Raw genomic sequence first — 66091 nt, 5'->3', positions numbered from 1 at the left:
CCCATAATAATAATAATGGTATTTGTTAAGTGCTTATTATGTGCCAAGCACTGTTCTAAGCGCTGAATAATAATAATATTTGTGGTGTTAAGTGCTTATTATGTATCAGGCTCTGTACTAAGCGCTGGGGTGGATTCATTCATTCATTCATTCAATCATATTTATTGAGCGCTTACTGTGTGCAAGCACTTGGGAAGTACAAGGATGCAAGTAAATCGAGCTGGACACAATCCCTGCCCCATATGGGGCACACAGTCTTAATCCACATTTTACAGATAAGGTAACTGAGTCACAGAGAAGTCAAGTAACTTGCAAATCGAGCTGGACACAATCCCTGCCCCATATGGGGCACACAGTCTTAATCCACATTTTGCAGATAAGGTAACTGAGTCACAGCGAAGTCAAGTAACTTGCCCAGAGTCACCAAGCAGCCAAGTGGCGGTGCCAGGATTAGAACCCAGGTCCTTCTGACTCTCAGGCCAGTTTTCTATCCACTAGGCCATGCTGCTTCTCTGCATCTTCTGTCATAAAGTTGTTCTGGTATGTGTATCCATAGAGTTTTCTTGGTAAAGATACGGACGTGATTTACCGTTGCCTTCTTCGGCGCAGTAAAAACTTGAGTCTCTATGCTGCTGCTGCCCAGCACAGGTGAATTGACTTTGTCTGATGCTTCAGCTTAGATCTTTCCAAGATCTTCCTTAGATCTTAGATCTCGGTTAACCCTATATTCATTCATTCAATCGTATTTATTGAGCGCTTACTTTGGGCAGAGCACTGGACTAAGCACTTGGGAAGTACAATTCAGCAGCAGACAGAGACAATCTCTACCCAACAAAGGGCTCACAGTCGGGTAGGGGGGAGACAGACATCAAAACGAGAAAAAAGGCATCAATATAAATTAGTAGAATTATAGATCTATACACACCATTAATAAGATAAATAGAATAATAAATATGTAAGTATATACACAAGTAATGTGGGGCGAGGAGGGGGTAGAGCAGAGGGAGCTATATGGCATAGCTCTAAGCTTCATCTGCGTACGCAAACTCTCCTGCCATGATAAGGCATCAATTCAAAGGAGAGGGGGTAGTTATTACCATTGTTATTATCATTATCATCGTTATCATCATCATCATATTTGTTACGCTCTTACTCTGTTTCAAGCACGACTCTGAACTCTGGGGTACATGTGAGGTACATGTCAGACACAGTTCCTGTCCCACATGGGGTTCCCAGTTCAAGTAGGTGGGAGAACAGTACTTAATAGTTGTGGTATTTGTTAAGCGCTTACGATGTGCCAGGCACTGTACTAAGTGCTGGGGTGGATACAATCAAATCGGGTTGGACACAGTCCCTTGTTCCACAGGGGGCTCACAGCCTCAGTCTCCATTTTGCAGATGAGATAACTGAGGCACAGAAAAATTAAGAGACTTGCCCAAGGTCACACAGCAGACAAGAGGCGGAGTCAGGATTAGAACCCACAACCTTTAGACTCACAGGTCTGTGCTGTATATGCCCATAATGCATTTATCATATTGATATCTTTATCGCCCCCCAGACTGTAAGCTCGTTAATTCATTCATTCATTCAATCGTATTTATTGAGCGCTTACTGTGTGCTGAGCACTGTACTAAGCGCTTGGGAAGTACAATTCGGCAACTCGTTGTGGGCAAGGAACATGTCTAGCAATATTGCTTAGAGAAGCAACATGGCCTAGTGAACAGAACAGAGGATTGGGGGTCAGAAGGATTTTAATCACCGCTCCACCACTTGTCTGTGGTGTCACCTTGGGTGAGTCAATTAACATCTCCGTGCCTGAGTTACCTCATCTGTAAAATGGGGACAAATACTGTGAGCCCCAAGTGGGACACAGAAGGTGTCCAACCTGATTAGCTTGTAGTAAAGTGCCTGACATATAGTAAACCCTTAACAAATGTCATTTAAAAAAACCAATCTGTTATAATGTACTCTCCCAAGTGTTTAGTACAGCGCTCTGCACAAAGTTTTTTATTTTGTTTGTCTTATGCTGTCAAGACTCATAGCGACTCCGTGGACGTATCTCTCCCGGAATGCCCCACCTCCATCTGCAATCATTCTGGTATTATATCCATGGAGTTTGCTTGAGCCCACTGTTGGGTAGGGACTGTCTCTATATGTTGCCAACTTGTACTTCCCAAGCGCTTAGTACAGTGCTCTGCACACAGTAAGCGCTCAATAAATATGATTGATTGATTGATTGATTGATTGATTGATTGGTTTACCACTGCTTTCTTCCATGCAGTAAACTTGTGTCTCTGCCCTTGACTCTCTCCCATGACACTGCTGCCCAGCCAGCACGGGTGAGTCTTACCTCCTTCCCTTCCCCACAGAACCTGTATATATGTATATATGTTTGTACATGTTTCTTACTCTATTTATTTATTTGTTTTACTTGTACATATCTATTCAATTTATTTTATTTTGTTAATATGTTTGGTTTTGTTCTCTGTCTCCCCCTTCTAGACTGTGAACCCACCATTGGGTAGGGACCGTCTCTATATGTTGCCGACTTGTACTTCCCAAGCGCTCAATAAATACGATTGATTGATTGATTGTAGCAAACTGCCTTCCGCTCGCTAGCCACTGGTGTAATTTTAGTAGGACTTTGAGAATGAGGAGAATGGGGATTCATCAGATATGAAGAGGAAGAGAGTTTTAGGCCAGAGGGAGGATGTGGGCAAGGGGTCCGTGGCGAGACAGGTGAGATCGAGGTAGAGGCTAGATAGACTGGGCACATTTCTCTGCTCTGGGCATGCTGCTTCTACACATTCTTAGATCTCTGTGTCGAGGAAAGGTAGGCTGTGTAGGGAGACCAAATGGAGCATGATGACTTGGGATAATTGGAAGCAATCAAGGGAGGTCTCTATGTGGGTATAATTATGATATTCACTAAGTAATAATAATAATGGTACTTGTTAACCGCTTACTATGTGCAAAGAACTAAGAGCTGGGGGGATACAAGGTGACCAGGTTGTCCCACGTGGGACTCATAGTCTTAATCCCCATTTCACAGATGAGGTAACTGAGGCCCAGAGAAGATAAGTGACTTGCCCAGAGTCACACCTGTATATATGTTTGTACAGATTTATTACTCTATTTATTTTACATATTTACTATTTTATTTATTTTATTTTGTTAATATGTTCTGCTTGGTTGTCTGTCTCCCCCTTCTAGACTGTGAGCCCGCTGTTGGGTAGGGACCGTCTCTATACGTTGCCAACTTGTACTTCCCAAGCGCTTAGTACAGTGCTCTGCACACAGTAAGCACTCAAGAAATACGATCGAATGAATGAAATGAATGAAAGTGGCAGAGCCGGAATTAGAACCCACGAACTCTGACTCCCAAGCCTGGGCTCTTTCCACTGAGCCACCCTGCTTCTCTAAGTGCTTACTATGTGCTAAATGCCAGGGTAGGTACATGATGATCACATGGGACAGAGTTCCTGCCACACCCAGAGTTTATCATCTATTTTTTCCTCATTTTACAGATGAGGAAACTGAGGAATGGAGAGGTTAGGTAACTTTTCCAAGGTTATACAGCAGGTCCATAGTGGAGATAGGACTGGAACCCACGTTTCCTAACTCCAATAGACCACAGTAGACCACAGTGCTTTCTCAGGCTTAAGGGATGGGGAGAATTCAGGGCCATGGATTGGAAGGATTGATGTTTAAGATGGGAGAGGTCCAAGGAAGGTGTTGGCTGTTGGACTTTTGGGCTTTTGAAATTCACCCTACAGCACTGAAACAAATATCTCTAAATCATAGATTATAAAATATTAATGCTTGTCTCTCCCTCTAGACTGTAAGCTCATTGAGGGCAGGGGGTGTGTCTACCAACTGGGATGTATTGTACTCTTCCAAGAGTTTAGTACAGTGCTCTGCACACAGTTAACACCCAATAAATACCATAGATTGATTGATTTCTGTCCCATCCCCATCCTCCTTCCCATAAGTGACAAGGACACTGGGGGGAGATGATTCTCTCAGCTGTTTAGACGCCCAGCCTTTGCCCATCCCAGATCTCTGATAATAATAACAATAATGTGTGGTGTTTGTTGAGCGCTTACTGTGGGCCAGGTACTGTACTAAGTGCTGGGGTAGATACAAGCAAGTACCTGGCCCATGTGGGGCTCACAGTCTCAGTCCCCATTTTACAGATGAGGTAACTGAGGCACAGAGAAGTGAAGTGACTTGCCCAAGGTCACACGGCTGGCAAGTGGTGGAGCCAGGAATGGAACCCATGATCTTCTTACTCTCAGGCCCATGCTCTATCATGGAGCACGTGGAGAAGCAGCCTGGCTCAGTGGAAAGAGCCCAGTGTTGGGTCGGGACCGTCTCTATATGTTGCCAACTTGTACTTCCCAAGCGCTTAGTACAGTGCTCTGCACACAGTAAGCACTTAATAAATACGATTGAATAAATGAATGAATGAATGAAAGAGCCCAGGCTTGGGAGTCAGAGGTCATGGGTTTTAATTCCGAATCCACCACTTGTCAGCTGTGTGACTTCGAGCAAGTCACTTAACTTCTCTGGGCCTCAGTTCCTTCATCCGTAAAATGGGGATGAAGACTGTGAACCCCATGTGGACAACCTTGATTACTTTGTATCCCCTCCAGCGCTTAGAGCAGTGCTTGGCACATAGTATGCCAACGTTATTATCATTATTATCCACTACGCCACACTGACCCAAGGCTTTCCAGCTGGGATCAAAATCCCCAAAATAGAAGCTCTCTGGCCTATTAATCAATCAATCAATCAATCGTATTTATTGAGTGCTTACTGTGTGCAGAGCACTGTACTAAGCGCTTGGGAAGTACAAGTTGGCAACATATAGAGACAGTCCCTACCCAACAGTGGGCTCACAGTCTAAAAGGGGGAGACAGAGAACAAAACCAAACATGCTAACAAAATAAAATAAATAGAATAGATATGTACAAGCAAAATAAATAAATAAATAAATAGAGCAATAAATATGTACAAACATATATACAGGTGCTGGGGGGAAGGGAAGGAGGTAAGGTGGTGGGGATGGAGAGGGGGACGAGGGGGAGAGGAAGGAAGGGGCTCAGTCTGGGAAGGCCTCCTGGAGGAGGTGAGCTCTCTATTAGCTCGTTGAAGTTTAAAGTTGTCCCCCTCCCACTCCCCATCCCCACGAAATTTCTAGTTCCCTTTCCGACCTCATGCTCCAAGTGCAAGTAGGCCGCTAGGAGAGAATTCGGGGATCAGTGAGCGTCAAGTGTTTGCATTCAAACCGGTTGCCGGGATGGAATGGGCTGATGTCATCAGCACCCTCAGGAGGCTCACCCAAATCCTGGGCTCCCCCAGCCCCCCTGGACAGGCACAGTTGACCTGGTGAGAGAGGTGAGTTCGGGCCGGCTTCAGGTGGCAATCAAGAGAGGCAGTTGCCTCCGAGTGCCTTGGCAGGGGGACGGCTGTGGTGGGGAAGAGGTGGCAGTTAAGAATCGGAATGTGTCGGGAAAACGTACCAGGTTGGGGAAAACCACGACTGGAGCCAGGCGGAGGTGGGGAATCAATGTCCCCCCTGGGAGAAATGCTCTAACTTTGAGATTTCAAACAGACTTCCCCTCTAAACTATAAACTCGTTGTGGGCAGGGAATGGGGTCTGGTTATTGTTATATTGTACTCTCCCAAGCGCTTAGTACATTGGTCTGCACACAGTAAGAACTCAAAAAATACGCTTGAATGAATGAATGATGAAGGCACACAGTGAAACCTACTGGAAGGAGTAGAAAACTTTTTCCAACGTTAGACTGGGCCAGTGTCTGAAGCCTTGGCATGATCTTTGGACTCACCTCTCTCATTCATTCATTCATTCAATCGTATTTATTGAGCGCTTACTGTGTGCAGAGCACTGGACTAAGCGCTTGGGAAGTGCAAGCTGGCAACATATAGAGACGGTCCCTACCCAACAACAGGCTCACAGTCTAGAAGGGGCAGACAGACAACAAAACAAAACATGTGGACAGGTGTCAAGTCATCAGAATAAATAGAAATAAAGCTAAATGCACATCATTAACAACCCACATTCAACTCTCATTCAACCCACATTGTCTGGCACCAAATCCAATCGGTTCCACCCTCACAACATCTCTAGAATTTGCTCAAATGTATCCTCACCTGCTTTAATTACTTTAATTACTCAATTATTCTCCCCCCCTTCAAAGCTTTATTGAGGGCACATCTCTTCCAAGATGCCTTCCCTGACTAAGCCCTCTTTTCCTTTTCTTCCATTCCCTTCTGCATCACCCAGGCCTCAGTAAGGCTTTGAAGGTGGGGAGAGGAATTGTCGGATTTGAGGAGGGAGGGAATTCCAGGCCAGAGACAGGATAAGAGCTAGGGGTCGGTGGTGGGATAGGCGAGACTGAGGCACAGTGAGAAGGTTAGCACTAAAGGAGCAAAATATGGGGGCTGGGTTGTAGAAGGAGAGTAGTGAGATGAGGTAGAAAGAGTTAAGGTGGTGGAGTGCTTTAAAGCCAATGGTGAGGAGTTTTTGTTTGATATGGAGGTGGATGGGCAGCCACTGGAGATTTTTTGAGAACCAGGGAAACATGTCCTGAACGTTTTTGTAGAAAAATGATCTGGACAGCAGAGTGAAGTATGGACTGGAGTGGGGAGAGTCAGGAGGCTGGGAGGTTAGAAAGGAGGCTGATGGAGTAATCTGGGTGGGATAGTACAAGGGACTGTATTAACATGGTAGCAGTTTGGTTGGAGAGGAAAGGGTGGATTTTAGTGATGTTGTGAAGAGACGGACAGGATTTAATGACAGATTGAACATGTGGGTTGACTGAGAGAGAGGAGTCAAAGATAATGCCAAGGTCACGGGCTTGTGTGACAGTGAGACAGTCGGGGGAGGATATGGTTTGGGTGGGAAGATAAGGAGTTCTGTTTTGGACTTGTTAAGTTTGAGGTGATGGGAGGACATCCAAGAAGAGAAGTCTTGAAGGCAAGAAGAAAAGCAAAACCGCAGAGAGGGAGAGAGGGAGGATAGGAGATGTAGATTTGGGCATCATCCTCATAGAGGTGGTAGTTGAAGTCACGGGAGCAAATGAATTCTCCAAGGGAGTGGGTACAGATGGAGAATAGAAAAGGCCCAGAACTGAACCTTGAGGGACACCCACAGTTAGGAGGTGGGAAGCAGAGGAAGAGTCCACAAAGGAGACTGAGAATGAACGGCCAGAGAGATAAGAGCAGGAGAGGACAGAGTCCGTGAAAACAAGCTTGGACAGCATTTCCAGGAGAAGGGAGTGGTCTGCAGTGTCAAAGGCAGCTGAGAGGTGGAGGAGGATTAGGATGGAGTAGAGGCCGTTGGATAAGCACTTGGGAAGTACAAGTCGGCAACAAGTTGGCCTGTTATTGGATAGGGACTGTCTCTATATGTTGCCGATTTGTACTTCCCAAGTGCTTAGTACAGTGCTCTTCACACAGTAAATGCTCAATAAATATGATTGAATGAATAAATGGAGAAGACTCAAACTGGGCACTAATCAATCTTTTTTTTTTTTAAGGACTCTATTGCTGGGCATCTGGTCTTAGTACAGGAATAACCCTATTCCTGTATTTTGTATTCCTGACTATTTTGACACCTGTGTACATGTTTTGTTTTGTTGTCTGTCCCTGCCTCTTCTAGACTGTGAGCCCATTGTTAGGTAGGGACCATCTCTATATGTTGCCGACTTGTACTTCCCAACCGCTTAGTACAGTGCTTTGCACACAGTAAGCGCTCAATAGATACGATTGAATGAATGAATGAATGAATTTGGCGAGAAGGAGATCATTGCTGACCTTTGAGAGGGCAGTTTCTGTGGAGTGAAGGGGCTGGAAGCCAGATTGGAGGTGTCAAGGAGAGAACTGGAGGAGAGAAATTTGAGACAGCTGGTGCAGAAAACTCGCTCAGGAGTTTGGAGAGGAATGGTAGGAGGGAGATGAGGCAATAACTGGAGGGAGCCGTAGGCTCAAGGGAAGGTTGTTTTGGAATAGGGGAGACATGGGTATGTTTGAAAGCAGTGAAGAAGAAGCCACTGGAGAGCAAACAGTTGAAGATGGCTGTTAGGGAGGGAAGAACGGAGGGGACGAGAGTTTTGATAAGGTCAATCAGTGGTATTTATTGAGAGCTCATTATCTGCCCACACTCATCTCAGCACACAGCCGAGTTGTTAGCCACACTTCCCCGCCCACAAGGAGCTTACAGTCTTCAAAGTGAGACAGACGCTAAAATAAATTATAGACAAGGGAAATGGGTATTTATAAGGCTATGGATGTAAGTGCTGTGAGGCAAGAGGGACAGATTTATGTGCATGCGTGGCCCAGAAGCAGGGCAAATGAGAGATATAAGGGTCTAGTAAAGGAAGGCCTCTTGGAGGAGGTGTGATCACCTCAGGAGAGAATGGTTTTCCATTGGAACGATTTCTGATACAACCAATTTTTGGATTGTGTGGAGCATGGAGGGACCAAGTTTACAGGGAAACTTGCCCATATTTCCAAGAGGACCTGAATCCACCACTAAGTGTGATTGGTGGTTTAGAAGAAAGAGCACAGATCTGGAAGTCAAAGTACCTGAGTTCTAAACCCACCAATGCCACTAATAACAATAATAGTAATAATAATAATTGTGGTATGTGTTAAGCACTTACTCTGTGCCAGGCACTGTACTAAGTGCTGAGATAGGAACAGATAATCAGGTTGGACACAGCCTAATCTGCTGTGTGTCCTTCGGCAAATCCTCCCTACCATCGGTTTTCTCATCAGGGGTGTTGTGAGGGCAAAAATAAGAAAAGTAATGTGAATGTGCTCGGGAAAATAAAAGTGCTACATAAAATGCCAAGTATTATTGAGCTTTAGTTTTTCAGGGAGGGCTTTTAAGAGGCGGAGAGTTTTCATTCAGACACAGACTTGGTGGAGAAAAGGAAATAGAGTAATAATAATTGTGATATTTGCTAGGTGTGAAGCTCTGGGGTAGACATGTGCTAATTGGGTTGGACACAGTCCTGGTCCTTCATGGGGCTCACATTCTAAGAGTGTAACCAGGACAGGGCCTAGATGTAAGGAAGCAGTATGGTCTGGAAAGACTCCGGGTCTGGGAATCAGAGGACCTGGATTCTAATTCCTGCCTTGACTGCTGTGTGAGGAGAAGGAGGAGGAGGAGGAGGAGAAGAAGTAGAAGGAAGAGAATGAGAAGGAGAAGGAGGAGGAGGAGGAAGAGGAGAAGGAAGAAATGGAAGAGGAGAAGGAGGAGGAGAAGGAGGAGAAGAGGGAAGAGGAGGAGAAGGAAGAAGAGAAGGAGGAAGAGGCGGAGGAGTAGGAGGAGGAAAAGGAGGAAGAGAAGGATGGGGAGAAGGGGGAGAAGGAAGGGGAGAAGGAGGAGGAAGTGGAAGAGGAGGAGGAGAAGAAGGAGAAGGAAGAGAAAAAGGAGGAGGAGATGGAGGAGGAGGAGGAGGAGGAGGAGAAGACAAAGAAGGAGGAAGAGGAGAAGGAAGAGGAGGAGGAGAAGAAGGAGGAGGAGAAGAAGTAGAAGGAGGAGCAGGAAGAGGAGAAAGAGAAGGAGGAGGAGGTGGAGGAGAAGAAAGAGAAGGAGGAGAAGGAGAAGAAAGAAGAGGAGGAGAAAAAATGGAGGAGGAGAAAGAGAAGGGGGAGGAGGCAGAGAAAGGGGATGGAGAAGGAGGAAGAGAAGGAGGAAGAAAAGAAGGAGGAGCAGGAGGAGGAGAAGAAGGAGGAAGAGGAGGAGGAAGAGAAGGTGAATGAGGAGGAGGAGGAAGAGAAGGATTTTGACCACCCTGGGCACCGAGGCCTGCGTTGGTACTGTTTTCCAGGAGGCCTCATCATGAACCAGCGGCACTGGTGCGGGTTGACGGCCAAGCTGGGCACCTTCCTGGCGGGCATCTTCACCATCCTGGTCATTGACATGTACCTCATCTTCGAGAGGAGGCACATGGAGGGGAGCACCAATTGCTCCTCCCACGTCCATGAGGAAAGCCACACCATCAACCACTGGATGATCTGCCGGAGCTTCAGCCTCTCCGTCTTCCTGGCCATCATCACCGTCTTCATCTGCTGCTTCCTCCTCTACTCGGTGTTTGCTCAGTTCTACATCGGGATGGTCACCTACGTCATCTGGATCGTCTTCTACGAGGCCTCCAACTTGCTGCTCCAGATCCTGACCAACAGGCCCGGGGGCAACACGCTGATCGAGGTCCGAGTGATGCGCTGGTTCGGACTGGTGTCTCGCGTCCTCATGCACAGCTTCTGGCTGTTCTTTGTGGTCACCTACGCCCAGGTGGTCTTCAAGAGCCAGAGCCAGGGCAGCGTGACCGCCCGTTCGAGACGCATCTCCGTCAGCAACCAGGAGATCTCCCGGAAGCGGGGCATGCAGAGCAGCCGCAGCCCCACCTTGGCCAGTTAATAATAAATGAATAAATAAATGTGATGACATTTATTAAGCGCTTACTATGTGCCAAGCACTGTTCTAAGCACTGGGGGGGGGGGGTACAAGGTGATCAGGTTGTCCCACGGGGGGCTCACAGTCTTCATCCCCATTTTCCAAATGAGGTCACTGAGGCACAGAGAAGTGAAGTGACTTGCCCAAACAGCTGACAATTGGCAGAGTCGGGATTTGAACCCATGACCACTGACTCCAAAGCCCGGGCTCTTTCCACTGAGCCACACTGTTGGCTAGAGGGCCCCCTCGGAGGGAATTTCGAGGGCCCCCGCAGGGGGTTTCAAATGGCGAGCGTGTCCCTGTAGTCCTGATACAGGGAATGTCTTCCTCCTTCTTCCCTCCCAACAGGGATGGAGGTGAGGGGTGGGATGGGCTGAGATGTTGCCGGCGTTGTTTTGGGATAGAGTTTCTCCTGGATTGATACTTGAGTTTCCTTTCTTTGCCCTCTTGGCCCCTCTGTTCTTTTTTTTTTTCCTCTCTCAAAACTGAAGGGAGGGAGAAGCTGTTAAATAAAGCTGCGGAGCTTTAGCAAGTGAACTCCATTCCCACCTGCACTCCTTTCTACGAAGTCTCATTTCACCCTTCACCAAGAGAAACAGCATGGCCCAGTGGAAAGAGGACAAGCCTGGAGGCAGAGGTCCTGGTTACTAACGATGGCTCTGCCAATTGCTTGCTGGGGACCTTGGGCAAGCACTTAATTTCCCAGTGCCTCAGTTTTCTCAACTGTAAAATGGGGATTCGTTACCTGTTATCTCTCTTTTTTCATGGTATTTGTTAAGCACTTACTATGTGCTGGGCACGTTTGTAAGTGCTGAGGTAGATAAGATAATCAGGTTAGGCACAGCCTATATAATAATAATAATAATGGTAGCATTTATTAAGTGTTTACTATGTGCAAAGCACTGTTCTAAGCACTGAGGGGTTACAAGGTGATGAGGTTGTCCCACTGGGGGCTCACAGTCTTAATCCCCATTTTACAGATGAGGGAACTGAGGTCCAGAGAAGTTAAATGACTATATCCCACATGAGGCTCACAGTAGATGACGGGTACAGAGCCCTATACAGAGAAGGTGCTTAGTACAGAGCTCTATGTAGAGTAGATGCCCAGTACAATCCCCTATTGTACAGAGGAAGGAACTGAGGCATAGAGAATAATAATAAATAATAATAATGGTATTTATTAATTGCTTACTATATGCAAAGCACTGTTCTAAGCACTGGGGAGGTTACAAGGTGATCAGGTTGTCCCACGTGGGGCTCATAGTCTTAATCCCCATTTTACAGATGAGGGAACTGAGGCCCAGAGAAGTTAAGTGACTATATTCCACATGAGGCTCACAGTAGATGACCAGTACAGAGCCCTATACAAAGAAGGTGCTCAGTACAGAGCTCTATGTAGAGTAGATGCCCAGTACAATCCCCTATTTTACAGATGAAGGAACTGAGGCATAGAGAATAATAATAAATAATAATAATGGCATTTATTAATTGCTTACTATATGCAAAGCACTGTTCTAAGCACTGGGGAGGTTACAAGGTGATCAGGTTGTCCCATGGGGGGCTCACAGTCTTAATCCCCATTTTACAGATGAGGGAACTGAGGCCCAGAGAAGTTAAGTGACTATATCCCACATGAGGCTCACAGTAGATGACCAGTACAGAGCCCTATACAGAGAAGGTGCTCAGTACAGAGCTCTATGTAGAGTAGATGCCCAGTACAATCCCCTATTTTACAGATGAAGGAACTGAGGCATAGAGAATAATAATAAATAATAATAATGGCATTTATTAATTGCTTGCTATATGCAAAGCACTGTTCTAAGCACTGGGGAGGTTACAAGGTGATCAGGTTGTCCCACGTGGGGCTCACAGTCTTAATCCCCATTTTACAGATGAGGTAACTGAGGCCCAGAGAAGTTAAGTGACTATATCCCACATGAGGCTCACAGTAGATGACCAGTACAGAGCCCTATACAGAGAAGGTGCTCAGTACAGAGCTCTATGTAGAGTAGATGCCCAGTACAATCCCCTATTTTACAGATGAAGGAACTGAGGCATAGAGAATAATAATAAATAATAATAATAATGGCATTTATTAATTGCTTACTATATGCAAAGCACTGTTCTAAGCACTGGGTAGGTTACAAGGTGATCATGTTGTCCCACGGGGGGCTCACAGTCTTAATCCCCATTTTACAGATGAGGTAACTGAGGCCCAGAGAAGTTAAGTGACTTGCGCAAAGTCACACAGCTGACAAGTGGCGGAGCTGGGATTTGAACCCATGACCTCTGACTCCAAAGCCCGGGCTCTTTCCACTGAGGCACACTGTTTCTAGTCTCCTATTTAGACTGTGAGCCTCATGTGGGACAGGGACCGTGTCCTACCTAATTAGCTTGTGTCTACCCCAGTGCTTAGAAGAGTGTCTGACACAGTAAACGCTTAACAAATACCACAAAAAAATGGGGCAGGACTGCTTTCCTCCCTCTCCAGTCCACACTGCTTCAAGGACATTTTACTGGTGCTCATGAGGGGTTCCTGAGGTTGTGGGGGGCCCCGTGAAGACACACAGGGGCAGCAAAACTTAGTAGAAAGAGCCCGGGCTTGGGAGTCAGAGGTCGTGGGTTCTAATCCCTGCTCCTCCACTTGTCAGCTGTGTGACTTGGGGCAAGTCACTTCGCTTCTCTGTGCCTCAGTTATCTGTAAAATGGGGATAATGACTGTGAGCCCCACGTGGGACAACCTGATTACCTTGTATCTACCCACATGTCTGCTGTGTGACCTTGGGCAAGTCACTTAACTTCTCTGAGCCTCAGTTACCTCATCTGTAAAATGGGGATTAAGACTGTGAGCCCCACGTGGGACAACCTGATCACTTTGTATCCCCCCCAAGCGCTTAGAACAGTGCTTTGCGCATAGTAAGCTCTTAACAAATGCCAACATTATTATTATTATTATTACCCCAGCGATTAGAACAGTGCCTGGCACATAGTAAGCACTTAATAAATGTCATCATTATTATACCTGCAGGGGAGGAAACGGGGAGAGCATTCTTCCGGTAATCTGGGCTTGATTTAGGGGCTCAAGTTCCGGGAGCAGAAGTTATTTCAGGTTGGGACTGTCACATCCAGCAAGAGGCGAGGGATGCTGAGATCAGGGAGTGTGATTTCCCACTTCTATTGTATGTTCCTGAGTGTCTGTTTTGGTGGGTAGGGCATTGTACTGGGCATCTACTCTGCTGAGGGAGCTGTAATGGACATCTTCTCCGCATAGAGCATGGTATTGGGTATCTAGTCTGCATAGAGAAGATTAGAGAAGCAGCATGGCTCAGTGGAGAAGAGCCCGGGCTTTGGAGTCAGAGGTCAAGGGTTCAAACCCTGGCTCCGCCAACTGTCAGCTGTGTGACTTTGAGCAAGTCACTTCACTTCTCTGTGCCTCAGTTACCTCATCTGTAAAATGGGGATTGAGACTGTGAGCCCCACATAGGACAACCTGATCACCTTGTAACCTCCCCAGCGCTTTATTATGGTTGTACATACTTATTACTCTATTTATTTATTTATTTATTTTACTTGTACATTTCTATCCTATTTATTTTATTTTGTTGGTATGTTTGGTTCTGTTCTCTGTCTCCCCCTTTTAGACTGTGAGCCCACTGTTGGGTAGGGACTGTCTCTATGTGTTGCCAATTTGTACTTCCCAAGAGCTTAGTACAGTGCTCTGCACATAGTAAGCGCTCAATAAATACGATTGATTGATTGATTGATTGATTAGAACAGTGCTTTGCACATAGTAAGCACTTAATAAATGCCATAATTATTATTATTATTATAGAGGCTGTTCTTAGCTGGTCTGTCACCTGGCTTCCCCTCTCCCAGCTCCTCAGCGCTTTTGGGCCTGAAGATCCCAGCCCGGCTGTGCTGATGTCCCTATTTGCTGAGAATTCAGCCCTCCCACCTTGGTGGGGAATCAATCAATCAATCAATCGTATTTATTGAGCGCTTACTGTGTGCAGAGCACTGTACTAAGTGCTTGGGAAGTACAAGTTGGCAACATACAGAGGCATTCCCTACCCAACAGTGGGCTCACAGTCTAAAAACGGTGGGCTCACAGTCTAAAACTGTGGGGAAGCATCAGAGAGATTGGAGAGGTGGCTTTCTTGGACCCCAAGGAGAGTGCTACTGTTCTGGTGGGAAGAGGATGGTGGGTGGAGGGGAGGGAAATGGTAAAGGAGCTTCCTCTCCCCCGGCACCCGATTCTGAGGGGCAGGAGGGGGTCACTATCAGAACTCCAATTCTGATCTTTCATCATGCCAGGACTGGCTGGATGGAACCGTTAATTTATTTATTCATTCATTCAGTTGAATTTATTGAGCGCAGAGCAAGCGTGGTTCAGTGGAAAGAGCACGGGCTTTGGAATCAGAGGTCGCGGGTTCAAATCCCAGCTCCGCCAATTGCCAACTGTGTGACTTTGGGCAAGTCACTTAACTTCTCTGGGCCTCAGCTACCTCATCTGTAAAATGGGGATTAAGGTTGTGAGCCCCCCGTGGGACAACCTGATCACCTTGTAACCTCCCCAGTGCTTAGAACAGTGCTTTGCACATAGTAAATGCTTAATAAATGCTATCATTATTGTTATTATTATTATAGGGCACTGTACGTGGCATTCACTCTGCACAGGACACTGTACTGGGCACCTACTCTACATAGAGCTCTGTACTGAGCATCTACTCAGCAGCGTGGCTCACTGGAAAGAGCCCGGGCTTTGGAGTCAGAGTTCATGGGTTCAAATCCCGGCTCTGCCAATTGTCAGCTGTGTGACTTTGGGCAAGTCACTTCACTTCTCTGGGCCTCAGTTCCCTCATCTGTAAAATGGGGATTAAGACTTTGAGCCCCCCATGGGACAACCTGATCACCTTGTAAACTCCCCAGAGCTTAGAATAGTGCATTGCACATAGTAAGCGCTTAATAAATGCCATCATTATTATTATTATTATAAAGCTTTGTACTGGGCATCTACTCTGCAAACCAGGGCCTGGAGTCAAAGGACCTGGCTTATAATCCCACTCCACCACCTGTCTGCTGTGGGACCTTGGCCAAAACACTTAACTTCTCTGTGCCTCAGTTCTCTCACCTACAGAATAGGGGCTCAGTACCTGTTCTTCCTCCTACTTCGACTGTGAGCCCCTTGTGGGACCTCGTTAGCTGGTCTCTACCCCATTTCCCTGTCAACTTTTTATCACTCCTCAACTCCGCTGATCTTCTGCTCCACCCCACCTCACCCCCTCAGCAACCTGGACACACACTTGATCTCATCATCTCTAGCCATTGCACAACATCTACCTTCATCAACTCTGAAATCCTTCTATCAGACCACAACTTTCTCACCTGCCTTCTCCTTTACACAACTCCTCCCTGCAATTTTGTGCTGTTTCTCCACAGAGCCCTCCAATCCTTTGACCTCATCCAATCTTCTCAAGTCATCATGCTCCATTTAGCCTCCATACCCAAGCTACCTGCCCATGTTGACCAAATTGACACTCTCAACGCCAACCTCTCTACTGAAATCAACTCACTCGCTCCCCTATCCTTTCTTTAATAATAATGATGGTATTTGCGAAGCGCTTACTATGTGCAAAGCACTGCTCTAAGCACTGGGGGGATACAAGGAGATCAGGTTGTCCCGCGTGGGGCTCACAGTCTTAATCCTCATTATATAGATGAGGTAACTGAGGCCCAGAGAAGTTAAGTGACTTGCCCAGAGTCACACAGCTGACAATTGGCAGAGCTGGGATTTGAACCTGTGACCTCTGACTCCAAATAATAATTCATTCAATTAATTCAATTGTATTTATTGATAATAATGATGGTTTTTGTTAAGCACTTACTATGTGCAAAGCACTGTTCTAAGCACTGGGGGGATACAAGGAGATCAGGTTGTCCCGCGTGGGGCTCACAGTCTTAATCCCCATTTTACAGATAAGGTAACTGAGGCACAAAGAAATTAAGTGACTTGCCCAAAGTCACACAGCTGACAATTGGCGGAGCCGGGATTTGAACCCGTGACCTCTGACTCCAAAGCCCGGGCTCTTTCCACTGAGCCACGCTGCTTCTCTAGACCACCAAAGCACAGCCCTAGATCACATCCACAAACAGCCTCCTTCGCTCTCATGCGCGAGCCGCAGGGCGCTGCTGGCGGAAATCTAGGTATCAGGCCGACTTCATCCACTTCAAGTTTATCCTCGTGGGATTTAACTCTGTCCTCTGCTCTGCCTGGAAAAATTATTTCTCCATCCTCATTGACACCCATGTCCATTACCCTCGTCAGTTGTTCCACACATTTAACTCCCTCCTCGAGCCCTCGGCCTCCCCCTTCTCTTTCCCCTAGTGACCTGGCCACCTAATTTATTGGGAAAATTGGCACTATCAGGCGTGATCTCCCTAAAACCCTCCTCTGCCCCTCCCCAGTTCCTCCCTCCTCCTGTCCCTTCTTCAACTCTCCCATTTTTCCCAGCAGTATCTCCAGAGGAGGTCTCCTGCCTTCTCTCAAAATCTTCCCCCTCCACCTGCCCATCCAACCCCATTCTTTCACACCTTATCCGAACGCTGACTCCCTCCCTTCTTCCCTCCCTCCTTCCCTTCTTCCAGTGAAGTAACGTGGCTCAGTGGAAAGAGCACGGGCTTTGGAGTCAGAGGTCATGGGTTCAAATTCTGACTCCACCACTTGTCAGCTGTGTGACTTTGGGTGAGTCACTTCACTTCTCTGGGCCTCAGTTACCTCATCTGTAAAAGGGGGATTAAGACTGTGAGCCCCACGTGGGACAACCTGATGACCTTGTAACCTCCCCAGCACTTAGAACAGTGCTTTGCACATAGTAAGTGCTTAATAAATGCCATTATTATTATTATTATTATTATTATTATTATGATTCCCTCCCTAACAGCCATCTTCAACTGTTCGCTCTCCAACGGCTTCTTCCCCACTACTTTCAAACATAATCATTATTATTATTATATTATTGTACATATTTACTGTACATATTGTGCATATTTACTATTCTATTTATTTTGTTAATATGTTTTGTTTTATTGTCTGTCTCCCCCTTCTAGACTGTGAGCCCGTTGTTGGGTAGGGACCATCTCTATATGTTGCCAACTTGGACTTCCCAAGCGCTTAGTACAGTGCTCTGCACACAGTAAGCGCTCAATAAATATGATTGAATGAATGAATGACTAACCATAATAATAATGTTGGCATTTGTTAAGCGCTTACTATGTGCAAAGCACTGTTCTAAGCACTGGGGGGGATACAAGGTCATCAGGTTGTCCCACGTGGGGCTCACAGTCTTAATCCCCATTTTACAGATGAGGGAACTGAGGCTCAGAGAAGTTAAGTGACTTGCCCAAGATCACACAGCAGATGTGGCGGAGCCGGGATTTGAACCCATGACCTCTGACTCCAAAGCCCGGGCTCTTTCCACTGAGCCATGCTGCTTCTCTGTGTCTCCCCATCCTAAAAAAAAACCCCTCCCTTGACCCCACAGCTCCTTCTGGTTATCTCCACCTCTCCTTTCTACCATTCCTCTCCAAACTCCTTGAGCAAGTTGTTTACTCTGCACACAGTAAGCGCTCAATAAATACGATTGATGATGTTTACGTCCACTGTCTCATGTTCCTCTCCTCCAATTCTCTCCTTGACCCCCTCCAATCTGGCTTCCATGCCCTTCACGCCACAGAAGCTACCCACTCGAAGGTCACCGATGATCTCCTTCTTGCCAAATCCAACGGCCTCTGCTCCATCCTAATCCTCCTCCCCCTCCCAGCTGCCTTTGACAATGTCGATCACCGCCTTCTAGAAAAACTAGCTCACTGACTGTGCCCTCTCCTGTTTCTCCTCCTATCTCTCTGGTCACTCATTCTCAGTCTCTTTCGCAGGCTCCTCCTCTGCCTCCCACCTCCTATCTGTGGGTGTCTCACTAGGTTCAATTCTGTTACTATTCTCCATCTGCACCAACTCCTTTGGTGAACTCATTCGCTCCCGTGGCTTCAACTATCACTTCTACGTGGATCATGTCCATATCTACATCTCCAGACCTGATCTCTCTCCCTCTCTGCAGTCTCACATTTCCTTCTGCCTTCAAGACATTTTTCCTTTGATGTCTTCCCGTCATCTCAAACATAACATGTCTTAAACAGAGCTTATCTTACCTCCTTCCCTTCCCCACAGCACCTGTATATATGTATATATGCTTGTACACACTTATTACTCTATTTATTTATCTTACTTGTACATATCTATTCTATTTATTTTATTTTGTTAGTATGTTTGGTTTTGTTCTCTGTCTCCCCCTTCTAGACTGTGAGCCCCCTGTTGGGTAGGGACTGTCTCTATGTGTTGCCGACCTGTACTTCCCAAGCGCTTAGTACAGTGCTCTGCACACAGTAAGCGCTCAATAAATACGATTGATGATGGTGATGATCACCTCGCTCTGATTTTTTGGAGGGTTTCAGGCCAGATCAGCCTTGATGACAACAAAGAACCCTCTCTGCATCAGTGGAGGCTGGACTGATGGGGTCAGGTGGTTCTATCAATCAATCAGTCAATCAATCAGTCGTATTTACTGAGCGATTACTGTGCACAGAGCACTGGACTAAGCGCTTGGGAAGTACAAGTCGGCAACGTATAGATACAGTCCCTACCCAACAGTGGGCTCACAGTCTAAAAGGGGGAGACAGAGAACAAAACCAAAAATACTAACAAAATAAAATAAATAGAATAGATATGTACAAGCAAAACAAATAAATAAATAAATAGAGTAATAAATATGCACAAACATATATACATATATACAGGTATATGTATATATGCACACATCTCCCTCTAGACAGTAAGCTCGTGTGGGCAGGGAACAAATCTACCAACTCTGTTACAAAGGGCACTCACCGAAGTGCTTAGTACAGTGCTCTGCCCACAGTGAGTGCTCAATAAATATGATTGATTGATTGATAATTGATTCTGCTCTGGGGAATCGGATACTGGCTGCCCACCTGCACCCTGATCTTCCCTCCCATCTCCTGTTCTCTTCTCCTTCCTCCTTGCTCCCATGTTCACCTCCTCAAAAGCTCGCCTCATTTTCCCTGTGGGCCTACTCACCTCACTCCCCCTCACTCCATAACAATGATCAATCAGTCAATCAATCAATTACATTAACTGACTGCTTACTGTGTTCAGGGCACTGTACTAAGCATTTGGGAGAGTGCAATACAGCAATAAATACAGCATGAGAAGCAGCGTGGCTTATGAGAAGCAGCATTGCTTAGTGGCAACAGCCAGGGCTTAGGAGTCAGAGGATGTGGGTTCTAATCCCGACTCTACCACATGCCTGTTGTTTGACCTTGGGCAAGCCACTTAACTTCTCTGTGTCTCAGTTACTTCATCTGTAAAATGGGGATAAAGACTGTGAGCCCCACATGGGGCAACTCAATTACGTTGTATCTACCCCAATACTTAGAACAGTGCTTGGCATATAGTAAGTGCTTAACAAATAACATAATGATTATTATTTAAAGAGAGACTATCCCTGCCCACAATGAGTTCACAGTCTAGAGGGGGAGACAGACATTAATATAAATAAATACATTCATTCATTCATTCATTCAATCATATTTATTGAGCGCTTACTGTGTGCAGAGCACTGTACTAAGCGCTTGGGAAGTACAAGTTGGCAACATATAGAGATGGTCCCTACTCAACAGCGGACTCACAGTCTAGAAGGGGGAGACAGAGAACAAAACAAAACATATTAACAAAATAAAATAAATAGAATAAATATGTACAAATAAAATAGAGTAATAAATATGTACAAATAAATACATGAATTACAGATATGTATATTAGTGCTGTGGGAGTGGGTTTCAGGGGTGTTGAATAAAGGGAGCAGATCAGGGCGACGTAGAAAGGAGTGGGAAAAGAGGAAATGAGGGCTTAGTCATGGATGGCCACTTGGAGATGTGCCTTCAATAAGGCAACAATAATGGTAGTAATTAACAACTGTGGCATTTGTTAAGTACTTACTTTGTGCCAAGTGCTGGGGTAGCTACCATATAAGCAGACTGGACGTAGTCCTTGTCCCACATGGAGGTTAAAGATATCTGGAGGATCTCTGTGTCTCAGTTCCTTCGTCTGTAAAATGGGGATAAAGACTGTGAGCCCCACATGGGACAACTCAATTACGTTGTATCTACCCCAACACTTAGAACAGTGCTTGGCACATAGTAAGTGCTTAACAAATAACATAATAATTATTATTATTATTTAAAGAGAGACTATCCCTGCCCACAATGAGTTCACAGTCTAGAGGGGGAGACGGACATTAATATAAATAAATACATTCGTTCATTCATTCATTCAATCGCATTTATTGATTGAATGTGAGCCCGTTGTTGGGTAGGGACCGTCTCTATATGTTGCCGACTTGTACTTCCCAAACACTTAGTACAGTGCTCTGCACACAGTAAGCGCTCAATAAATGCAATTGAATGAAATGAATGAAAGTTAAGTGACTCACCCAAAGTCACCCAGCAGACAAGTGGCAGGGCCCTGGCCCGTGTTCTTTCCACTAGGCCACATTGCTTCTCAGCTTGGGTCTGCTACATTGTTAGATCGTCCTCTCCCAAGTGCTTAGTACAGTGCCCTGCACACAGTAAGCGCTCAATAAATACGACTGACCGCTGATTCGGACCCCCCCACCCCAGCCCCACGCCCCGGCAGGAGATGGCGCGGCCCCACTGGTGCGGGCTGAGCCCCAAGACGGGCTCCATCCTGGCGAGCATCTTCACCATCCTCATCACGATCGAGTTCCTCATCCTGGACCTGAGCCAGGTCACCGAGTTCGGCGAGCTCCACCTCTACAGTAAGGCTTCCAAGATCACCACGTGGGCCATCAATCACCGAAACAGCATCATCATCTTCCTCTCCATCATCACCATCCTCGCCAGCTGCTTCCTCTTCTACTCCGTGCACAAGCAGTTCTACCTGGGCCTGGCCAGTTACACCATCTGGATCATCCTCTACGAGCTGGTCAGCTTCCTCTACCTGCTGCTCACCAGCAAGTTCGTCCTTCGGCCTTTCCAGCAAATGCAGCACGTGCGTTGGGTCCACCTCATCTCCCGGGCGGGCTTTCACGCCTTCTGGCTCTCCTTCGTCGTCACCCACAGCTACGGCCTCTACAAGGGGCAGGCCGTCGGGGCCTCCAGCCAGGCCTCCCACTCCAGGCGATTGTCCAGCTGCTCCAATGAATCCTCCCACCTTGTCCCCGTGGGGCGGAGGCACTTGTGAGAGGATGGGATGGAGGGAGGAGGGCGGCAGGGAGAAGCGGGAGGAGGGCGACGAGGAGAGGGACGTCCACCCTGGGAAAATTACTAAAAAAATAGTCTTGGATCTTCGGAGGCGATCCGCGTACTGAATTAAATCAACACAATTCTTACAAAAGCCGGGATCAGGAAAATCTTGCCTCGTAGTACTCAGTAGGTCCACCATTCACACGTGGGCAAACTGTTTGTTCCGGTACCACGGTAAACTGTACCCAAACAGTCTCACATTGTCCGATGAGTGTGTACCAGTTGTTCTTCAAAGTGTATAAGAGAAATGAGTAGCAATTATTTTAAGAGGTCAGTTTTATTGGCATCGAGTTGTTGAAATATATTCTGTCTTCACCCTTTTTACTCACGCTTCCAGTAAAATTCGTTCCTAAAATTTAAGCTCCCTGTGGGCTCGGAACGTGTCTGTCTTATTGTTTTATTGTACTCTCCCATGCACTTAGTGCAGTGCTCTGCACACAGTAAGTGCGCAATAAATACGATTGATTGATTGAGCCACTCCTCCTACCCCCTGCCTCTGGCTTGGCCCATTCTGAGAGGAGGGTCTTGGTTTCAATCAATCAATCAATCAATCAATCGTATTTATTGAGCGCTTACTGTGTGCAGAGCACTGTACTAAGCGCTTGGGAAGTACAAGTTGGCAACATATAGAGACGGTCCCTACCCAACAGTGGGCTCACAGTCCCATGTGGGGCTCACATTCTCAATCCTTATTTTACAGATGAGGTAACTGAGGCAAAGAGAAGTAAAGTGACTTGCCCAAGGTCACACAGTGGACAAGTAGTGGGGCTGGGATTAGAACCCATGACCTTCTAACACCCAGGCCCGTGTTCTAGCCTTCTCAGTGACCTACTCTAGACTATAAACTCATTATGGGCAGGGAGCGTATCTGCTAATTCTGTTGTCCTATACTCTCCCAAACACTTAGTACAGTGCTCTGCATATAGTAAGTGCTCAATAAATACCAGTGTTTAATTGATTGATTGATAAGCAGTGTGGCTTAGTGGAAAGAGCACCGGCTTGGGAGTCAGAGGTCATTGGTTCTAATCAATCAATCAATCAATCGCATTTATTGAGCGCTTACTGTGTGCAGAGCACTGTACTAAGCGCTTGGGAAGCACAAGTTGGCAACATATAGAGACAGTCCCTACCCAACAGTGGGCTCACAGTCTAGAAGGGGGAGACAGAGAACAAAACCAAACATATCAACAAAATAAAATAAATAGAATAGATATGTACAAGTAAAATAAATAAATAGAGTAATAAATATGTACAAACATATATACATATATACAGGTATATACATATATACAGGTATATACATATATACCCATAAGGGATAAGGCCTGAGGCTCTCAATCAATCAATGGAACTTATCGAGCACTTACTGTGGGCAGAGCATTCATTCATTCATTCAATCATATTTATTGAGAACTTACTGTGTGCAGAGCACTGTACTAAGTGTTTGGAAAGTACAAATTGGCAACATATAGAGGCGGTCCCTACCCAACAGCCCAGCTCTGCCACTTGTCAGCTGTGTGACTTTGGGCAAGTCACTTCACTTCTCAGTGCCTCAGTTCCCTCATTTGTAAAAATGGGGATTAAGACTGTGAACCCCACGTGAGACCACCTGATAAACTTGTATCTATCCCATCGCTTAGAACAGCGCTCGGCACATACTAAGCACTTAACAAATAATAATAATAACGATGGCATTTGTTAAGTGCTTACTATGTGCCAAGCACTGTTCTAAGCGCTGTGGGGGATACAAGGTAATCAGGTACTTTGTAAATATCATTGTTATTATTATTACTATTACTATTATTGTTTGATAGAGAAGCAGCGTGGCTCAGTGGAAAGAGCACAGGCTTCGGAGTCAGAGGTCGTGGGTTCAAATCCCGGCTCTGCCAACTGTCATCTGTGTGACTTTGGGCAAATCACTTCACTTCTCTGGGCCTCATCTGTAAAATGGGGATGAAGACTGTGAGCCCCCTGTGGGACAACCTCATTACCCTTTCATTCATTCATTCAATCGTATTTATTGAGCGCTTACTGTGTGCAGAGCACTGTACTAAACGCTTGGGAAGTACAAGTTGGCAACATAAAGAGACGGTCCCTACCCAACAGTGGGCTTAACCTCCCCATCGCTTGGAACAGTGCTGTGCACATAGTAAGTGCTTAATAAATAAATATTATTATTATTATTGATTCCCTTCTTAATCAATCAATCAATCATATTTATTGAGCACTTACTGTGTGCAGAGCACTGTACTAAGCGCTTGGGAAGTACAAGTTGGCAACATATAGAGATGGTCCCTATCCATCAGTGGGCTTAACCTCCCCATTGCTTGGAACAGTGCTTTGCACATAGTAAGTGCTTAATAAATAATAAATATTATTATTATTATTGATTCCTATCTTACTTAATCAATCTCAATTGTATTTATTGAGCGCTTACTGTGTGCAGAGCACTGTACTAAGCGCTTGGGAAGTACAAGTTGGCAATATATAGAGACAGTCCCTACCCAACAGTGGGCTCACAGTCCAAAAAGTGGGCTCACAGTCTAAAACTTTGAGTCCCATGTGAAACAGGGACTGTGTCCGACCTAATTATCTTGTATCTACCCCAGCGCTTGGTTGGGTCCTTGGGTGTCTAGTTAAGCACTTCACAAGTGCTTAGAACAGTGCCCAGCGCTCAGAACAGTGCTTTGCACAGAGTAAGCGCTTAATAAATGCCATGATTATTATTATTATTATTATTATCATTATTATTATTATTGTTAAGTACCACAGCAAATCTTCTTCAAAGAAGAAGGACAAGGGCAGGCCAACAGGAGCAGGAAGGCTGTTTTATGACTAAGCGTTTTGGACTGTGAGCCCACTGTTGGGTAGGGACTGTCTCTATATGTTGCCAACTTGTACTTCCCAAGTGCTTAGTACAGTGCTCTGCACACAGTAAGCGCTCAATAAATACGATTGATTGATTGATAATCACGTCATCCCCTGGGCCTGGAATGCCCTCCCTCTGCCCATCTGCCAAGCTAGCTCTCTTCCTCCCTTCAAGGCCCTACTGAGAGCTCACCTCCTCCAGGAGGCCTTCCCAGACTGAGCCCCTCCTTCCTCTCCCCCTCGCTCCCCTCTCCATCCCCCCATCTTACCTCCTTCCCTTCCCCACAGCACCTGTATATATGTATATATGTTTGTACATATTTATTACTCTATTTATTTATTTATTTATTTGTTTGTTTGTTTGTTTGTTTGTTTGTTTTACTTGTACATATCTATTCTATTTTATTTTGTTAGTATGTTTGGTTTTGTTCTCTGTCTCCCCCTTTTAGACTGTGAGCCCACTGTTGGGTAGGGACTGTCTCTATATATTGCCAACTTGTACTTCCCAAGCGCTTAGTACAGTGCTCTGCACATAGTAAGCGCTCAATAAATACGATTGATGATGATGATGATAAGGGTTGTTTATCCAGAGAGTCTATTCCCAAAATGACCACAGGGTGGCAGTCCTGCTCTAGGGTTTGGTTTGCACGGGGCCAGTTCCCCTGAAGTAGTAGTAGTAGTAATAATAATAATAATAATAATAATAATAATAATAATAATAATAATAATAATACTTAAGCACTTACAACGTGTCAAGCACTATTCTAAGCGCTGGAGTGGTTACAAAGTAATCAGGTTGGACACAGTCTCTGTCCCATATGGGGCTTCCAGCCTGAGAGAAGCAGCTAGGCTCAGTGGAAAGAGGCCGGGCTTTGGAGTCAGAGGTCATGGGTTCAAATCCCGACCCCGCCAGTTGTCAGCTGGGTGACTTTGGGCAAGTCACTTCGCTTCTCTTCCCTCATCTGTAAAATGGGGATTAAGACTGTGAGCCCCACGTGGGACAACCTGATTACCTTGCATCGACCCCAGCGCTTAGAACAGTGCTTGGCACATAGTAAGTGCTTAACAAATACCAACATTATTATTACAATGGGGATTAAGCCAACAATTATATTTATTGAGTGCTTACTGTGTGCTGAGCGCTTTACTAAGCACTTGGGAGAGTTCCATAAAACCTTCAGCATAGCCTAGCAGCTAGAGCTTGGGCTTGGGAGTCAGAAGGTCATGGGTTCTAATCCTGACTCCGCCATTCATCTGCTGTGTGACTCTGGGCAAATCACTTCACTTCTCTGGGCCTCAGTTCCCTCATCTGTAAAATGGAGATTAAGACTGTGAGCCCCATGTGGGACAGGGACTGTGTCCAAACTGATTAGCTTGTATCTACCCCAGTGCTTAGAGCAGTGAACCACACATAGTATAAAATAATAATAATAATAATAATAATAATAATAATAATAATAATAATAATGGCATTTGTTAAGCGCTTACTATGTGCAAAGCACTGTTCTAAGTGCTGGGGAGGTTACAATAATAATAGTAATAATAATGGCATATGTTAAGCACTTACTATGTGCAAAGCACTGTTCTAAGCACTGGGGAGGTTACAATAATAATAATAATAATGATGGCATTTGTTAAGCAGTTACTATGTGCAAAGCACTGTTCTAAGCGCTAGGGAGGTTACAATAATAATAATAATAATAATAATAACAATAATAATGGCATTTGTTAAGCACTTACTATGTGCAAAGCACTGTTCTAAGTGCTGGGGAGGTTACAATAATAATAATAATAATGATGGCATTTGTTAAGCGCTGACTATGTGCAAAGCACTGTTCTAAGCACTGGGGAGATTACAATAGTAATAATAATAATAATGATGGCATTTGTTAAGCGCTTACTATGTGCAAAGCACTGTTCTAAACGCTGGGGAGGTTACAATAATAATAATAATAATAATGATGGCATTTGTATGCGCTTAACAAATACCATCATCATCATTATCATCATCAGCAGCAACAAATTCCACACAACAACAATGAAATCAACAACTTTGCCTTTGACTGAAGGGCAACTAAGGTCATTCCTTATCTTGAGACTGTCCATTAATTGCCCAGGGGAAAAAGCACAGGCCTGAGAGTCAGAAGGACCTGGATTCTAATCCCGACTCTGCAACTTGTCTGCTGAGTGACCTTGGGCAAGTCACTTCGCTTCTTTGTGCCTTAGTTACCTCATCTGTAAAATGGGGATTAAGACTGGAAGCCCAAAGTGAGACTGTGTCTCACTTGGTTAGCTTGAAGCTAACACAGTACTCAGTGCGGTGCCTGACACTTAGTAAGCACTTGACAAGTACTATTTTTTTAAAAAAAAGTCTTTAAAGCTGTTAATTGAGAATCTACTTGATGCAAACCACTGACTTTGGGTAGTGAGGGGAGTTACAAAAGAAGATTAAGATCAAATCTCCCCCCTCCAGGAGTTTACGGGACAAGACAAAGACCTTACCCACATCCTATTTCTGGTCTGTTACCAGGCAATATCTGTGAACATCTTAAATCATCAAACCTTTCTTTTCTCTATTATCGTCACTGTGATCATCACCCATATTAAGCATCTACTTGGAACAAAGTGTTGTGGGAATTACAAAACATTAAGACAAGATATTGGCCTAATTAGCTAAAAACATCAATCAATCAATCATATTTATTGAGCACTGTACTAAGTGCTTGGGAAAGTACAATATAACAGAGATGATAGATACAATTCCTGCCCACAACGCGCTCACAGTCAAGAGGACATAAATGATGGAAATATAGAAAAAAGCTAAGCAGCGTGGCTTAGTGGAAAGAGCCCGGGCTTGGGAGTCAGAAGCCATGGGTTCAAATCCCAGCTCCGCCACTTGTCAGCTGGGTGACTTTGGACAAGCCACTTAACTTCTCTGGGCCTCAGTGACCTCATCTGGAAAATGGGGATGAAGACTGTGAGCCCCCCGTGGGACAACCTGATCACCTTGTAACCTCCCCAGCACTTAGAACGGTGCTTTGCACATAGAAAGCACTTAATAAATGCCATTATTATTATTATTATTATTATTATTATTTACAGAGGCATCCGTCTGGCCTGAGGTAATTGGGGTGAAAAGCATCAGGGACTTAGGGAGCACTTCATGGAGGAGGTGTGTTTTAAGAAGAGATCAGAAGGAGGAATGTGTTTTGTACTTCCCACATGCTTAGTACAGTGCTATGCACACAGTAAGCGCTCAATATGCAATTGAATGAATGAATGATTTGGCTGGGGAATGAGGGGGAGAATGGAGACAATGATTTGCAGGTGGGTGATTCATTCATTCATTCATTCAGTCATATTTATTGAGCGGTTACTGTGTGTGGAGCACTGTACTAAGTGCTTGGGAAGTACAAGTTGGCAACATATAGAGACGGTCCCTACCCAACAACGGGCTCAGAGTCTAGAAGGGGGAGACAGACAACAAAACAAAACATGTAGACAGGTGTGTCATCCCCCTCTAAACTGTAAGCTCATTGTGGGCAGAGAACGTGTTTGCCAATTCTGTTGTAAAGCGCTTTGCACTTTTTACAGCGCCCTGCGCACAGTAAGCACTCAATACATACCACTGATGACGTGCAGATCCCATCTCCCTTCCCTTATTACAAGCCTTCCTGGACAGAGCCTGGCTCTCTTACCATCCCTGTGCCCTCTGCTAGTTGACTCTGAGAAGGCTCTGCTATTGATAATAACAATAATAATAATAATAATAATGATGGCATTTGTTAAGCGCTTACTATGTGCCAGGCACTGTTCTAAGCGCTGGTGTAGATACAAGGTAATCAGGCTGTCCCATGTGGGGCTCACAGTCTTAATCCCCATATTGCAGATGAGGTAACTGAGGCCCAGAGAAGTGACTTGCCCAAACTCACACAGCTGTCACTTAGCAGAGCCGGGTTTTGAACCCATGATCTCTAACTCCAAAGCCCGTGCTCTTTCCACTGACCCACACTTCTCAATCACCAGCTGGTGTCTTTGAGCTGGTTTACCAGTTCCACACCAGCCTTAGTATGTGCTCTGTCCCCTGACCCCACCCTGCCCGCCCCTCAAAAGACCCCTCATTCTGGATTTCCTTCGGCCAATAGGGATCTCCATTGGTCCAACCACAGCACATCTCTGCTTCCCCTCCCAGTTGGCATTCTTAAAATTCCTCAGTCTTTATTGCGTCTTTTCCCCCAAACTCCACTTTTCAGGGCATTTTTTCCTCTTGGGCTTTCTCCAGGCATCCTTCTTCCGACCCTCACCGCTCCCCCCAACCCACATGGCACCTCTTTCTTTCTCCATCCCTCCCTACACCTGCCACTCCACTCCAGCCCCTCCTCTAGCTTCCATTCTCCCACTTCCAAACATCCTGGATCACCAAATCAGGGAGGGTCGACTCACCGCAGCCCTCCCCGGACTCTCCCTTTCTTTAAATCCTTTCAAACCAAGAAATCAACATTCCCCACTCACCCTCCCCAGCTCCTTCTCTGGAGCTTCTAATGGTAGCGGTCTTCAAACCATATTAGTCCTGTTATGCCACGGTGCAAAAAGGCCCTGGAGGAATCTCACTAGAGTCAGGGCTAATTTAAGTCTAAAAAACCTGGCATTGCTGGAGGAGGCCAACTATATGTTCCTATTTGCCCATTTATGACTCCCACTGGCCAGCAGCTTGAGGGCAAAGGTGACCCCCTTCAACTTCCTTTGTATGTTTCTCAAATCCCTAGTACAATGCCCTGTCTACAGTAAGCACTGGAGCAATTCAGCCCTGTTGATGCAACAGATAAGACAACCTCCTTATTTTCCATGGTGCTATTTTTCTTCCACCTTGCTCCGTACTGCTGCATATTTTTCTCCTAAAGGGTCGGGGGGAGAGTCAATCGCCAATGCACACTGGACTCCCTGTGACCTCTAGACTGTAAGTTTGTTGTGGGCAGGGAATGCGTCCGCTTATTGTTGTATTGTAATCAATCAATCAGTCAATCGTATTTGATTGTACTCTCCCAAGTGCTTAGTACAGTACTCTGCTCACAGTAAGTGTTCACTAAATACGTTTGAATGAATGACTGACCTTTAGCTTTATATTATATATCATATTATATCTTTGTCATTATTTACATTATATTATGTATTGCTTATTAATATGTTTTATTATATTATTATTTATATTAAAGTCTGTCTCCCCCCTCTAGACTGTAAGTTCACTGTGGACAGGGAATGTATCTGCTTACTGCTATATTGTACTCTCCCAAACACTTAGTGCAGTGCTCCGCACACAGTAAGCACTCAATAAATATGATTGACTGATTGACTGTCTTCAGCTCTCCTCATCCCCTTTCTGAGCCAATCAATCAATCATATCTATTGAGTGCTTACTATGTGCGGAGCACTGTACTAAGCGCTTGGGAAGTACAAGTTGGCAACATATAGAGACAGTCCCTACCCAACAGTGGGCTCACAGTCTAGAGCCCCTAATCATCAGGACATGACTGACCTTTGGGCGCATAGTAAAACCTTGATGGAAATCTGTGCAAATGATAATAATAGTAATAACAACAACAATGATAATAATAATAATGGCTTTTGCTAAATGCTTACTATGTGCAAAACATTGCACTAAGCCCTGGGGTTGATACAAGATACTATGGGGTAGGTACTTGTCTGCTGTATGACCCTGGGCAAGTCACTTCACTTCTCTGTGCCCCAATTACCTCATCTGTAAAAAAGGCAATTAAGACCATGAGCCCCTTGCAGGACAGGGACTGTGTCCAATCTGATTAATTGGGATCTACCCCAGCACTTAATACAGTGCCTGGCACACAGTAAGCGCTTAACAAATACCATAAAATTCAAAAAAGAGAGATACTCAGACTGGGCACAGTCCCTGTCCCACTTGGGGCTCAGAGTCAAGCTTGAGGGAGTAGGACTTAATCCCCATTTTACAGATGAAGAAACTGGGGCCCAGAGAAGTGAAGTGACTTTCCCAAGGTCACACAGCGCCGGGCGGCCGGAATTAGAACTCAGGTCCTTTGACTCCCACGTTTATGCTCTTTCCACTAGGCCATGATGCTTCCCCAACTTGGGTTCGTACAAGGAGAAACCCGGGCCCTGTCTTATAGGGTTCCCCCGGGGTCCCCCAGGTAAACCTGCCGGTTTCTAGGGAGGCAAGCAAACCTAGCAAAGAGTCTGTTCAATTCTTTCCTTTTATGGCTCAGTTTTGGAGCGTGCTTATCATCCCTCCAGCTGCCTCTGCTCATCTTTGCCATTAAGCTTCCCCAGAAATATTTTAGCGCTTAGCCAAGAGAAGGGAAGATCTCCGGTTTTGAAGTGGGGTACTTACTGCGGGGGGCGGGGGGCTTGTCCCCTTTTTTTATTGGACCAATCGGTGGTATTTATCGACCGCTTACTGGGTGCAGAGCACTGAACTAAGCGCTTGGGAGAGTACAGTATAACAGAATTTGTAGACACGTTCCCTAACCACGACTTAAACCAGATAAGTCAGTCAGTCAATCGCGTTTATTGAGCACCTTACTGTGTGCACAGCATCATCATCATCAATCGTGTTTATTGAGGGCTTACTATGTGCAGAGCACTGTACTAAGCGCTTGGGAAGTACAAATTGGCAACATATAGAGACAGTCCCTACCCAGCAGTGGGCTCACAGTCTAAAAGGGGGAGACGGAGAACAAAACCAAACATACTAACAAAATAAAATAAATAGAATAGATATGTACAAGCAAAATAAATAAATAAATAGAGTAATAAATATGTACAAACATATATACAGAGCACTATACTAAGCTCTTGGGAGAGTGCAATGTAACAATATAACAGACACATTCCCACCCCACAACGCGCTTACAGTTTATAGAGGGGAAGGCTGTACTAAGCGCTTAGTACAGTGATCTGCACACAGTAAGCGCTCAATAAATGCGATTGAATGAATGAATGAATGAAGACAGACATTAATATAAATAAATTGTGGATATGTCCATAAGGGCTGTGGGGCTTGGGGGTGAAATAGTCAACAGTCCTTGATCCCTGGATTTCCCCACACTCCAACAATGCCAGGCAAGCCCTCAGCTACAGGCTCCCTGGATCGAGGAATTTTTTTATAAATCCAGAGATATGTACCTTCCCTTTCCTCATGGTCTTTATTGAGCGTTCTTCCTCTGGGGCAGTTACTATGGCTCCTAAACCCATGACTTCTCCCTCTGTCTCCCTAGGGAGAATTCCAGAATCTCCCCCAGGCCCTCGCCCGCTTCCCTTTTTTCTCTGGACAATTCCCTCACTTCCCTTTCCTTTGGGTTCGGTCCACCCTGTCTTTGTCCTCTGAGGGTCGTGGCATTTCTCGCCTTCCCATAATCAATCAATCGTATTTATGGAGCACTTACTGTGTGCAGAACGCTGTACTAAGCGTTTGGAAAGTACAAGTTGGCAACATATAGAGACGGTCCCTACCCAACAGTGGGCTCCATAAGCCTTTGATTGCTCCCAGTCTGTCTGTGGGCAACGCCTGCCTCTCTTTAAACATGCCTTCATCTGTTAGCGTGTCTTTAGTCCCTTATCCTCCGCTCCCCCGGCAGATAAGAGTTCTTTCTGGTCTCCGCTGATTCCATCCCCACCAATTACATTGCCTGGCAATATCGCCTTTAGGTCTTTTTTCAGCCTTTCCCACCAATTCCAGGTATTCCTCCCTTTCATTTACCTGCTAAACCGTTGCCGTGCTCTCTTCCAGGAATTGGTTAAGTGAACTCAGCCTCTTTACCCCACTCTCAAACACCCCCGCCGTTCCAAATTAATCAATCAGTCAACGGTATTTTATGAGTGCATTCGGTGTGCAGAACACTGTACTAAGCACTCGAGAGAGGGTGATAGAAATGTCGGGGCAACACTGAGTGTTGTGTGATCTAGAAAATCCACCTCCCTTACTCTGTGGTTCGCGGCGTGGCTCGGTGGAAAGAGCCCGGGCTTTGGAGTCAGAGGTTGTGGGTTCACATCCCGGCTCCGCCAATTGTCAGCTGTATGACTTTGGGCAAATCACTTCATTCATTCACTCAATCGTATTTATTGAGCGCTTACTGTGTGCAGAGCACTGTACTAAGCGCTCGGAAAGTATAAGTTGGCAACATATAGAGATGGTCCCTACCCAACAGCGGGCTCACAGTCTAGAAGGGGGAGACAGACAGCAAAACAAGACATATTAACAAAATAAAATAAGCAGAATAAATATGTACAAGTAAAATAAATAATAAATAGAGTAATAAATATGTACAAACATATATACATATATGCAGGTGAGGTGGGGAGGGGAAGGAGGTAAGGCAGGGGGGAGGGGGAGAGGAAAGAGGGGGCTCAGTCTGGGAGTCAGTCTTCACTTCTCTGGGCCTCAGTTACCTCATCTGGAAAATGGGGATGAAGACTGGGAGCCCCCCGTGGGACAACCTGATCACCTTGTAACCTCCCCAGTGTTTAGAACAGTGCTTTGCACATAGTAAGTGCTTAACAAATGCCATTATTATTATTATTACAACGCCGTATCCATGTGCTCTCTTGAATGGAGTTGACTGATTTCTCATGAGGGAACTGTAGATATATATTGGGAGGTAGAAGTCTGCAAGGCTCCTGGGCTCTATCTGCCTTCTCTGCTATGAATGCTTTTCACCTGGTAGTGGGCAGGATGACTTTTCCAGTAATAATGATAAGAATCAATCAATCAATCGTATTTATTGAGTGCTTACTGTGTGCAGAGCACTGTACTGAGCGCTTGGGAAGTACAAGTTGGCAACATATAGAGACAGTCCCTACCCAACAGTGGGCTCACAGTCTAGAAGAATTATGGTGTTTGCTAAAGGCTTACAATTTGCCAATTTGCTAGGTATACTACAATCAGCTCAGACACAGGGGACCGGACGGAGCCTGGGCTGGGAGTCAGAAGGACCTGGGTTCTAATACTGGCTCTGCCACATGTCTGCTGTGTGACTGGGCACGTCACTTCACTTCTCTGTGCCTCAGCTACCTCATCTGTAAAATAGGGATTAAGACTGTGAGCCCCATGTGGAACATGGACTGTATACCACCTGATTAGAGAAGAAACGTGGCTCAGTGGAAAGAGCCCGGGCTTTGGAGTCAGAGGTCATGGGTTCAAATCCCGGCTCCGCCAATTGTCAGCTGTGTGACTTTGGGCAAGTCACAACTTCTCTGGGCCTCAGTTACCTCATCTGTAAAATGGAGATTAAGACTGTGAGCCCCCTGTGGAACAACCTGATCACCTTGTAACCTCCCCAGCGTTTAGAACAGTGTTTTGCACATAGTAAGTGCTTAATAAATGCCATTATTATTATTATTATTATTATTATTATTATTATTATTATTATTATTATTATTATTATTATCTTGTAGCCACTCCAGCACTTAGTACAGTGCCTGGCCCATAATAAGTGCTTAACTAATGCCACAATTATTATTATAATTAGGACTCACAGTCTAGTGGGGAGGAGAACAAGTATTTATCCCCATTTTCCAGATGAAGAAACTGAGACCCAGAGGAAGTGAGGTGACTTGCCCAAGGTCACGCAGCAAACAAGTGGCAGAGCCAGGATTATGCCACTTGTCAGCTGTGTGACTTTGGGCAAGTCACTTAACTTCTCTGGGCCTCTGTTCCCTCATCTGTAAAATGGGGATTAAGACTGTGATGCCCCCCGTGGGACAACCTCGATCACCTTGTATCCCCCCCAGCGCTTAGAACAGTGCTTTGCACATAGTAAGCGCTTAATAAATGCTGTTATAATAATAATAATAATAATAATAATAATAATAATAATAATAATAGTGGTATTTGTTAAGTGCTTACTATTTTCCAGGCACTGTTCTATTAGCTGGGGTAGATACAAACTAATTGGGTTGGACACGGTTCCTGTCCCACACGTGATTCAAAGTCTTAATCCCCATTTTATACATGAGGTAACTGAGGCACGGAAAATTAAAGTGACTTGCCCAAGGTCACACAGCAGAATAGCAGCGGATCCAGGATTGGAACCCAGGTCTTCTGACTCCCAGGACGGGCCTCTTTCCATTAGACCACGCTACTCCTCCGGGGTACAGATGCCCACTAATCTCATCTCCCCCATCTCATTATATGTTTGTACAGATTTATTACTCTATTTATTTTACTTGTACATATTTACTATTCTATTTATTTTGTTAATGATGTGCATCTAGCTTTATTTCTATTTATTCTGATGACTTGAAACCTATCCATACATTTCGTTTTGTTGTCTGTCTCCCCCTTCTAGACTGTGAGTACATTGTTGGGTAGGGACCGTTTCTATAAGTTGCCAACTTGTACTTCCCAAGCGCTTAGTACAGTGCTCTGCACACAGTAAGCGCTCAATAAATACGATTGAATGAATGAATGAATGAATGAATTAGGTGTCCAGCTACGGTTGTGGTTCATGTCAAAAAAGAAAGGGTCATTCAGGGACCTTTTCCTTTCTTGCTCCCAAGATGGCTCTTCCACAGTCCTCATCCGTTTAGGCCCAAGAGCCAACTCTATCCCCAATCAATCAATCAATCAATCAATTGTATTTATTGAGCACTTACTGTGTGCAGAGCACTGTACTAAGCGCTTGGGAAGTACAAGTTGGCAACATATAGAGACAATCCCTACCCAACAGTGGGCTCACAGTCTAAAAGGGGGAGACAGAGAACAAAACCAAACATACTAACAAAATAAAATAAATAGAATAGATATGTACAAGTAAAAAAAATAAATAAATAACTTCTGGAGACTCAGGATTTGAGACTTGCTGATAGCCTGGACGTGGGACTGAAAGTCAAAAGGACCTGAGTTCTAATCCCTACTCTGCTGCTTGTCTGCTGTATGACCTTGGGCAAGTAACTTAGTTTCTCTGTGCCTCGGTTTCCTCATCTTTTAAATGGGGTTTAAGACTGTGAGCCCCATGTGGGACAGGGACTGCGTCCAACCTGATTTGCTGATGTCTACCCCAGCGCTGAGTACAGTGCCTGGCACGTAGTAAGCGCTTAACAAATACCACTACTTAATGAGTGCCTCTAACAGGTTCCAAGCCCTAGGGGTAGATGGAAGATAATCAGACCAGATGAGGTTGATGTCCCACCTGGGGCTCACAGCCCAAGACAGAGGAATAGCAGATATCTTTTCCTCATTTTATAGATAAGGAAACTGAGGCTCCTAGAGGTAAAGTGACTTGCTTCCTTATGGGCTGGGGACGTGTCTGCTCATGCTGTTGTATCGTACTCCCCCAAGCGCTTAGCACAAAGTAAGCACTCAATAAATACTGCTGATTGATTGATTGATTGCTCAGTAATAATAATCAATCAATCAATCAATCAATCGTATTTATTGAGCACTTACTGTGTGCAGAGCACTGTACTAAGCGCTTGGGAAGTACAAGTCGGCAACACATAGAGACAGTCCCTACCCAACAGCGGGCTCACAGTCTAGAAGGGGGAGACAGAGAACAAAACCAAACATACTAACAAAATAAAATAAATAGAATAGATATGTACAAGTAAGATAAATAAATAGAGTAATAAATATGTACAAACATATATACATATATACAGGTATAATGGCATTTGTTAAGCGCTTACTATGTGTGAAGCACTGTTCTAAGTGCTGGGGAGGATACAAGGTGATCACATTGTCCCACGTAGGGCTCACAGTCTTCATCCCCATTTTACAGATGAGGTAACTGAGGCTCAGAGAAGTTAAGTGACTTGCCCAAGGTCACACAGCAGACATGTGCGAGAGCTGGGATTAGCACCCATGACCTCTGACTCCCAAACCCATGCTCTTTCCACTGAGCCACGCTGCTTCCCTAAGGTCACACATCAGGCCGGGAGCAACACTAGGACTTAAACCTGGGTGTCCCCGTCCCATGTGCCATCCATTACAGCAGGCCGAGTGGAAAGAGCATAGGCCTGGGATTCAGAGGACCTGGGTTCTAATCCCGGCTCTGCCGGCTGCCTGCTGTGTGATCTGGGGCGAGTCGCTTCACTTCTCTGTACCTGTTTCCTCACCTGTAAAACAGGGATTAAATATCTGTTCCCCCTCCTACTTAGACCAGGTGAAGCAGGGACTATGTCTGACCTGATCATCTATCATGGAGCTTACTACAGAGCTTGGAACTTAGTAAGAGCTTAATGAATACTGCCATTATTATTATTAGGCTATGCTGCGGGTGGTTTCCAAAGACTCCTCTTTCTGTATATATATAATAATAATAATAATGGCATTTATTAAGCACTTACTATGTGCAGAGCACTGTTGTAAGCGCTGGGGAGGTTACAAGGTGATCAGATGTCCCACATGGGGCTCACAGTCTTCATCCCCATTTTACAGATGAGGTAACTGAGGCCCAGAGAAGTGGAGTGACTTGCCCAAAGTCACACAGCTGACAATTGGTGGAGCTGGGGTTTGAACCCATGACCTCTGACTCCAAAGCCCGTGCTCTTTTCCTCTGAGCCACGCTGTTTCTCATATATATGTATATATGTTTGTACATATTTATTACTCTATTTATTTATACATATTTATTCTATTTATTTTATTTTGTTAATGTGTTTTGTTTTGTTGTCCGTCTCCCCCTTCTAGACTGTGAGCCCGCTGTTGGGTAGGGATCATCTCTAGATGTTGCAAACTTGTACTTCCCAGATGCTTAGTACAGTGCTCTGCACACAGTAAGCGCTCAATAAATAAGATTGAATGAATCAATGAATGGTTGGCTTTCACATCCTCTTCTTTCCCAGACTACTCCTTAGTGTTTCCTCATTTCTCCTGCTCCTTGCTCTTCCCTTTCTTCCGGATCAACGTTGGAGCGGATAAGGGACACCCATCGGCTCTTCATTCGCCTTATCGGATTTCCTCAAACCTTTCTATGCCTCTGCTCCCAGCCCTCAGCCTCCAACAAAGCTTTCCCTTGCCCCGGATTTAATCCCTACTGCTCCTTTCTTGAGAAAGGTCATGGCACAGTTTGTTTCTCCTTCCTTTCCTGCTCCTCGTAACACAAATAATAGAATAATAATTGTTGTATTGTTAAGCGCTTACTAAGCACTGGGACAGGTACAAATTAATCGGGTTGGACACGGTCCCTGTCCCCCGTGAGGCTCACAGTCTCGAGCCCCATTTTACAGATGAGGAAACTGAGGCTCAGAGGAAACAAAGTGACTTGCCCAAGGACACACAGCAGACAAGCGACGGAGGTGGGATTGGAATCCAGGTCCTTTGGACCCCAGGCCTGGGGTCTACCCAGTAGGCAACACTGCTTCTCTAGCAAATATATTTGCTAAGTACTATGTGCCAATCAATCAATCAATTGTATTTATTGAGCACTTACTGTGTGCAGAGCACTGTACTAAGCACTTGGGAAGTACAAGTTGGCAACATATAGAGACAGTCCCTACCCAACAGTGGGCTCACAGTCTAAAAGGGGGAGACAGAGAACAAAACCAAACATACTAACAGAATAAAATAAATAGAATAGATATGTACAGGTAAAATAAATAAATAAATAAATAGAGTAATGAATATGTACAAACATATATACATATATACAGGTGCTGTGGCGAAGGGACGGAGGTAAGATGGGGGGATGGAGAGGGGGACGAGGGGGAGAGAAAGGAAGGGGAGCCAAGCTCTGAAGTAGATACAAGACAATCAGTCGGACACAATCCCTGACCCACAAGAGGGTAGGTAGATCTCCTAGACTTTAAGCTCCTCAAGGGCAGGGATCCTTTCTTCCAACTCTATTGTCTTCTCTCAAATGCTTAGTACAGTGCTCCATACAGTGTGGCTCAGTGGAAAGAGCCCGGGCTTTGGAGTCAGAGGTCATGGGTTCAAATCCCAGCTCCGCCAATTGTCAGCTGTGTGACTTTGGGCAACTTATTTATTTATTTATTTTACCTGTACATATCTATTCTATTTATTTTATTTTGTTAGTATGTTTGGTTTTGTTCTCTGTCTCCCCCTTTAAGACTGTGAGCCCACTGTTGGGTAGGGACTGTCTCTATATGTTGCCAACTTGGACTTCCCAAGCGCTTAGTCCAGTGCTCTGCACACAGTAAGTGCTCAATAAATATGATTGATTGATTCTCTGTGCCTCAGTTGCCTCATCTGTAAAATGAGGGTTAAGACTGTGAGCCCCATGTGGGACAACCTGATCACCTTGTAACCTCCCCAGTGCTTAGAACAGTGCTTTGCACATAGTAAGCGCTTAATAAGTGCCATCATCATCATCATTACACACAGTAAGTGCTCAATAAATGTCATTAATTGAGAATAGGCTTTGAATTCCTATTTTCCAGATGAGGAAACTGAGGCATGGAAAGGGTAAGTGATTCTCCCAAGGACACACAGCAGGCCCTGCTGAGAGCTCACCTCCTCCAGGTGGCCTTCCCAGACTGAGCCCCTTCCTTCCTCTCCTCCTCGTCCCCCTCTCCATCCCCCCATCTTACCTCCTTCCCTTCCCCACAGCACCTGTATATATGTATATATGTTTGTACATATTTATTACTCTATTTATTTATTATTTATTTTACTTGTACATATCTATTCTATTTATTTTATTTTGTTAGTATGTTTGGTTTTGTTCTCTGTCTCCCCCTTTTAGACTGTGAGCCCACTGTTGGGTAGGGACTGTCTCTATATGTTGCCAATTCGTACTTCCCAAGCACTTAGTACACTGCTCTGCACATAGTAAGCGCTCAATAAATACGATTGATGATGATACCTCCTTCCCTTCCCCACAGCACCTGTATATATGTATATATGTTTGTACATATCTATTACTCTATTTATTTATTTGTTTATTTTATTTGTACATATCTATTCTATTTATTTTGTTAGTATGTTTGGTTTTGTTCTCTGTCTCCCCCTTTTAGACTGTGAGCCCACTGTTGGGTAGGGACTGTCTCTATATGTTGCCAACTTGTACTTCCCAAGCGCTTAGTACAGTGCTCTGCACATAGTAAGCGCTCAATAAATACGATTGATGATGATGATAATGAAGTGTCGACGTTGGGTTTAGAATCCAAGTCCTTGCTCTTACCACTCAGTCACGCTGCTCAAGCAAAGGATTCCGGGCCTTTGTCAACGTTCCCTCAAGTCACAGTCCCTCGCGGCCCCCAGCCTTGGCCAGCGTCTTCCTCGAGTGGCTTGCAACATTTCAGGGTCTCTAACCATATGAGGATATTGTCCCAAGCAACCATTTTGTTTCTACATAGTGTCACAGGACTACTTAAATGGGTGATTGCAAAATCCCAGCAGAATTTCTTCTTTTTCTCCTCTTTCGCTTCTATTTTCTTTTCCAAAGAAATGAAAGGTAGCCTCTTGATGCTTAATGCCCGACTCTTTGGATGCCTGAACGAGGGGCATTCCCCGATATTTACTCACCACGCAATCCCTGTGTTGACACCTCTTTGAATCTTTACCAGGTGGAGGCTCAATCCTTTGAGTGATTCCGTCCTTTTTCTTTAATGGCATTTGTTAAGCACATACTATGTGCCTGACCCTGTGTTAAGTGCTGGAATAGATACAAGCTAACCAAGTTGGATTTATTTTATTTTATTTTATTTTATTTATTTTATTTTGTTAGTATGTTTGGTTTTGTTCTCTGTCTCCCCCCTTTTAGACTGTGAGCCCACTGTTGGGTAGGGATTGTCTCTATATATTGCCAATTTGTACTTCCCAAGCGCTTAGTACAGTGCTCTGCACATAGTAAGCGCTCAATAAATACGATTGATGATGATGATGATGACACAGTTCATGGCCCCCGTGGGGCTCACAGTCTTAATCCCCATTTTACCGATGAGGGAACTGAGGCCCAGAGAAATGAAGTGACTTGCCCAAGGTCACACAGCAGACCAGTGGCAGAGCCAGGATTAGAACTCAGGTCCTTCTGACACCCGGGCCCTTGGTCAACTACCCACTAGGTCACTTTCTCTGCTCCCTCTCCTCTTCTGGGGCACCTCAGGGGATCCACCCTGTCGCGAGCCTCTCTGCTTTCTTTCCTTCCTCTGGGAGCTTACAAACCACCCGCAACACACCAAGGCCAGCTAGTCAATCGTATTTACTGAGCGCTTAATGTGTGCAGAGCACTGTACTAAGCGCTTGAGAGAGTACAATATAGCAGACTCATTACCTGTCATTTTTTTTAATGGTAAAGTAGTACTTCTGAAGCACTTACTGTGAGCACAGCACTACGCTAAGTGTTTGGGAGAGTGCAATATAACAGACCCATTGCCTGTTATCTCTTTTAGCAGTAAAGTAGCATTTATCAATCAATCAGTCAATCGTATTTATTGAGCACTTACTGTGTGCAGAGCACTGTACTAAGCACTTGGGAAGTACAAGTTGGCAACATATAGAGACAGTCCCTACCCAACAGTGGGCTCACAGTCTAAAAGGGGGAGACAGAGAACAAAACCAAACATACTAACAAAATAAAATAAATAGAATAGATATGTACAAGTAAAATAAATAAATAAATAGAGTAATAAATATGTACAAACATATATACATATATAATGTATATATATATATATGCATTTATGCAGCACTTACTGTGAGCAGAGCACTGTGCTAGGCGCTGGGAAAGATTACACAGTTGGGAATTCAATATAGTCCCTATCCCCTCCTGTGATTGTAATGCCTCAGTAGTTCCTCCTGAACCTCTTAGATGATCAGCTCTGTAAATCACAGTGGAGACCCCTGCTAGAGGCCCAAGCAGGGTCAGAGGGACTGCAGAAGTACCCAGCTGTCCTTGTTGGCTAAATGATAATAATAATAATAATAATTGTGATAGCTGGTGATCACTTACTCTTATGTCAACCACTGTACTAAGCCCTGGGGAAGATACAAAATAATCAGGTCCCACATGAGGCTCACAGTCTAAGCAGGAGAGAGAACAGGTACTGAATCCCCATTTTGGAAATGGAGGAAGACAGGCTTAGAGAAGTGAAGTGACTTGCCCAAGGTCACACAGTGGACAAGTGGCAGAGCTGGCATTAGAGAGTGGTATGAATAATAGTAATAACAATAATAATGGCATTTAAGCACTTACTGTGTGCCAAGAGCCGGGGTAGATAGAAGGGAAGCAGCATGGCTCAGTGGAAAGAGGCTGGGATTTGGAGTCAGAGGCCATCATCATCATCATCATCAATCGTATTGATTGAGCGCTTACTGTGTGCAGAGCACTGTACTAAGCGCTTGGGAAGTACAAGTTGGCAACATGGATTCAAATCCCAGCTCCACCAATTGTTAGCTGTTTGACTTTGGGCAAGTCACTTCACTTCTCTGTGCCTCAGTTCCCTCATCTGTGAAATGGGGATAAAGACTGTGAGCCCCACGTGGGACAACCTGATCACCTTGTATCCCCCCTAGCGCTTTGAACAGTGCTTTGCACATAGTAAGTGCTTAACAAATGCCATTATTATTATTATTATTATTAGAACTCAAACTTAACATGTCTAAAATAGAACTCCTTCTATTCCCACACAACCCTGTTCTTCCCCTGACTTTCCCATCACCGTAGAGGGCACCACCATCCTTCCTGTTCCACAAGCCTCTAACCTTGGCGTTATCCTGGAGTCCGCTCTCGCATCCAACCCACATAGTCAATCCATAAGTAAATCATGTCAGTTTGACCTTCACAACATCGCTAAAATCTGCCCTCTCCTCTCCATCCAAACCGCTACCACAATAGTCCAAGCACTTATCGCATCCCGCCTTGATTATACTGTATCGGCCTTTTTGCTGACCTCCCTGCCACCTATCTCTCCCGACTCCAGTACACAGGTCACTCATTTTCCCACAAAAAATTTACAGGCCATGTTTCCCCACTTTTCAAGAACCTCCAGTGATTGCCCAACCACCTCCGTATTACACAGAAACTCCTTAAGACTGGCTTCAGAGCAGTCAATCACCTTGCCCCTTTCCTATTTCACCTTGCCACTCGTACTACAACTCAGCTCGCCCACTTCACTCCTCTAATGCCAGCCTTCTTGCTGTACTTTGACCTCGACTACCTTGCTGCCCACCTTTCGCCCACGTCCTGCCTCCGTCCTAAAACGCCCTCCCTCTTCATTTATAATAATAATGATATTTGTTAAGCGCTTACTATGTGCAAGGCACTGTTCTAAGCACTGAATTTCCAACAGACAATGACTCTCCCCCACTTCAAAGCCTTATTGAAGGCACATCTCCTCCAAGAGGCCTTCCCTGAGTTGACCCTTTTTTCCTTTTCTTCCACTCCCTTCTGCGTTGCTCCCTTTATTCATCCGCCCTCCCAGCCCCACGGCACTTATGTACAGATCTGTAATTTTATTAACTGATATTAATGCCTACCTCCCTCTCTAGACTGTAAGCTTGTTGTGGGCAGAGAAGTGCAAAAGAAGAAGAAGCAGCGTGGCACAGTGGAAAGAGCATGGGCTTTGGAGTCAGAGGTCATGGGTTCAAATCGCGACTCCGCCAACTGTCAGCTGTGTGACTTTGGGCAAGTCACTTCTTTATGCCTCAGTGACCTCATCTGTAAAATGGGGATTAAAACTGTGAGCCCCCCATGGGACAACCTGATCACCTTGTAACCTCCCCAGCGCTTAGAATAGTGCTTTGCACATAGGAAGTGCTTAACAAATACCATCATTGTTATTATTATTATTATATTGTACTCTCCCCAACACTTGGTACACACAGTAAGCACTCAATAAATACAACTGACTGACAGACCGAGATCCTGCTCTGGACATAGTACAGTGCTCTGCACATAGTAAGCGCTCAATAAATACGATTGGTGATTGATGATGATCCTCTGACTCCCATTCCTGGGCTCTTTCCACTAAGCCATGTTGCTTCTCGTTATCATCATCATCAGTATTAGGCAAAACCCCTAATACTAAAATCAATTTCCCTGTGCAATCGATCAATCAATTGTATTTATTGAGTACTTATTGTGTGCAGAGCACTGTACTAATCACTTGGGAGAGTCCAATATAACAAAGTTCTCTGCACGCACAAAGCAATCTCAAGACCTGAAGTCTGTTGTTCCTGACAGGACACTCCATCTAAATTTACTGAACTCCTACTGTGTGGAGATCATCTGAGCATCTATCATGTTCAGAGCTGTATAAGAGTACCTGCTACGTTCAGAGCGCTGTACTGAGCTCCTACAGTGTGCAGAGCACTATCCTGAGGGCCTACAATGTTCAGAGCTCTGTAATAATAATAATTGTGGTATTTGTTAAGCACTTACTATGCGCCCGGCACTGTACTAAGGGCTGAAGTAGATACAAGGGAATCGGGTTGGACGCAGCCCCTGTCCCGCGCAAGGCTCAGTCTTAATCCCTATTTTACAGATAATGAAACTGAGGCACAGAGAAGTAAAATGACTTGCCCGAGGTCACACAGCAGACAAGGGGCAGATCCGGGATTAGAACCCAGGCCCTTCTGACAACGAGGCCCGTGCTTTGTCCACTAAGCCACACTGCTCCTGTATTGAGTACTTAATGTGTAAGAATCCTAAACTGAGCTTCTGCTAATAATAATAATAATAATGATGGCATTTGTTAAGCGCTTACTATGTGCACAGCACTGTTCTAAGCACTGGGGGATACAAGGTGATCAGGTTGTCCCATGTGGGGCTCACAGTCTTAATCCCCATTTTACAGATGAGGAAACTGAGGCCCAGAGAACTGAAGTGACTTGCCCAAAGTCACACAGCTGACATTTGGTGGAGCCGGGATTTGAACCCATGACCTCTGACTCCAAAGCCCGGTCTCTTTCCACTGAGGCACACTGCTTGCTAAGTGCAAAAGCACCTTTACTGATAATAACAATTGCAGTATTTGTTAAGTGCTCACTATGTGCCAGGCACTGTACTAAGTGCTGGGGTGGACACAAGTAATTCGGGTTGGACACAGTCCGTATCCCACATGGGGCTCACAGTCTCAATCTCCATATTACAGATGAGGTGACTGAGGCCCAGAGAAATGAGGTGATTTGCCCAACGCCACACAGCAAACAAGTGGCAGAGGCGGGATTAGAACCCATGACCTTCTGACTCCCGGGCCGATCCACTCTATCCACTACGCCATGCAGCTCCTCTATTCGATTGTATTTATTGAGCGCTTACTCCATGCAGAACACTGTACTAAGCACTTGGGAAGTACAAGACTGAGCTAGGTGCTTGGAGAACATATGCCAAAGAAGTTAGAACAGTGCTTGGCACATAGTAAGCACTTAACAAATAATAATAATAATAATAATGATGGTATTTGTTAAGCGCTTACCATGTGCAAAGCACTGTTCTAAGCGCTGGGGAGGTTACAAGGTGATCAGGTTGTCCCAGGGGGGGCTCACAGTTTTAATCCCCATTTTACAGATGAGGTAATTGAGGCACAGAGAAGTGAAGTGACTTGCCCAAAGTCACACAGCTGACAGTTGGCAGAGCCGGGATTTGAACCCATGACCTCTGACTCCAAAGCCCGGGCTTTTTCCACTGAGCCATGCTGCTTCTCATTATTATTATTATTACGTAAAAGACCCTGTCACCATCTCAGGGAGCTTTCAATGTTCAAGTTGCTGTTCCTCTTTACACTGTTCTAAGCTCTGGGGGAGATACAAGGTAATCAAGTTGTCCCAGGAGGGGCTCACACTTTTAATCCCCATTTTGCAGATGAGGTAACTGAGGCACAGAGAAGTTAAGTGACTTGCCCAAGGTCACACAGCAGACAAATGGCACAGCCGGGATTAGAACCCATGTCCCCTGACTCCCAAGCCCGGGCTCTTTTCACTAAGCCACGCTGCTTCCCTTTACTCTCCCCCTCATCTATCACTCTTCCCTCCTCTCCTTCCTTAGCCCACACACTTTCGATCATTCAGTAGTATTTATTGAACACTTACTGTGTGGAGAGCACTGTACTAAGTGCTTGGGAGAGTACAATATTACAATAAATTAATTCATTCTAGACTGTGAGCCCACTGTTGGGTAGGGTCCGTCTCTATGTGTTGCCAACTTGTACTTCCCAAGCGCTTAGTCCAGTGCTCTGCATACGGTAAGCGCTCAGTAAATACGATCGAATGAATGAACCATCTTTATTGAGCGCTTCCTGTGTGCAGAGCACTGTACTAAGAGCTTGGGAAAGTACAATGCAACAATAAACAGTGACAGTCCCTGCCCACAATAAACTTACAATCTAGAGGATGAGTTTACTCAGTCCCCACCAGTGATTTTCCAATTCCTCATCCTTCTAGCCTCCAATCAGTCGAGTGGTATTTATTGAGCGCTTAGTGTGTGCAGAGCACTGTACTAAGCGCTTGCAAGAGTACGACGGAAGAATTGGTAGACATGTTCCCTGCCCACATGAGTTTACAACTTTCACTCCTCTTCTTTCATTTATTCATTCATTCATTCATTTTTTCGATCGAATTTATTGAACAGACACGTTACCTTCATTCATTCATTCAATCGTATTTATTGAGCGCTTACTGTGCGCAGAGCACTGTACTAAGCGCTTGGGAAGTACAAGTTGGCAACGTATAGAGACGGTCCCTACCCAACAGTGGGCTCACAGTCTAGAAGGTGGGCTCACAGTCTTTATTATTACCCCAGTGCTTCGAACAGTGCTCGGCAAATAGGAAGCGCTTAATACCATCATTATCAGCGCTTAGAACAGTGCTCAACACATAGTAAACGCTAACATCATTAGCAGCGCTTAGAACAGTGCTTGGCAAATAGTAAGCGCTTAATACCATCATTATCAGCGCTTAGAACAGTGCTCAGCACATAGTAAACGCTACCATCATTAGCAGCGCTTAGAACAGTGCTTGGCAAATAGTAAGCGCTTAATACCATCATTATCAGCGCTTAGAACAGTGCTCAGCACAGAGTAAACGCTACCATCATTATCAGCGCTTAGAACAGTGCTTGGCAAATAGGAAGCGCTTAATACCACCATTATCAGCGCTTAGAACAGTGCTCAGCACATAGTAAACGCTACCATCATTATCAGCGCTTAGAACAGTGCTTGGCAAATAGGAAGCGCTTAATACCATCATTATCAGTGCTTAGGACAGTGCTCAGCACACAGTAAATGCTCCCATCATTATCAGTGCTTAGAACAGTGCTTGGCAAATAGTAAGCGCTTAATACCATCATTATCAGCGCTTAGAACAGTGCTCAGCACATAGTAAACGCTACCATCATTATCAGGGCTTTGAACAGTGCTTGGCAAATAGTAAGCGCTTAATAACATCGTTATCAGCGCTTAGGACAGTGCTCAGCACATAGTAAACGCTACCATCATTATCAGCACTTAGAACAGTGCTTGGCAAATAGGAAGCGCTTAATACCATCATTATCAGTGCTTAGGACAGTGCTCAGCACACAGTAAATGCTCCCATCATTATCAGCGCTTAGAACAGTGCTTGGCAAATAGTAAGCGCTTAATACCATCATTATCAGCGCTTAGAACAGTGCTCAGCACATAGTAAACGCTACCATCATTATCAGGGCTTCGAACAGTGCTTGGCAAATAGTAAATGCTTAATACCATCATTATCAGCGCTTAGAACAGTGCTCAGCACATAGTAAACGCTACCATCATTATCAGTGCTTAGAACAGTGCTTGGCAAATAGTAAGCGCTTATTACCACCATTATCAGCGCTTAGAACTGTGCTCAGCACATAGTAAACACTAACATCATTATCAGCGCTTAGAACAGTGCTTGGCAAATACTAAGCGCTTAATACCATCATTATCAGCGCTTAGAACAGTGCTCAGCATATAGTAATAATAATAATAATAATGATGATGGCATTTATTAAGCGCTTACTATGTGCAAAGCACTGTTCTAAGCGCTGGGAAGGTTACAAGGTGATCAGGTTGTCCCACGGGGGGCTCACAGTCTTCATCCCCATTTTACAGGTGAGGTACCTGAGGCACAGAGAAGTTAAGTGACTTGCCCAAAGTCAATCAATCAATCGTATTTATTGAGCGCTTACTGTGTGCAGAAAGTCACACAGCTGACAATTGGTGAAGTCGGGATTTGAACCCATGACCTCTGACTCCAAAGCCCGGGCTCTTTCCCACTGAGCCATGCTGCTTCTTACTAAGTAAACGCTACCATCATTATCAGCGTTTAGAACAGTGCTCAGCACATAGTAAACGCTTAGCAAATTCTATTATTATTATTATTATTATTATTATTATTATTATTATTATTACTGGTCCTGAGTGGCAGGATTGGACAGAGGGGTGGAAACTGAGGCTCTCAGGAGAAGGGACTTCCCCAAGGCTGCTCAGTGGAAGAGGCAGGGGCAGAATTCCAGAGTTTGCCTAACCCAGCAGCTGAGGAAAGGGACAGGAAAGGCGAAGGAGAGGAATTCCAGAAGGACAACAAGGTTAAACGGGAAGGGTGTGGAAGGAGAGGAATGGGAGTGGGGTGGATGGGCTGCATTCCTTTCGGATCTGTTTCTCAGCTTCCAAAAATAAAGTCCTTTGATGGGCAAGTCACAACTTCTCTGGGCCTCAGTTCCCTCATCTGTAAAATGGGGATTGACTGTGAGCCCCTTGTGGGACAACCTGATCACCTTGTAACCTCCCCAGCGCTTAGAACAGTGCTTTGCACTTAATAATAATAATAATGGCGTTTATTAAGCACTTACTATCATCATCATCAATCGTATTTATTGAGCACTTACTATGTGCAGAGCACTGTACTAAGCGCTTGGGAAGTACAAATTGGCAACATATAGAGACAGTCCCTACCCAACAGTGGGCTCACAGTCTAAAAGGGGGAGACAGAGAACAAAACCAAACATACTAACAAAATAAAATAAATAGAATAGATATGTACAGGTAAAATAAATAAATAAATAAATAGAGTAATAAATCTGTACAAACATATATACATATATACAGGTGCTGTGGGGAAGGGAAGGAGGTAAGATGGGGGGATGGAGAGGGGGACGAGGGGGAGAGGAAGGAAGGGGCTCAGTCTGGGAAGGCCTCCTGGAGGAGGTGAGCTCTCAGCAGGGCCTTGAAGGGAGGAAGAGAGCTAGCTTGGCGGATGGGCAGAGGGAGGGCACTTAGTAAGTGCCCTTACTATGTGCACTTAGTAAGCGCCTAGTAAATGCCATCGTCATCATCATCATCAAAGCGTATTTCCCTTACAAACCCAACTGAGGGACCCATCCGAGGTCAAATCTGGCGCCGTTCCCGCTTCTTCACAGACAACAGCACCTGTATATAGGTATATATGTTTGTATGTATTTATTACTCTATTTATTTTATTTGTACATATTTATTCTATTTATTTTATTTTGTTAATATGTTTTGTTCTCTGTCTCCCCCTTCTAGACTGTGAGCCCACTGTTGGGTAGGGACTGGCTCTATATGTTGCCAACTTGTACTTCCCAAGTGCTTAGTACAGTGCTCTGCACACAGTAAGCGCTCAATAAATACGATTGAATGAATGAATGAATTAGTCAACAATTCATCTGGCGGCTGGGTTTGACTTGAAAATGCTAGTCTCATTGACAATTTGGCTTGAGCTGCTTTGGGATTCGGTGAAGCTGGCTAGAGCACGGGCCTGAGAGTCGGAAGGTAATTAGTTCTAATCCTGGCCCTGCCACTTGCCTGCTGTGTGATCTCGGGCAGTCACTTTACTTCTCTGTGCCAACTTGGACTTCCCAAGCGCTTAGTCCAGTGCTCTGCACACAGTAAGCGCTCAATAAATACAATTGATTGATTGATTGTGCCCCAGTTACCTCGTGTGCAAAATGGGGATCGAGACCGTGAGCACCACGAGGGACAGGGACCGTGTCCAACCGGATTTGCTTGTATCCAGCGCCTGGCACATAGTAATCACTTAACAAATACCATAATTATCATTATTATTATTATTTCTGGCCGGGGCCCAGCAGGTCCTGAGCACGGCTTTAGGCCTTGGGGCTAGACCAGGGTCTCCCGAGAAGCAGCGTGGCTCAGTGGAAAGAACCCGGGCTTTGGAGTCAGAGGTCAGGGGTTCAAATCCCCGCTCCGCCAATTGTCAGCTGTGTGACTTTGGGCAAGTCACTTCAATCAATCAATCAATCAATCGTATTTATTGAGTGCTTACTGTGTGCAGAGCACTGTACTAAGTGCTTGGGAAGTACAAGTTGTCAATATATAAAGACAGTCCCTACCCAACAGCGGGCTCAAGTCTAGAAGGGGGAGACACACAACAAAACCAAACATATTAACCAAATAAAATAAATTCATTCATTCAATCGTGTTTATTGAGTGCTTACTATTCATTAATTCAATCGTACTTATTGAGCGCTTACTGTGTGCAGAGACTGTACTAAGCTCTTGGGAAGTACAAGCTGGCAACAGATAGAGACAGTCCCTACCCAAAAGTGGGCTCACAGTCTAGAAGGGGGAGACAGACAACAAAACAAAATACATTAACAAAATAAAATAAATAGAATAGAAAATCAATCAATCAATCAATCAATCATATTTATTGAGAGCTTACTGTGTGCAGAGCACTGGACTAAGTGCTTGGGAAGTACAAGTTGGCAACATATAGAGACAGTCCCTACCCAACAGTGGGCTCACAGTCTAGAATGCCTCGGTTCCTTCATCTGTAAAATGGGAATTAAGACTGTGAGCTCCACGTGGGTCAACCTGATCACCTTGTATCCCCCCCAGCACTTAGAACAGGGCTTTGCACATAGTAAGTGCTTAACAAATACCATCATCATTATTATTATGAGCAGAGTTAGGTCAGCCCAAGACTTGGGCATGTTAACCAAGGATGCCTGATCTAGACTGTGAGCCTGTTGTGGGCAGGGATTGTCTCTATTTGTTGATGAACTGTACTTTCCAAGCGCTTAGTACAGTGCTCCTCACACGGCTAGGGCTCAATAAATACGATAGAATGAGTGAATGTTGGTTGAAGAGGAGCTTATTAAGGGCACGTCTCCTCCAAGAGGTCTTCCCAGACCTCCAGTCCATCCTTTCCTCTTCCACTCTCTTCTGCGTCCCCTGACTGGCTCCCTTTGTTCTCCAGCCTCCCAGCCCCACAGCACTTATCTGCAATTTATTTATTTGAATTACTGTCTGTCTCCCCCTCTCTAGACTGCAAGCTCCTTGTGGGCACGGAATGTGTCTGTTTATTGTTGTATTGTATTCTCCCAAGCTCTTAGTACAGTGCTCTGTACGCAGGAAACCCTGGATAAATACAATTGAATGAATGAATTAAAGAGGAACTGGAACAGAGAAGCCAAGTTCCTAATTCCTTCTTCCAGCCTGATTGCTTTACATACAGAATAATAATAATAATAATAAAAATGGCATTTATTAAGCACTTACTATGTGCAAAGCACTTAATAATAATAATAATAATAATAATAATAATAATGATAATTCTGGCATTTATTAAGCGCTTACTGGAACAGAGAAGCCAAGTTCCTAATTCCTTCTTCCAGCCTGACTGCTTTACACGCAGAAAGCACTCAATAATAATAATAATAATAATAATAATTCTGGCATTTATTAAGCACTTACTATGTGCAAAGCACTGTTCTAAGCGCTGGGGAGGTTACAAGGTGAGGAAGTTGTCCCATGGTGGGCTCACACAATATGACTGAATGAATGAATGGAAGGCTGGGCCCTACCATACAGAGGGCTTCAGTTAGTTGTATTTGCTGAGTGCTTATTCAATCAATCAATCAATCGTATTTATTGAGCGCTTACTGTGTGCAGAGCACTGGACTAAGCGCTTGGGAAGTACAAGTTGGCAACATATAGAGACAGTCCCTGCCCAAAAGTGGGCTCACAGTCTAAAAGGGGGAGACAGAGAACAAAACCAAACATACTAACAAAATAAAATAAATAGAATAGATATGTACAGAGCACTGTACTAAGCGCTTGGGTGAGTACAACATAACGAAACAGACACACTCCCTGCCCACAACGAGCTTGCGGACTAGAGGGGGAGACAGACATTAATATAAATAAACAAACAACAGATGCGTACACAGGTACTGTGGGGTTGGGAGCGGAGATTCATTCATTCATTCAATCGTATTTATTGAGCGCTTACTGTGTGCAGAGCACGGGACTAAGCACTTGAGATGAATAATGGGAGCAAGTCAGGGCGACGCAGAAGGGAGTGGGAGAAGAGGAAAGGAGGGCTTAGTCAGGGAAGGCCTCTTGGAGGAGGTGGGCCTTCAGTTAGGCTTTGAAATACTAATAATAATAATGGCACTTATTAAGCACTTACTATGTGCAAAGCACTGTTCTAAGCACTGGGGAGGGTACAAAGTGATCAGGTTGTCCCACGGGGGGCTCACAGTCTTCATCCCCATTTACAGATGAGGGAACTGAGGCACAGAGAAGTGAAGTGACTTGGCCAAAGTCACACAGCTGACACTCGACGGTGCCGGGATTTGAACCCATGACCTCTTACTCCAAAGCCCAGGCTCTTTCCCACTGAGCCACGCTGCTTCTCTTTGAAAGCAGGAAGAGTCATTGCCTGTCGGATATGAGGAGGGAGCGCATTCCAGGCCAGGGGCAGGACGTGGGTGAGAGGTCGGCAGTGAGATAGATGACTTCTCTCTCTCGCTCTCTCTCTCTCTCTTTCTGGTATTTGTTAAGTGCTTGTGCCAGGCACTGTACTAAGCGCTGGGGCAGGTATAAACTAATCAGATTGGACACAGTTCATGTCAATCAATCAATCAATCATATTTATTGAGCGCTTACTGTGTGCAGAGCACTGTACTAAGTGCTTAGGAAGTACAAGTTGGCAACACTTAGAGACAGTCCCTACCCAACAGTGGGCTCACAGTCTAGAAGGGGGAGACAGAGAACAAAACCAAACATATCAATCAATCAATCAATCGTATTTATTGAGCGCTTACTGTGTGCAGAGCACTGTACTAAGTGCTTGGGAAGTACAAGTTGGCAACATATAGAGACAGTCCCTACCCAACAGTGGGCTCACAGTCTAGAAGGAGGAGACAGAGAACAAAACCAAACACACTAACAAAATAAAATAAATAGAATAGATAGGTACAAGTAAAATAAATAAATAGAGTAATAGAGAATCTGGGTTCTAATCCTGACTCTGCCACTGTCCTCTCCGTTCTCCCTCCTCCTTCGAATGGGAGCCCCATGTGGGACAACTGACCCATCAGTATATGAAGCAGCACGGTATAGTGGATAGAGCACAGGCCCGGGAATCAGGAGGTCATGGGTTCTAATCCTGACTCCGCCACTTGTCTGTTGTGTGACCTTGGGCCAGTCACTTTGCTTCTCTGTGCCTCAGTTACCTCATCTGTAAAATGGGGATTGAGACTATGAGCCCCACGTGGGATAGGGACTGTGTCCAACCCGATTCGCCTGTATCCATCCCGGCACTTAGTGCAGTGCCGGTCACATAGTGAGCACTTAACAAATACTACAATTATTATTAGTAGTAGTAGTATTTATTGAGCCCTTACGTATTTATCGTATTTATCGAGCGCTTACTGTGTGCAGAGCACTGTACTAAGCGCTTGAAGAAAGATGAAGGGATTCGAGCCAGCCAGGAGTCGAACCTGGAATCTTCTGATCTGTAGTCAGAGGCGTTATCCATCATCATCATCAATCGTATTTATTGAGCGCTTACTGTGTGCAGAGCACTGTACTAAGCGCTTGGTAGAGTCCAATACAACAGAATTGGTAGTCACATTTGCTGCCCACAAGGAGCTTATAGTCGAGAGGAGGAAACAGACCTCAGCAAAAATAAAATAGGACTGGAACCGTGTCCAACCTCCTTATCTTGTATCTACCCCAGCGCTCAGTACAGTGCTTGGCACAGAGGAAGTGCTTAACAAATCCCATAACTGCAGGGAATGTGTCTCTTTATTGTTGTAGCTGACTCCTCCAAGTGCTTAGTACAGTACTCGGTACCCGGCAAGTGCTCAATAAATACGATTGAATGAATGAATGAATGTTATATGTTGGCAACATCTAGAGACGGTCCCTACCCAACAGTGGGCTCACAGTCTAGAAAGGGAATAATAATAATAATAATAATGGCATTTATTAAGCGTTTACTATGTGCAAAGCACTGTTCTAAGCGCCGGGGAGGTTACAAGGTGATCAGGTTGTCCCTCAGGGGGCTCACAGTCTTCATCCCCATTTTACAGATGAGGGAACTGAGGCCCAGAGAATCAATCAATCGTATTTATTGAGCGCTTACTGTGTGCAGAGCACTGTAATAAGCGCTTGGGAAGTCCAAGTTGGCAACATACAGAGACAGTCCCTACCCAACAGTGGGCTCACAGTCTAAAAGAGAAGTGAAGTGACTTGCCCAAAGTCACCCAGCTGACAAGCGGCGGAGCCGGGATTGGAACCCATGACCTCTGACTCCAAAGCCCGGGCTCTTTCCGCTGAGCCACGCTGCTTCTCTAAGACAGACAGACAACAAAACAGAACGTGGAGACAGGTGTCAAAATCATTAGAATAAATAAAATTATAGCTACACATCATTATTATTAGTGAATGAGGAGCTGGAGTTGCTTTCTCTTTCCCTGGGAGCTGGGGTTCCCCCCAAGGGGGCTCGCTCAGTCCGACCCCGATTGAGAAGCAGCGCGGCTCCGTGGAAAGAGCCCGGGCTTTGGAGTCAGAGGTCATGGGTTTGAATCCCGGCTCCGCCACTTGTCAGCTGGGTGACTTTGGGCAAGTCTCAATAATAATTCCCTTTTAGACTGTGAGTCCACTGTTGGGTAGGGACCGTCTCTATATGTTGCCAACTTGGACTTCCCAAGCGCTTAGTCCGGTGCTCTGCACACAGTAAGCGCTCAATAAATACGATTGATCGATTGATTGATCGACTGGCTGGACGGGGCTCGGGCGGGTCAGGCAGCGGAGGGTTTGTTGCAGCATTTGCCGCCCGCAATCGGGGTTAAAGGCGCAAGGTCAGAGCAGGAAGTGAGCTGAGGGGCCTCGGTCCTATCTGCCTCAACACTCTGGTCTCCCTCTGAGCTCTGTGGCGGGGTTTCCAAGAACTGGAGGAGCAGTTGAGCAGTGTTTACAAGAAACAGGTCTCCCCACCCTGGCCCCTTCCCCCCATCCACCCATCCAACCATCAATCGTATTTATTGAGCGCTTACTGTGTGCAGAGCACTGGACTAAGCGCTTGGGAATGGAGCCCAACCGGGGGCAGTTCCCTCTCCGGCCTCTTAGGGACGGGGAAGGACCGACTTATACTAGTACAGTGCTCTGCACACCGTAAGCGCTCAGTAAATATGATTGATTGATTGATTCTATTTTATTTTGTTAGGATGTTTGGTTTTGTTCTCTGTCTCCCCCTTTTAGACTGTGAGCCCACTGTTGGGTAGGGACTGTCTCTAGATGTTGCCAATTTGTACTTCCCAAGCGCTTAGTACAGTGCTCTGCACATAGTAAGCGCTCAATAAATACGATTGATGATGATGATGATGATTGATTGATTGACCCTGGGGGGTGGAGGAAACACTCCACCCCCCTTCCTGTTCTCCCCACTCTCCTTGGCCCTTCCTGGAAGGGGGTTGCCGCAGCTGGGTCCCGGAAACTCCCCCCTTTTTTCCCCCTTTGCTTCTGCAAAAGCACCCCGGAAGTAGGACGGTTGCCGGGCAAAGACCTAGAACAGCGCTTAGAACAGTGCTTGGCACATAGTAAGTGCTTAACAAAAACCATAATTATTATTATTATTATTATTAACTAGACAACAGGGCTCCAGAGACCCCAGCCTAATAATAATAATAATGGCATTCATTAAGCGCTTACTATGCGTGGCTCAGTGGAAAGAGCCTGGGCTTTGGAGTCAGGGGTCATGGGTTCAAATCCCAGCTCCGCCAATTGTCAGCTGTGTGACTTTGGGCCAGTCACTTAACTTCTCTGGGCCTCAGTTCCCTCATCTGTAAAATGGGGATTAAAAACTGTGAGCCCCCCCCCCCCCCCCCCGCCACCCCGTGGGACAACCTGATCACCTTGTAATCTCCCCAGTGCTTAGAACAGTGCTTTGCACATAGTAAGCGTTTAAGAAATACCATTATTATTATTATTATTATTATTATGTGCAAAGCACCATTTTATTCATTCATTCATTCATTCATTCAATCGTATTTATTGAGCGCTTACTGTGTGCACAGCACTGTACTAAGCGCTTGGGAAGTACAAGTCGGCAACATACAGAAGCACGAGAAGCAGCATGGCTCAGTGGAAAGAGCACGGGCTTTGGAGTCAGAGGTCATGGGTTCAAATCCCGACTCCACCAATTGTCAGCTGTGTGACTTTGGGCAAGTCACTTCACTTCTCTGTGCCTCAGTTACCTCATCTGGAAAATGGGGATTAAGACTGTGAGCCCCACGTGGGACAACCTGATCACCTTGTAGCCTCCCCAGCGCTTAGAACAGTGCTTTGCACATAGTAAGCACTTAGTAAATGCCATTATTGTTATTATTATACCTACCCAACCCAACAATGGGCTCACAGTCTAGACGGGGGAGACAGACGACAAAACAAAACATGTAGACTTGCCTCGTGGAGCTGGGATTGAAACCCAGGTCCCTGACTCATTCATTCAATCATACCCCATGGCGCTCACTACACTGTCAGTTTTTTTATTTCTATCAACACCCATCCTCCCTGCTCTTACCAGCTCGTCAGAGGCAGGGAACGTGATGCTCCCAAGCGCTTAGTATAGCGCTCTGGCCGTAGCCAGACCCGATAAATCCCGCCAATCACGCATTCATCCAGTCATATTTATAGAGCGCTTACCCCGTGCAGAGCACTGTGCTAAGCGCTTGGGAGAGAGAGATAGAACCAGGCACATTCTCTGCCCACAATGGGCACCCGGTCTACTGCCTGGGGTTCCCCCCAACGAGCGGAGCCCCCCGAGATCTCTACATGCTGGGGAGGTTACAAGGTGATTAGATTGTCCCACGGGGGGCTCACAGTCTTCATCCCCATTTACAGATGAGGGAACTGAGGCGCAGAGAAGTGAAGTGACTTGCCCAAAGTCACACAGCTGACAATCGGCAGAGCCGGGATTTGAACCCATGACCTCTGACTCCAAAGTCCATGCTCTTTCCGCTGAGCCACGCTGCTCTAATCCCCTCCATAGTCTCCCGTAGGAGGGCCGGAGAGCCCAGAGACCCTGCGGCTCAGAGAAACCGAGGTCAGTGATGTCGTAGTAGTAATGATAATAATAATAATAATAATAATAATAATAATGGCATTTGTGAAGCACTTACTATGTGCAAAGCACTGTTCTAAACGCTGGGGGGATACATGTGATCAGATTGTCCCACGGGGGCCTCACAGTCTTAATCCCCATTTTACAGATGAGGTAACTGAGGCTCAGAGAGGTTAAGTGACTTGCCCAAGGTCACCATAATAATGATGAAGGTATTTGTTAAGCGCTTACTCTGTGTCAGGCACTGTGCTGAGCATTGCGGTAGATCTGAGATAATCAAGTTGGACACAGTCCCTGTCCCACACAGGGCTCATAATCTTTATCCCCATTTTACAGATGGTGGACCAGAGGCACAGAGGATTGAAGTGACTTGCCCAAGGTCACACTGCAGACAAGTGGCAGGCAAAGAAAGTCAGTCAATCGTATTTATTGAGCGCTTACTGTGTGCAGAGCACTGTACCTTATAAGTTCTTGGGAGAGGACGATATAACAGACATTTTCTCTGCCCGTGAAGAGCTTCCAGCCTAGAGAAGCACAATCAGGCTCAAGGCTGACCCATTCCCAATTCAAATCCCTCTCCCTTCTGAGCCTGAAACTCAATCAATCAATCAATCGTATTTATTGAGCGCTTACTGTGTGCAGAGCACTGTACTAAGCGCTTGGGAAGTACAAGTTGGCAACATATAGAGACAGTCCCTACCCAACAGTGGGCTCCAAGGAAGACATTGGCTCCCGCTCCAGCCTGTGGGAAGACCAGGTTGGGATGGATCTTGGGAATCAGCGTGGCTTACTGCAAAGAGCCTGGGCTGGGAGTCAAAGGACCTGGGTTCTAATCACTTCTGCTGTATGTCACTTCGCTTCTCTGTGCCTCAGTTTCCTCATCTGTAAAAATTGGGATTAAATCCTACTCCCTCCTACCTAGACTGTGAGCTCCGGGACCAAACCGATAACTTTAGATCTGCCCCAGCACCCAGCACAGTGCACATAGTAAGTGCTTTACAAATACACGCTGAGAAGCAGCGTAGTCTAACGAGAAGCAGCACGGCCTAATGGGTAGTGCACAGGCCTGGAAATCAATGGGACCTGGGTTCTAATCCCAGCTCCGCCACTTGACTGCCGTGTGATCTTGGGCAAGTCACAATAATAATTATGGTACTCGTTCAGTGCTTACTACGTGCCAAGCACTGGGGGTGATACAAGATAATCAGGTTGGAAACAGTCCTTGTCCCACATGGGGCTCACACTCTTATCCCCATAATACAGATGAGGTAACTGAAGCAGAGAAGTGAAGTGACTTCTGTGAGCCCATTGTTGGGTAGGGACCATCTCTAAATGTTGCCGACTTGTACTTCTGAAGTGCTTAGTACAGTGCTCTGCACACAGTAAGCGCTCAATAAATACGATTGAATTAATGAAGTGATTTGCCCAAGGTCACACGACATGAATGCTTTCCCCTCAGGAGGAATTCATTTGTTACTCACACCTAGCTCCCACCCACGAACTCTTCCCACCTGGGAGGAATACACTAATGTGTTACTTGCACGTGGCGAAGCACCCTATCATTCATTCATTCATTCAATTGTATTTATTGAGCGCTTCCTGTGTACAGAGCACCGTACTAAGCGCTTGGGAAGTACAAATTGGCAACAGATAGAGATGGTCCCTACCCAACAACAGGCTCACAGTCTAGAAGGGGGAGACAGACAACAAAACAAAACACGTAGACAGGTGTCCAAATCGTCAGAACAAATAGAATTAAAGCTAGATGCACAGCATTAACAAAATAGAATAGTAAATATGTACAACTAAAATAGAGTGATAAATCTGTACAAATATATACAAGTGCTGTGGGGAGGGAAAGGAGGTAGGGCGGGGGGGATGGGGAGGAGGAGAGGATAAAGGGGGCTCAGTCTGGGAAGGCCCCTGGAGGAGGTGAGCTCTCAGTAGGGCTTTGAAGGGAGGAAGAGATCTAGCTTGGTGGATGCGTCCCCCTCTCCATCTCCTCCATCTTACCTCCTTCCCTTCCCCACAGCACCTGTATATATGTTTGTACATATTTATTACTCTATTTATTTATTTATTTTACCTGTACATATCTATTCTATTTATTTTATTTTGTTAGTATGTTTGGTTTTGTTCTCTGTCTCCCCCTTTTAGACCATGAGCCCACTGTTGGGTAGGGACTGTCTCTATATGTTGCCAACTTGTACTTCCCAAGTGCTTAGTACAGTGCTCTGCACACAGTTAGCGCTCAATAAATATGATTGATTGATTGATTGGTATGTGGAGGGAGGGCATTCCAGGCCAGGGGGAGGACGTGGGCCGGGGGTCGACGGCGGGACAGGCAAGAACGAGGCCCAGTGAGGAGGTTAGCGGCGGCAGAGGAGTGGAGGGTGCGGGCTGGGTGGAGAAGGAGAGAAGGGAGGTGAGGTAGGAGGGGGCGAGGGGATGGACAGCCTTGAAGTTGAGAGTGAGGAGTTTTTAATTGATTCATAGGTTGACAGGCAGCCACTGGAGATTTTTGAGGAGGGGAGTAACGTGCCCAGAGCGTTTCTGCACAGAGATAATCCGGCCTCAATTACCTCATCTGTAAAATGGGGATTAAGACTGTGAACCCCAAAGGGGACATGATTCACCTTATCTACCCCAGCGCTTAGCACAGTGCCTGGCACATAGTGAGCACTTAACAAACGCCATTTAAGAAAAAAACGCCGTGATTATCTGAGCCTCTCGTGGAGGCAACGGAAGTTGTAGTCCGTCCAGATGAAGAGACTGGGGGAAGCCCCAGGAGGGATCAGGAGGTTTTCTTTTGGCAGCAGTACTTAAGACCAACAGGTGTTTACGAGTGGGAAATAGAGTGGGGCGGGGAGGGAGCGCAAACTATCCGGAGGCGGCCTGTCACCTCACCTGACCTGACCCTTTCCACTGGAGGATAAGCGAGATGTCCTGGGCTTCGTCCAACAGAGAAAATGAAGCATCCTCCCTGCAGACACTGGATGTTTGCCGTTATAGGGAGTGCAACTGCCACAACCAATTGGGTCCCTTAACTCGTTTAAGTGCTTACTAGGTAGGTGTCAAGGAGCACCGTGTCGCGGATAGAGCACAGGCCTAAGAGTTAGAAGAGTGTTTTGCACATAGTAAGTGCTTAACCAATGCCATTATAAAAAAAAAAAACACCAAAAAAACCTCAGTTCGCTCATCTGTAAATGGGGATTACGACTGTGAGCCCCACGTGGGACAACGTGATCACCTTAGGTTCTGGGTCATGGGTTCTAATACCGGCTCTGCCACTTGCCTGCTGCGAGGCCTCGGACAAGTCACTTTACTTCTCTGTGCCTCGGTTACTTCATCTGGAAATGGGGATTGATACTGTGAGCCCCAAATGGGACAGGGATTGTGTCCTATTTGCTTGTATCCACCCCAGCGCTTACTACAGTGCTTGAGAAGCAGCGTGGCTCAGTGGAAAGAGCCCGGGCTTTGGACCCAGAGGTCATGGGTTCAAATCCCGGCTCCGCCAATTGTCAGCTGTGTGACTTTGGGCAAGTCACTTCACTTCTCTGGGCCTCAGTTCCCTCATCTGTAAAATGGGGATTAAGACTGTGAGCCCCGTGTGGGACAACCTCATCACCTTGTAACCTCCCTAGCGCTTAGAACAGTGCTCTGCACATAGTAAGCGCTTAATAAATGCCATCATTATTATTATTATTACAGTGCCTAGCACACATTAAGCACTTAATACCACAATTATTATTATGCATCAGGTATTGTTCTAAGCACCGGGGTAGATACAAGATGCTCCAGTTGGACACAGGCCCTGTCTCCAAATGGGGCTCACACTCTTAATCCCCATTTACAGATGAGAGAACTGAGTTTTGGTTTTTTTTAATAATGGCATTTGTTAAGCACTTACTATCTGCAAAGCACTGTTCTAAACACTGGGGAGATACAAGGTGGTCACGTTGTCCCACGCGGGGCTCACAGTCGTAATCCCCATTTACAGATGGGCGAACTGAGGTTTTTTTGGTGTTTTTTGTTTTTATAATGGCATTAGTTAAGCACTTACTATGTGCAAAGCACTGTTTTAAGCACTGGGGGGATACAAGGTGATCACACTGTCCCACATGGGGCTCACAGTCTTAATCCCCATTTTACAGATGAGGTAACTGAGGCTCAGAGAAGTGACTTCCCCAAGGTCACACAGCATCTTACTGTTTTGGTCACAGATTTCCAAACAGAATTCCCTGTCCACTACCCCATTAATAATAATGATAGCATTTGTTAAGCGCTATGTGCAAAGCACTGTTCTAAGCGCTGGGGAGGATACAAGGTGATCAGATTGTCCCACGTGGGGCTTAGTCTTCATTCCCATTTTACAGATGAGGTCACTGAGGCACAGAGAAGTAACGTGCCCAAAGTCACACAGCTGGCAATCGGCGGAGTCAGGATTTGAACCCATGACCTCCGACTCCCAAGCCTGTGCTCTTTCCATTGAGCCACGCTGCTTCTCTATCTACCAGGCCGTACTTCCCTCTGGCTTCAATAATGAACCCAGTCCTCCCAGCAGTAAGAAGGCTCAGCTCAGGTACATGGAGTTGTAGAAAGTAGTGTTTTCAACCTATGCCTCTGCCCTCTGAAATCCCCCACTGAACGCTTCGAAACTGTGGGAAAATTGAGCTCGACCTTTCTGGCTGGACACTGATTCTGTGAGCCCGCTGTTGGGAAGGGACCGTCTCTATATGTTGTCAACTTGGACTTCCCAAGCGCTTAGTACAGTGCTCTGCACGCAGTAAGCGCTCTGTGATTCTTAGGCTCGGCTTGGCTTCGGGCCTTGGGTGTCTGGGGTCAGATCTGGGCCATGGTATTTAGAAGACCTTCTGAAAGGAAACGCGCGAGTCCCAACTTAAAACAAAAAGGTTTTTATTTAAAACAGCATGTATAAAAAAAATAGGATCTTCTGAATTCCCCTGTACAGTTAAGTATTACAGTCGAGAAAAGCAGTGGGCTGCATGCCGCTCCCACGCAGCCGAACATCGGGGGAACCTGAAACGCGCCCAAAACCCTTCGACGGTTAAGCGACAGCCCTCTCCGGTCAGAGGAGTTGGACACGTGTGGGCAGGTACGAGCCGTGCCGCTCCACACGGCGCCGAGACACACAAACACGGAGCACGTGCAGCCCTGCGTGGAGTCCTGAGGTTGTGGGTGACGGGGAGAGGAAGAAAAACCAGGGCCGCAGCTGCGGAAGCATGGAGCAGGCCAGAAACCCAAATAAATAAATAAATACAAACACTAACCTCCAGGTTAGGATGCTTTAAAAAAAAAAAAAAAAAAGTAATAACTTAAAGCAAATCCAAAAAAAAAAAAAAAAACAAAACCCAGAACATTTGATGACTACCCTTTGTACACTACTTCGCCGCTGTACACAAATTTACAGTTTTGAGTTGCATTGTTTTGTGCATTTGTGAGGAGGTCTTGGCTTTGAAACAGTAAGCAACCAAAGAGGAAGCACAAATTCACGCTACGGTTTTAGTTGAGGAGGCAAATACGGGCAGGTGGTCCGCGGCCTGGCCCCTCGGCCTCTTCCACGCCGCCTTCCTTTCGGAGAATGAAAGACAAACAAAACGAACCCAGGCGACCCAGGGAGAAGCAGCAGGGACAAGAGTTCAAGTTTTTCTCCCAGCCCGGCCTGAGTCACCCCCAGAAGGCACTCAAGAGTTGAAAGAAGTGAGTGAATAAATACACAGCTATTGAAGTCAGTTTCTTTCCATGACTACGTCCACCCCCGAGAACCCCCTTCCGCAATCTGTGTTCACGTCATGGCTCTGGTCCCCTGGAAGTCGGTGCTTCAGGATTCAGCAGGTCAGGAACAACGGGGGTTCGGGGGGGAATGTGGGGGAGGAGGGATGTGGGAGTGGGGACGGCAGGCAACGCCGGCCACCCCCAGGAAGAAGGTTCACAGGGTTGAGGTCCAGGGTCTTGAGGGATTCTCTCCACAGAGCCTGGGCTTGGAATGGCGAACCTTCCCTGCTTGGGAAGTGTCGGTTTTTTGGGGGGTTTTTTGTGGAGGCGGGGCGGGGAGCGGGGGAGGATTGGCAGGCAGGGTCCGGGGAGATATCCCCCCTCCCCTCAGTGCAGCCATTAGACGGGACGGGGGCTGGGGAAGGGAGTTGGGAAAGGGAGCCGCTATTTGCTGGACACGGAAACCAGGCTGTGCAGGTGAATCTCAGCTGTCTCTTGGGGCAGGAGGGCATCTCGCATCCACGAATGGTTGAGGATGTCTTCGAAGGAGGGCCGGTCTGATGGTCTCAGCGACAAACACCACTTAATGAGGTCCTGACACTCTGCGCAATGCAAAGGAGGGATGGGATTAGTTTCGGAGCTGGGCCTGGAGGAACCCAATGCAGCCTTTCATTTTCACTCCAAGCCAGGCCACAGTTGCCCGGGGGTGGGGGGGATCACAACTGGATGGGGCTCCACTCTGGGGCACTCCCTAACACTTTGCTCCTTCCAGGTACGGTCTCACTAACCCAGTTGGAAGAGAGCACCCCGATTCCTCCACGGCGGGGGAGGGAAGGAGGCTTGCCTTACAAGATTGCCTCCTCGACTCTGACTTCGGAAATCAGAGCTCACGGCGAACGACGGAGAAAGGCCCGTTCTAGGCTGGTCTAAAACCTCCTCAAGCAGGTTGGGATGGTTTTTCGAAAGACCGCCGCTGCTCCAACGCCCTAAAACCAGTGAAACCTGGCCCGAGGTAAAGGGAAATCTAGTGGCAAGATCACGGCCTTGGGAGTCTGAGGACGTGGGTTCTAATCCCGGCTCCGCCACTTGTCTGAGCCCCTTCCTTTTTTAATGATGGCGTTTATTAAGCGCTTACTATGTGCAAAGCATTGTTCTAAGCGCTGGGGATGTTACAAGGCAATCAGGTTGTCCCACGTGGGGCTCACAGTCTCAATCCCCATTTTATAGATGAGGTAACTGAGGCACAGAGAAGTTAAGCGACTTGCCCAAAGTCACACAGCTGACAATTGGCGGAGCCGGGGCTTGAACCCATGACCTGTGACTCCAGAGCCCGTGCTCTTCTCCACTGAGCCACGCTGCTTCCTTCCTCACCCCCTCGTCCCCCTCTCCATCCCCCCCATCTTACCTCCTTCCCTTCCCCACAGCACCTGTATATATGTTTGTACATATTTATTACTCTATTTATCTTACTTGTACATATCTATTCTATTTATTTTATTTTGTTAGTATGTTTGGTTTTGTTCTCTCTCTCCCCCTTCTAGGCTGTGAGCCCGCTGTTGGGTAGGGACTGTCTCTATGTGTTGCCGACTTGTACTTCCCAAGCGCTTAATACAGTGCCCTGCACACAGTAAGCGCTCAATAAATATGATTGATTGATTGTCTGCTGTGTGGCCCTGATCAAGTCACTTCAGTGTGCCTCAGTTCCCTCAACTGTAAAATGGAGATTATGACTGCGAGCCCCACGTAGGACAACCTGATTACCTTGTATCCACTCCAGCGCTTAGAATAGTGTTTGGCACATAGTAAGCACTTTACCAATACCATCATTATTACTATTAAAAGGAGTACGGTGCTTTGCACACTGTAAACGCTCAGTAAATATGACCGAATGAAAAAGCAGCCCAGGCACGTGTTATCAATCAATCAATCAATCATATTTATTGAGCACTTACTATGTGCAGAGCACTGTACTAAGCGCTTGGGAAGTACAAATTGCCAACATATAGAGACAGTCCCTACCCAACAGTGGGCTCACAGTCTAAAAGGGGGAGACGGAGAACAAAACCAAACATACTAACAAAATAAAATAAATAGAATAGATATGTACAAGTAAAATAGAGTAATAAATATGTACAAACATATATACATATATACAGGTGCTGTGGAGAAGGGAAGGAGGTAAGATGGGGGGGATGGAGAGGGGGACGAGGGGGAGAGGAAGGAAGGGGCTCAGTCTGGGAAGGCCTCCTGGAGGAGGTGAGCTCTCAGCAGGGCCTTGAGGGTGTTATGGGGTGTCATCCTGAACCCCACCCTCAGGATGGAAGGGAGGTTGCCCAGGTTCCCCGAGAGGCAGGCCCTTCTTACCTGCGGAGATCCTCTGCCGGAAACACACCTGGGCCCGGATGATTTCTTCATCTCGCTCAAAGGGAATGTCACCGCAGACCATGTCGTACAGCAAGACGCCCAGCGACCAGACGGCAGCCGACCGGCCATGGTACCGGTGGTACCGGATCCACTCGGGAGGGCTGTACACCCGGGTCCCTGCAGAGACCGAGAGGGAGAGCGGGCTATCGCCACAGTCCAGTACACCTGGAAGCACCAGACCGAGTTAAGGAGACCGGACACGCCGCATCCCGGCCCCGGGATCTTCGAGGTTGGGGGAGGGCGAAGAGCTCCCGGGATATATGAAAATCCCAGAGAATTGGGATTTCTGCAGAAGCAGCGTGGCTCAGTGGAAAGAGCCCGGGCTTTGGAGTCAGAGGTCACGGGTTCAAACCCCGGCTCCGCCAATCAATCAATCAATCAATCAATCGTATTTATTGAGCGCTTACTATGTGCAGAGCACTGTACTAAGCGCTTGGGAAGTACAAATTGGCAACACATAGAGACAGTCCCTACCCAACAGTGGGCTCACAGTCTAAAATCATCAGCTGTGTGACTCTGGGCAAGTCACTTCACTTCTCCGTGCCTGCCGTGTGGCCCTGATCAAGTCACTTCAGTGTGCCTCAGTTCCCTCAACTGTAAAATGGGGATTAAGACTGTGAGCCCCGCGTAGGACAACCTGATCACCTTGTATCTCCCCCCAGCACTTAGAACGGTGCTTGGCACATAGTAAGCGCTTAACAAACGCCAAAGTCATCATCATAGACCGATATCTCCACGGCATCGTTCTCTGGGAACCCAAACGAGACGCCGTGCAAAACCACTCATGAAGTTGGCCTCCACACACCCCAGGGTCTGCAAGCCCGCGGCCGCAGAACACGTCTCGTCCGCCGGCCGCGGGGTCTGGGAAATGGAGCCAGGTAAGAAGC

At 45.9% G+C, this 66091-nt stretch overlaps 2 protein-coding genes across 2 annotated transcripts in view; one reads left to right on the top strand and one right to left on the bottom strand.

Moving 5' to 3' along the window:
- Positions 1 to 9870: 9870 nt before the first annotated feature.
- TMEM217 (transmembrane protein 217) lies at positions 9871 to 21829 on the top strand. Its single transcript, XM_038749712.1, has 2 exons — positions 9871 to 10246; positions 21261 to 21829. Exons 1-2 carry the CDS (start codon positions 9878 to 9880, stop codon positions 21825 to 21827), a joined length of 936 nt encoding a protein of 311 aa, XP_038605640.1. The 5' UTR covers positions 9871 to 9877; the 3' UTR covers positions 21828 to 21829.
- A 40115-nt stretch (positions 21830 to 61944) lies between these two features.
- Positions 61945 to 66091, bottom strand: part of PIM1 (Pim-1 proto-oncogene, serine/threonine kinase) — an 11859-nt gene continuing 7712 nt past the window's right edge. The window contains exons 4-5 of the mRNA XM_038749191.1: positions 65145 to 65321; positions 61945 to 63382 (exon numbers count right to left, since the gene is read on the bottom strand). Of these exons, the coding sequence (XP_038605119.1) occupies positions 63225 to 63382; positions 65145 to 65321 (335 nt within the window). The 3' untranslated portion in view covers positions 61945 to 63224. The remainder of the gene's footprint in view (positions 63383 to 65144; positions 65322 to 66091) is intronic.

The sequence above is a fragment of the Tachyglossus aculeatus genome, chromosome 7 (genome assembly GCF_015852505.1).
Source record: "Tachyglossus aculeatus isolate mTacAcu1 chromosome 7, mTacAcu1.pri, whole genome shotgun sequence".
NCBI lineage: Eukaryota > Metazoa > Chordata > Mammalia > Monotremata > Tachyglossidae > Tachyglossus > Tachyglossus aculeatus.
The sequence above is the reverse complement of the archived record's forward strand: the minus strand, read 5'-3'. Positions and strand labels throughout refer to the sequence as shown.

What these genes read in the sequence shown, in the direction of transcription:
- TMEM217 (XM_038749712.1), top strand. Translation starts at nt 9,878, where the DNA reads ATGAACCAGCGGCACTGGTGCGGGTTGACGGCCAAGCTGGGCACCTTC. An exon ending in GGGGCAACACGCTGATCGAG is followed by an intron (nt 10,247 to 21,260) that starts GTCCGAGTGATG and finishes ACGCCCCGGCAG; the next exon opens with GAGATGGCGCGGCCCCACTG.